This window comes from Rhamphochromis longiceps, linkage group LG8 (assembly GCF_057381845.1).
Source record: "Rhamphochromis longiceps isolate RC_006_pf linkage group LG8, R_longiceps_female_GT1.1, whole genome shotgun sequence".
Classification (NCBI taxonomy): domain Eukaryota; kingdom Metazoa; phylum Chordata; class Actinopteri; order Cichliformes; family Cichlidae; genus Rhamphochromis; species Rhamphochromis longiceps.
Genome location: NC_140564.1, coordinates 2116360 through 2181447, shown reverse-complemented (window position 1 = coordinate 2181447; position 65088 = coordinate 2116360). Strand labels below are relative to the sequence as shown.

General features: G+C 42.3%; 1 protein-coding gene across 7 annotated transcripts; it reads left to right on the top strand.

Moving 5' to 3' along the window:
* Positions 1-4784: 4784 nt before the first annotated feature.
* Positions 4785-61277, top strand: LOC146662873 (rab3 GTPase-activating protein catalytic subunit-like). Of its 7 annotated transcripts, XM_085415443.1 has the most exons (15): positions 22319-22501; positions 23236-23304; positions 23673-23743; positions 24530-24659; positions 40177-40232; positions 42200-42278; positions 42374-42506; positions 45623-45701; positions 46805-46924; positions 51128-51293; positions 52284-52383; positions 54574-54655; positions 55102-55205; positions 58611-58726; positions 61175-61276. In XM_085415443.1, the coding sequence occupies exons 3-13, from the start codon at positions 23724-23726 to the stop codon at positions 55109-55111; spliced, it is 975 nt and encodes a 324-aa protein (XP_085271569.1). In that variant the 5' UTR covers positions 22319-22501; positions 23236-23304; positions 23673-23723; the 3' UTR covers positions 55112-55205; positions 58611-58726; positions 61175-61276. The 7 variants fall into 7 exon arrangements, with proteins under 7 accessions (XP_085271572.1, XP_085271568.1, XP_085271571.1 ...); XM_085415446.1 differs by lacking the exons at positions 22319-22501; positions 23236-23304; positions 23673-23743 and adding exons at positions 4785-4981; positions 6148-6212; XM_085415445.1 differs by lacking the exons at positions 22319-22501; positions 23236-23304; positions 23673-23743 and adding exons at positions 5728-5779; positions 6148-6212.
* Positions 61278-65088: the final 3811 nt, after the last annotated feature.

The following is a 65088-nucleotide window of genomic DNA, read 5'->3' as shown; positions in this document are numbered from 1 at the left end:
AGACTCAAAAAAAGCTGCAAAGCAGGAGAACGACATGGCCATCAAATATTCTGTGCCACAGATACAGTTCGCTGCAGCACAGAGTGATGATGAGACCGTTAACATGTGCAACTTAGAAGTAGTCAGAGGTAACTGGATGTTCAATCGGGTTAAATGCAAGGTTGATTGGATTATATCTGAAGATCGTATGCTATTCGTGGTAACTCTGCTAGACTCCAAATTGCTGCTCGTCCATGCGGGAGTATCTCAAAATTAAATGAAACCACTTAACACTTTTTCCCTAAAACGGACTGACATGGGACACATTAAAGTTGGATCGGAACCTGCTAATCAGTCTGAAGGTAAGTGTTTTTTTCACTTATTCGAGAGAAGTCCGAAATGCGTTCTTAGTACTGTTTGTTTTGACTTTTAAGCTACCCTACCAGGATATTTTCATTTAAAGACAAATTGTCAATATCTCTGAATGTGGAGACTCAAAAGACTAGTTAGGTAATTTGCCGATGGATTTATGAGACTTGATAGAAACTTGGACGTTTGCAACAGGTGAATCGGTGAACTACCGAGGTTGCGCCCAAATGCTTAAAGCTGTTAGCTGGTCAGTGTTTTCAGGTGTGCTTGTACTACCTGTACGGTGCGGAGTGCTGACTAAGTCATGTTAAACCCATTAAAGCGTCGAGCTCAAATATCTTTTCATTTTTGTGCACTGTTCTCTTGTTGGCACACATTTTCTGTTTATTGAAGCCTTTTGTGAATAATTTTGATCATGTAAAAACTGGGAATTGGTCCCTATTGACAATACTCTTATTTTTTGCATTGAATATGTCATTCAGGAAAGGTAATTGGTCACTGAAGTTTTTGCAACTGTGTATTTCTAAATTTTGTGGCTTCAGTGCACACAAATTTATATTGTTCAGTTTGCATGTTAAAAGCCTGCCAAGCACCCCAAGGCTGATTATGCTTGGTAAGAAGTCATTTATGACATAGAGCTGATTAGACCATATTAAAATTTCTGTTTGGCACAGGAGCTTTTCGTGGACACAGGTATCCAGTCTCTGTTTTGTTAGCTCAAATTTCTGTAATTTCCTTTATAAACCAAGGTTGTTGGACATGTGTCTCAGTGAATCCAGCAAAGTAACAATATCAAATTTCACATTACATATTACTGATCAACAGTAGTCTAGCTACACCAACAGCAGAAATACTGAAGTCAATACTGTAAAGTTTAACAGCAGCACAAACTATAAACTCCAAAATAACCATACAGTTGATTCACCTCCGGTACTTTAACTGGGCTGACTCTTTGTTAGGTGTGTTTAATGTGCAGAATAATTCCCAATTATATACAATTATAATATGTTAAAATGGACTTATGTACACAAGGCCATTAATAATTAACTGTACGTAGGTATTTGCTTTATGACTATCTAGACAGTGTGAAGAAGTGAAGTATTGAAATTATTTTATGTTGCATAATGACAACATGTTGCCCCTATACATTTAAGGACAAAGTTCAATGACCGCCACCTGCTGGATGGTGAGTGCAGAGGGGCGTGTAATTGTTGAGCTGGACAAAGAGAACACCTGTGCTGATGCAATGTCAGTCTTCTTTGGTTCATTCTATGTATTGAACCTGGAATACCAGGAGTCAGCGGGTGCAAGGTTTTTTGTAAGGATAAACCCTGAAGAGGGAACAAAATGTACCTCCAAGGTTGGGACAAGCAGGAAGACTGGGACCACTGTGAAGCGAAAGGTTGTTCACATTAACCCTCATGTCACAACTTTCCTCCAGTGGCTTACTGAATTTGAGTGGAGAACTTCAAATTAGGGAAATTAGTAAATTTCTTGTATAATTTAAGTGACCAATGTGTTGTTACCCATGTCTCCACAGATGATCCATGGCCCATGCTTTCTGGACATTTACACAAGACGAGCAACAATGAAGACAAGCTCTCTCGCCATCTTGCAAGACGCTGTCTCTGTCCAATAGGTTTTTTTGAGTGCAACAGTTTTGATTTTTTTCCCTTCTTTTACCCATCCATCCATCCATTCACTTCCGCTTATCCTTTTTCAGGGTCGCGGGGGGCGCCGGAGCCTATCCCAGCTGTCATAGGGCGAAAGGCGGGGTACACCCTGGACAGGTCGCCAGTCTGTCGCAGGGCCAACACACAGGGACAGACAACCATTCACACTCACATTCACTCGCACATTCACACCTAGTGGCAATTTGTATTATCCAATTAACCTATCCCCACAAGCTGCATGTCTTTGGACGGTGGGAGGAAGCCGGAGTACCCGGAGAGAACCCACGCAAACACGGGGAGAACATGCAAACTCCACACAGAAAGACCTGATGGTGGAATTGAACTCAGGACCTTCTTGCTGTGTGGCAACAGTGCTAACCTTCTTTTACCCGTTTGTTAAAAATTATTTCAGCTACTTACACTTTAATTGTCACATGTATTGGCTCACCCTACAAATCAATGAACTCAGTCCACAAAGCAAGATCAGGGTTCAGTGCAGGTCAGTCAAGTTCCTTCACACCACACACGCTCATCCATGTCCTTGTGGACCCTGTTTTGTGCAATGATTTGGTCGTGTGAGCCAGTATTTTGGACAAAGTGTATATAAAGGGAGACGTGTGGGGCTTGATATTATATCCATTACAATTCAGTTTGTTTGTATGGTGCCAACAAAATGAATGCCAAGGCACTTCACATTGTAGGTTTGAGACCCTACAAAATATAAGTAAGGAAACCCAACACTTGAGCATGTGTTGTCTGCCATGATATGGATATGACATAATATCGTTATTGTTTGTACAACCATCTGAGAAAATAATGGATTACATGGTTTAGTAAAAACAAGTGCTTCCTCAATGAAAATATGTTTTCAGTTCTTTTCAGTTTTTGATTTTGGAAATGTGCATTTCAGCAGGGAAGAATCAGAATTGAAATAAAGTGGTGTAAAGCACATGAATTATATTTTGTGTGTGTGTGTGTGTGTGTGTGTGTGTGTGTGTGTGTGTGTGTGTGTGTGTGTGTATCCATCCATCCAACTTTTTTGGAACCCTCCAGTCTCTTACAGTATGTTACTGTTAACTGAAATTACGGTAAATTACGACCTGTTAAAAGAGTAAATGACCGCCTGTTAGGACACGGTGTCCTCTAGCAGAGATGAATATTTTTGGTACTGATGATGCGTGATAACGGTAAGTTACTGGTTAATATATTGCAGTTTATTACCTTGCAGCGGGCTTACAGTGACATACCGTGAATAAACGGTAGTATACCAATTTATTAATCACAGTATGATGTTACTTTGTTGACGTAATTTACGACATAACGACATAACGGTATCTCACTGACATAACTGTCGCCAGTGAGATACCGTAAAAAAGGCTACGGTGCGTTACCATAATTTGTCCAAGAGTATTATACCACACCAGCAAAAAACGGTATCATCCTGCAGAAAGGTAAGCTACCGTAACACGGCGTCACGATATGACGCTGGCAGCAGTGACGCCAGTATGTTACCGTAAAGTGGCGATGAAAAGTCTAACGGTGCAGATACACGGAGTAATCAGAAAAGTTTAGCATGAATCTGGACATTAGATTTAAGATTTAAGTTTTAAGCTTATCAGATATCACTTGTTAGAAGCTCCTTACCGTTTGAAGAAATCTCTTCTCAATCTGCTGTCCTCTTCTGCTTGCATCTTTTTTTTTTCATCTAACACTGACGTTATTTTTTCTCCGTGAAAAACACAGCAACTCATCTTATCCCGGGGTGCCAGGAAGTCGAGCTGCGGATCTCAGCAGAAAACTTTTCAAACTGATTGCAGGTTGATCCAGGTATACATTTGAAACAGGTTCTCCTCGGTGACGTGACAGTCGGAATGCATCTGCGTAACCATGGTTACAGGGGGACGCTTTGGAACTCTGCTGTTCAGCAGCAAAATATTTCAGATCAATATGTAAATACTCCAACTCTAAAACCAAGTAATATAAATATGCTGCATATGTGTATAGTGCGTTCATGTGTGTGTGCGCTGCGTGGTGACGTAGGCGCGTGCATGTGTGCCCCGGTCACAGCTCCTTTCAGCATGGCCGGAGGTAAGTCACTGCCACTTTGCTCTCAGCTAATTAAAGTTTGTTCAGATCCCAAGCTGCAATGTGAATACAGCCAAACCGCCGCGTTTTTATTTGTCATTAAGAGACTCATTCGGGATAAGTTTTGTGGAGGGCGGAGTTCACTAATATACGCTTATGAGTTTTAGCCGAGAACGCAGCTAAAATGCTAGCATGCTAAGTTAGCCTGATTGCTAGCGGCTACTCGCGGCAGTCTTTTTTTAACAGCATGCACTCTTTTCCTTCGTCAGGAGAGGTGTACTGGCAGTCGCGTGACACACACAGATCAGACACATATTTCTGTGTTGCAGGTATGGAGATGTTCTTATGTTTTGGAGATGCTGTCTTTCAGTCATTGTTTTTATAAGTACAGTGTTGTACTGCCTGTTAGATGGCGGTTATTAATATAATTGTACTGAAGTATAATGTTTGAACTATAAGTACCAGAATATTGGGTCCTGGTTATTGAATTGTATTTATCTGACTGTTTATTTGTTTTTGAATTATTTTGTTTATTGTTCTTATAAGTTGTTTTTGATGTTTTTTCAGTGACATATTATTTATTTTGTGCTTTTTGTTTTTGAGAGCTTAAGTTAATGTTTTAAAACAATTTGTTGTATTTGATTCATTATGTTATTGTAGTGTTAATGAAGCTGCAGACACAGCTGCTTTCAGCATGGCCGGAGGAGAGGTGTACTGGCAGTCGCGTGACACACACAGATCAGACACATGTTTCTGTGTTGCAGATGTGCAGTAAAGAGCCAAAGACCCAGTACTGTCTCCTGCCTCTTACTTTCACGCCAGAACACAACGCAAGAACAACAGGCGTAACACATGAACGGGTTACACATACTGAGGTGAGTTGTTGAGGATATGTCGAGCTGTTGATAAGCACGGCTGTTTCTGTGCTCTTATATACTGTTAGCCTGTTTTGCTGGCGTTAGTGAAGCTGTTTTCAACTGGATGTAACATTGTTGAACTCTGATGATTAATGAATAAACTCTCGATGTGACGATGTGAGCATGTAATTGTAACCCTGTGTTCATTTAGTCGTTTGATACCGTTTAATATCCAGCACATCTATTGGGTGTTTTATAACATGCCCTGGAATCATTTTAAGTTTTACAATGCCGGTGATTTACGACTCTTTCGCGACAGTCAACTGTGGCGTAAACTCTGGCGGGTCTCAGAGCTAGCTTATGTGAGCCAGCAGTGACATCTATACATGCAGTAGCCTTAAAATACTGATTATTTATTCTCCTGCTAGGTAAGAATTTGTGTTTTATACCTTTATTGTCACATTGTGCGCCATGTTATTGTTTCGGTGAAATGAATTTCTACAATGGCGGACTTAGACAAAATAGTGTTACTGTTAATTTGACTCTCTGCAGTGTTTAAATGCTTACACATACACACACAGTTACTGTCCCTCCACACGTATCAGTTCTGCTTCTATGCCCCATCTTTGTTTACTCTTTCCCACCCAACAAGTGCATAAATAAGATGTTAAAAACGTCATCATCATATCAAACATGATCGATTTGGGGGGAGTTTGTTTGGCACATGCTGACTGCATCCTAATTATAACCAGAAGAGGAGGCGAGAGCAGAGAACGAGAGTGCAGCAGTTTGGTCAAAGGAACAGGTGAAGAAGAGGTGAGCATCCAAGAGACGAGCAAGAGGACAGTTTCAAAGCAGACATTATGGCACAATAAAAGCTGTAAGAGCAGAGATTCATTCATATCTTTACTATTTTTCTTTAGCTTCTACTCCCGCTGCTTACAATAAATCCGAGATAAAGAACAAACAAGAACAACTCACATGGCATTGATTGTTTAGTTCAGTGTCACTCTGTGATTGTTTGACATTTCATATAAATGTGACTCTAAAATATAGCCAATAATATTAAAAAGCTGCTGTTACTGAGTGAAACTTGAAGGATTATGATAAACTTCAGTTCTTACTGAATCTGTAACATTGCTTTTTTTAAAATTGTTAAATGACTTTTGTGTCACTGTGCACAGTGAAAAGCTCACTTGATGTAGTGGTGAGGCCATGTTCACCACTAGATGGAGACAACCTGGCACAGGTATTTTCTATACACTAAATTTCACACTGAAAAGCCTTGGTGGGAATTTTTGTTTCATAGAAAGTAAAGGAAAACGCTCATACTCTCTCCCGCACTCGATATATGATCCATTGTTGATCTGCACGCAGCTGTTGTCACAAATGTGGCACTCGCTTACGTCACTGTCATGAGACATTCTCGCAAAAAAAAATCACGGTTTTAGTAACGCAGTAACGCAGCGTTCCTACGGGAAAGTAACAGTAATCTAATTACCGTTTTTGCAATAGTAATCCCTTACTTTACTCGTTATTTGAAAAAAAGTAATCGGATTACAGTAACGCGTTACTGCCCATCTCTGGACGTCATCATCCCGTAAGCCAATTAGGTTGTCACTAGGGATGGGTATCGTTTAGGTTAGGTTAGCAGTGCTTAAACAATGGAAAAAACACAAACTTTGTCCAAAAACCTCTCATGTTCAGCTGTTTTCCACTTTTTCTTTTGTCATTTTAGCTTTTTTGGCCAGGATGAAGGGAGCATCTGCCATCAAACAAGAAGACAGCTGCATGTAACTACGACGGTGTTTGCTACTTCACCTTACATGCATTAATGTAATAACGTGGTTAGCCTACTCAACGTAAATTACACACGAACAACATTAAGCTCCTCGCCCAGAGAAGAACGGCTGCTGCTGCATCATCATCCGTCATCATTTCCGCTACACTGGCAGGGCTAGGGGCCAGGACTCTCGTCTTCGGGTTCTTGGGGGATGTTGCTAACTCCGGGTCTGATAACAGGCACCACAGCCGCAGTAGATGTGCTTGGTGTGAGGTCTTGCAGCAAGCTATCAAATATGGTGCATTTCTCGGCTTTTAAAAAAACGCTATGCGTCGCCAGGTTCGTCGTCAGATTCGAGGTGTTACCTCCTTTGCACAGTATCACCTTAAAGCACTTGTTGCTGCTGAGTTTGCATCTTTTGCTGTGAAATACAGCCAGACTTTGACCGCTTCGCCTTGGGCATTTTTAATCTGTAGCTCTGCTCTAAAAGAACGTACGTACCTGGGCCCGCCTACTATCCTCGGAAAGGTAAAATGATTGGCTAGAATCCAAAGTGTATGATATCTCAGGGGAAAAAAAGCACCGAAATAAAGCACCGAAATGTGCGCTGCTTTTCGGTCTGTTTACTACCGTTTATGTCAGAACCGGTACCATAACGGCACCGGATACCGGTACCCATCCCTAGTTGTCACATGACATTTGTGGACCCCGCTATTTTTTTAGTTGGACAATTTATCAGTAAAGTTTCAATCTCTGTTATTACCCCTAGACTAGACCGGCTGCACCACACAGACACTGCAAACCTCATCTCTGAAGAAAAACCACAAGAACAACATCCAAAAGAAAGAAAACATACCTTAGAAACATGCCGGGTTAGAGGAGACGGCAGCACTGCAGAGGTGAGGACAGGCATCTGTTTGAAATAGACAAAACAGTAAACATAGTCATACAGACTCAGAGACGCTTTCCATCCAATCTGTCTAAGTTTGAGCTGTTTTACAGTGAAGAATGGGCAAATAATTCAGTCTCTAGATGTGCAAAGCTGGTAGAGACGTACTCCAAAAGACCTGCAGGTGTAACTGGAGCAAAATGTGGCTCTATGAAGAGCAGGGGGTGAATAGAAAAGAATGACACACTTTTCCAAATTTCATTTGCTTAGAATTTTGACAACCATGTATTATTTTCATGCCACTTCACAATTATGTGCTACTTTGTGTTAATCTACCATTGAAACTGTCAATAAAAACATCTTTTGTTTGTGGTTGTAAGGTGACAAAATGTGCACAAGTTCAAGGACTATGAATGCTATTTCAAGGGACTGTAATGTTAAATCACCCCCCATGCACACATCAGTGCACATGCATGTACACATATGCAGAGTTACATTATCAAAGAAGCTAAAAAAACAAGCTCTGCTTTAACTTTTAACTAAAAAAAAGACTGCAAACTTTAGGAACAATATGGAATGAGTGATAATGTCATCATTCCATGAATTGAAAAAATTTGTTTCACCTTAAATCTATTTTTCTTTTCTTAATTGCAAAAACTGTAAATTTGGCTCAAGGGGACCTGAAAGCCAGGAGACAATTTATTGACTTTGCCCACAATCTTATGGAGGAAAAGATTTCCATTAAATATTAATAGAGCAAAATCTCTCTCTCTTAAGTATTTGCACCTAACCACGTCCTAACCTAGCAGTCATATACAGCTATTAATTAATCCTGCATTTTTTTTGTCAAAGACATTTCTCACCATGAAATTACCCGATTCAAAACATGAACACTGTTAGCCTTTGCAGTAATTTCCATAGCTTAGTACTGCAAAATCAACAGTAAAAAACTCTAAAGGATGTTAGCAGTTTAGTACTGTAATTTGCATGTAATTGTGGGAAAATTCCATGAGATTACACTATTTTTACGGTAACTCACCGTACTCATGGAAACAGCTGTAAAATACAGCAAATGTAACAATTGGTGATGTTACTGAGATTATACTATTACACCATCCGGATTTCTGTTGTTTTCTACTGTAGATCTAAGAGTAATTACTTAAATCCTCATTCAGTTGTTTTTATTTGTTTGCTTCTTTTTTCTTGCTTTGTTGGGTTTTTTCCTTCCTGGTCTGAGGGATAGGGGTTCTAAGTGTTGTGGGTAGGGGATAAACTGCTGGAAGCAACTATAAGACATGTGAGTGTGTCATTAATCTGTATTCTGATATTTCAGTTTTAACAGTCACTGTGAAACTTGCTTGTTTGGCGTTTGACAATTCTGCGTGTATTTGCTTTTCTTTGTTGCTTCAACTCAATAAAAATATCTTTGAGAAAAAAAAATCCTCATTCAGAGTGTATTACTATAAAATGTGATTCACTGTGAAAGCAGTATAACATATAAACTACAATATACAGCATAATTTTTAACTTAAGGAGTAAGTTGCAGCCACACTAAAATTTAATTCCTTGAACTGAATGGAACCTCATATATTAATAAATGCATTTGTTTAGTCAAACAATGTGAAACATTAGTAATACTATTAATTAATAGTATACTTGTAAGGTTAGTATTGTGATAGAGTCGAGTATATTTAATTATACTCTTGTAGACATTATGACATTATGCTAGTACAATTATGGTGAACAAAAAGTACATCTAAAAGTTAATTTCAAGAATACTGTTATGTACTAAAACGGGGGCCAATATAGTCCCAAGAAGCATTATTAGTATACGTACTAGGTAAGATATACTTGGGAAATATAATTGAAGTATACTTATTTTTGTATGGCCAGCAACAAAAACTAATGGCTACATTTAGAGTAATGTTTAAAAATGACTTCATTTAGCAGGATGTTGCTTTTTTTCTCTTCTTATTCTTTCTTATACTGGACCTTCATTTGTTTTGTATAAGGTGGTACTTTTTAAGACACCTCTGCCTAACTACAGTGAACTGACCTAATAATATGCTCTGGTCGTCATTTTACACAAGGTGTCACATCCATGAAACCTACACCACTAACCAGCATCAGTCCTACAACTTCACTCTCAAAATTAATAAATTCTGGGACAAGCAGAAACTGTATTTTTAGCGGTGCATTTTGTTGCAGGCCAGACTGCTATTAAATGCTCTCCTAAAGAAATAATTCCTTTGTAGCACCACTTCGTCTTGGTTCAGAAGAGATGTCCTGATATACGTGATTGTTAGGTATTTTAGTACCATGGGAGCATTTACTGGATATTGTTTTATAGTGACATTATGCAGGAAAACTCTGTCATTCAATAAGGCCCCTTTGTTTTAGTTATTTTTCTCTTTGACCCAAGAATTGATGTGTGAGAATCACAGGCTGGTACAAGGTTGAAATACCACAGAGATCACTCCCTCAGCTACATTAGTTTCTTAATCTTTTAGGAGACGCCTGTTGAAGGCCAGATGGTTTGTTTCAGAATTCACTAATGAAAGAACTCTTTATTTCGTGCCTTGAAAATATGTCGCTGAGATAATCACAATTGTAGCTGAACTGATACACTATACAAAGGATGCTTCTTCACCCAAGGGCAGAAAGACGCTCCCTTATCTTGGTCTGTACTGGTTTAAACTGAGAATCTGCTGACTCATGAATTTGTCCCTCTATATAAACTGTTGTACTTGTGAATAAAGTTGAGTCAATTTGGGAAGACAACCTGAAGCAGTCTCTGTTTTCTTGTTCTCCCAAGCTGCTCCCGAGCTCGTACTAACACGCTGAATGGCATGCTTGAATATTACTTGAGAATATATTTGACTGTGTTACAGACTAAGGTACATTCTCTGCTGATAGACGTCCACGCCTCGGAGGAAGCCGATCCACGGATTAGGCCCTGGAAGCCGTTTCCTTCAATTTTGGTGTCAGAAGTGGGATCCTGACGAAGGTAGGCACTCGTCTTTTATTTTATAAGACTGTGTTATGCCTTTCTCAGTGATCCACATAGAAACGGGATACGCTGACGAGGCCTTCTTCAGTGGCCCACATAGTAACAAGTGGGATACGCTGAGGAGCCTTCTTTAGTGGCCCACATAGAAACACAGGAAGTTGCCTGTTGTTTTGTAAATTAAAGCAGAAAGGACACAGGAAGTTGCCTGTTGTCATAAACTAAGAAGTTGCTCACCAGCAGAAAGGACACAGGAAGTTGCCTGGGGTCATAAAACGAGAAGTTGCTCGTTAAAAAGTGAGAAGTTGCTCACTAAAAAGATAAAATTGCTAGCAAAAAATCAAGTAACCTCAGGTGTGCCACAGCAAAATAAAAACTAACTTAAATCCTTCAAGCGTCTAAACCCCTCTGGAAATCACTGACCATGGGTCAGAATAATTCAAAGACCTTAGACGGGTCCGATAAAAAATCAAAATTAACTGTAAAACCAGATACCACCACTTGGGTGGGCCTGATTATAGATATATATTATGTCAACGAATTCCAGGTGTGACTGAATCTCAGCTTATTGAAGAAGTAGAGGAACTAGACCCTAAAGATGACCAAGCAGCCAACACCACCTCGTTTTTGTGGATAAACGATGACAAAATCACAGCCTTTTTTCAAAATCTAAAGAAATTTCTGCTCACAATGTCTAGAGATAAAATCAAACGTTTCACACACTGCTGGACTAATGAGGCATGCACGCCTGAAGGAGGAAATGATCAGATTTTCATAACAACATTCTTAAACAATATTCATCCAGAATGTTCACAACTATTGAAGCTGACTGCCACTGATAATCTCTATGACATGAAGATAAAGAACTTTATCACACTTGTCAAAACAAAAGCTGGTGCAGATCTTTTCCCCAACAGCACGAAGGCTAAAAGTGTTAAGATGATGTTGAATTTTGATGTTGAAGGCTCAGAGGAAAGTGAAAAAATGATGTATGCAGGGGCCCCGCCCCCTCAACAAGCGCAGCAGGGAGATTTCAGAAGGAGAGATAGGAGTGGAGACGCATGTTTTTATTGTGGAAAAATAGGACACTGGAGGAGGGAATGCAAATCAGCAGCACGTAGGTCTCAACCACAAAACACAGGACCAGCTCCTGCCACTAGGCGTCAGCAGAGCTCTTCCAGACAAGGTAACTGGCAACGCAGACAGGAATCACATCAAAATAATGGCCCTTTTGCACTTAGGCAGCAACCTTATAATCCACATTTTAATCCCCACCCATATGATAACGAAAGACTGGACCGACAATAGGGAGGCCCAGGTGAAGACGAGGGACAGTGTGAAGCACTACACACGATGCTGCATTTGCAATTGTCCCGTAACACAGAAAGCTTGCCCACGTTAGATATAGAAATAGGTGAAAAGATTTATTCCTTTTTAGTTGACAGTGGAGCCACTAAAAGTTCACTGTCTGGAAAATTCTATAGTGGGCCTGTTTCCTCTGTGTGCATCAACACCATGGGAATAAACGGAACTCTAGTGCAATGCCCCAAAACTCATTCTCTAAAAACACGCTGGGGCCCAAAACCAGACGAAATTACATATCATCCATTCATAATTATTCCAAACTCGCCTGTGAATCTATTAGGCAGAGATTTAATGGCAAAAATGAACTTGTGTATTTCATTTAACACAAAGGGTGAAATGTTTGCAGACACTGATAACAGCTATGTTTTCTCTGCCCTATGCACCGACACCATGGAGAAGGAACAGCCTCTGTGTCAGCTGGACGCCTCAGCGGAGAATGAACTCAATATCCATCTGACTGGTATCCCACGTCACACACTGTGCCAAACATGTGTACAGACACCACTACCAGGTAACCCCATGCCTGGAAGCCACATATTTGTTTCTCTCACACTGTTCAACAACATGATAACTGCTCACACCAGTGAAGGCCAAACAGTGGTTTTGTCGCATAACTCAGACATAGGCTATGACATTACTGCACCATGTCGACACATAGATCTAACCTACCCCATACACTGTACTATCTTTGCTGTCACATTGCCAGCTGAATATCAAAACATGACATTATGGTCAAGAGGTGAGAATGATGTAGGATTTATCGACTGTACACCTTATCATGCTCAGCTGAAAAACAACAAGCCGGTATATGTCAAGCAATATCCCATTTCCGCTGAAAAAGCCGCAGCCTTAGACATCATCATAGGAGATTTATTGACAGCTGGAGTAATAAAGCCCACAGTATCTCCATATAACACTCCTGTCAATCCTGTGCCAAAGCCTAACAAACCTGGCGTATGGCGTTTCACACAAGACTTAAGGCAAATTAATGCAGTCATTATGCCTCTGCCACCTCTTGTCCCAGATGTTCCCAGCATACTGACATCTATTCCAGCAACAGCCACACATTTTACTGTGGTGGATTTGTGCTCCGCCTTTTTCTCAGTACCTGTGCATGAGGACACACAGCCGCTATTTGCTTTTACACATAGAGATAAGCAGTACACATGGACTCGCTTACCCCAAGGCATGGTAGACAGCCCTGCGGCTTTCTCAATGGTGGTACGTGCTACCCTGGACGGCTTCATTCCTCCAGAGGGCTGTACCTTGATCCAGTACGTGGATGATCTCCTCCTCTGTGCTGAAAGTGAAAAACTATGTCAAACTGCCACACATATGCTACTCCAGCACCTCCAACAGACTGGCCACAAAGCATCAGCAAAGAAAATGCAGTACTGTCAGACTTCTGTTCAATATTTGGGATTCACACTGTCTCACGGACAACGTTCCATGACTACAGACAGGGTCAAAGCTGTGACCTCTGTCCCTAAGCCCACTACACAGAAGGAAATGCTGTCTTTCCTAGGCATGGTGAACTATTGCAGACAGTGGATACCAGACTGTTCTTTTCATGACCACATTCTGCGTGAATGCTGCAAAAAAGACAAGCCTCCTCGAATACTGTGGTCAACAGAAATGACTGCCTCTTTCAATGCATTACAGGGAGCGCTGACCTCTGCCCCTTGTTTGGGTCTGCCTGACTACCACTTACCGTTCCACCTGTACGTCACAGAGAACGGCACAACCTGTGCAGGCGTATTGGCCCAAGAGCATGGCTGTGGCTACTGTCCAGTAGCCTTCTACTCAAAGGTGCTGCCAGCAGTAGTTCAGGGGATGCCGGCCTGCCTGAGAGCAGTAGCAGCTTGCTCTATCATGATAAGGGACTGCGAGAAGCTCACACTCTCACATGACACTATTCTACACACCAATCACCAGGTCACGACCATTCTAGCAAACATAACTACACAACATATGACCGCACAACGTCGCTCAGGTTATGAAGCTACACTGACTTCAACAGCAAATCTCACTATAAAAGCAAACAGCACACCCAATTCGCCAGCACACTTACTCATTCGTATGCTGTGTTCCTCTGACCGACAGGATGGTTCAGACGACCCTGACGATCATGATTGTATGACACGTATACAGGAATCCACAGCACCACGCCCAGACTTAGAGCAGACACCAATACCAGACTCAGTCATTGTTTATGTGGACGGGTCCTGTTCAAAACCAAATGACAACTCATTTCTTTGTGGCTATTCGGTGGTGACATTGCCTGACATCATACTAGAGGCTCACTCATTACCATTTCACTCAGCACAAAAAGCAGAGCTCATGGCTTTAATACGCACCTGTGAGTTACATGTGGATAAGCGGGTAACAATTTACACTGATAGCCGTTATGCATTCGGTGTGGTGCATGACTTTGGCACATTGTGGAGACAGAGAGGCTTCACATCTGCTGATGGAAAATCGATCGCTAATTCTGATCTTGTTCAAAGACTTTTGCAGGCTATACAGCTGCCATCGGCAATTGCAGTTGTTAAAACGAAGGGGCACAGCACGGCTGACACAGACGAAGCAGTGGGAAATGCTCTTGCAGACGTAACCGCGAAAGCAGCTGCTGCCTCACAGCAACCACCCAGAAAGGAAGTATTATCTTTGCCTTTACAGCTGCCACTTGTCGCACTCCCAGACTATTTAGAAACAAATGTTGACCTAAAATTCATACAAGAGCAAGCCTCTGCCTTAGATTACACTTACTGGGAAAGTAATGATTGTACCTTAGATAACAGAGACGGCTTATACAAAAACCTTGAGGGTTTGATTGCCCTCCCATCTTCACTACTGCCAATCCTTGTCCGCCATTTTCACGGTGTGAGTCATGTCGGACAAAGAGGGGTAATAGGAGCAATAAAATCAAGATTTGTAATCGAGAAAACATCACACGCAGTAAAACGCATATTAGCAACCTGTCTAACATGTGCACGAACTAATGTAGGTAGCTCAAAAGCAAAACATCAGCATTTACCACAACCAGATTTCCCATTTCATACATTACAAATTGATTTTACACACATGCCAGCACAAGGAAGCATCAAGTACTTACTGGTAATAGTGGACCAATTTAGTAAATGGGTAGAAGCTTATCCAACATCAAAAGAAACTGCAGAAGTAGTCTGTCAAAAGTTGTGCAATGAAATAATACCCAGATTTGGAATACCTCACCAAATTAACAGTGATAGAGGACCTTCATTCACATCAGAAGTAATTCAAAAGTGTGCTAAAACTCTAGGAATAGACTGGAAATATCATGTGCCATACCATCCTCAGAGTTCAGGAGTTGTAGAAAGAATGAATAGGACCATAAAAAATCGCCTGACTAAAGCAATGATAGAAACAGGAATGACCTGGATCAAACTACTTCCTCAAATCCTCTGCGAGATTAGAATGACTCCATCCGCAGCAACCAAATTATCTCCATTTGAAATAATCATGGGAAGACCGTTTCCAACACCATGGTCAGCCTCCAGAGGGGCACCGCTATTGGAAGGGGACATAGACACTGCATTGTCTGACTATGTTCATAACCTGGTAGAAACACTGAATAATAACTATCAGAAAGTTTGTCTCTCTCAGCCTCTCCCTTCCACAGATCCAACCCATCCGTGGAAACCAGGAGATGCGGTGTTGGTGAAGTCGCTAAAACCAAGGGCACTCAGGGAGGCCGCGTGTTCCAGCCCCCAGACTGTACTTGCAGTGACGAGAACCAGCATCCTAACAGACGGACAACCTCAGTGGATTCATGCCAGCAGGGTTAAGACCAGCCCCACCAAACCACCTAAGGCGTCGGATCAAGTAGATGACGACTCAGGCGAGCCAGCGCCCGGATTCAATACACCTACACACGCACAATCGCTGATTAACACACAACGCCTGAAAGAGCCAAGACTCAGAAAGCCCTTTGATCCCCCACCTGAACAACAACAAGGTACTCGAACATCCAGCAGGAACAGAAAGCCTAGAGTACCACACAATGTCTAACCTGATAAAGATAGACTCGTTTCATCCTGATAATGGAAAAAATGAAATGCCCATTGTCATCACACGACGCTTAGGTCTCTCGAACCTGGGACCAGGCCAGGAGACGACTGAAGAACTGTGTTTTTTTATATATTTAGATTATTAATCATATCTACTGCATTAACCTTAGGATTTTTATTTACTATTTTGTATTGTAAACTGCAACCCTGTTCACATTTCTACAAGCCACATTTTGCTGACAATACCTCATGCTCCACTTGGCAAGACACCCACCTAGTACAGCTACTTCAATGTATTTGCAATTAGCACAAATTGATCCTGAGGATGTGCCAGATGTTACCAATGATGATCCTGGTGTGTATATTGAACATTAGGCTGTGAACTATTACATTTTATGATTTGCTTTTTATATTATGTTATTACATTTGTGATTTTTCCTTTCTATTTGAGTTATTATTTTAAAAAAATAATAAAAGAGGGGAACTGTTAGGTATTTTAGTACCATGGGAGCATTTACTGGATATTGTTTTATAGTGACATTATGCAGGAAAACTCTGTCATTCAATAAGGCCCCTTTGTTTTAGTTATTTTTCTCTTTGACCCAAGAATTGATGTGTGAGAATCACAGGCTGGTACAAGGTTGAAATACCACAGAGATCACTCCCTCAGCTACATTAGTTTCTTAATCTTTTAGGAGACGCCTGTTGAAGGCCAGATGGTTTGTTTCAGAATTCACTAATGAAAGAACTCTTTATTTCGTGCCTTGAAAATATGTCGCTGAGATAATCACAATTGTAGCTGAACTGATACACTATACAAAGGATGCTTCTTCACCCAAGGGCAGAAAGACGCTCCCTTATCTTGGTCTGTACTGGTTTAAACTGAGAATCTGCTGACTCATGAATTTGTCCCTCTATATAAACTGTTGTACTTGTGAATAAAGTTGAGTCAATTTGGGAAGACAACCTGAAGCAGTCTCTGTTTTCTTGTTCTCCCAAGCTGCTCCCGAGCTCGTACTAACACGCTGAATGGCATGCTTGAATATTACTTGAGAATATATTTGACTGTGTTACAGACTAAGGTACATTCTCTGCTGATAGACGTCCACGCCTCGGAGGAAGCCGATCCACGGATTAGGCCCTGGAAGCCGTTTCCTTCAGTGATAATGTAACACATTATCACAGTTTAGCGCGTTGGGTTGTGTTGGATTGTTACGTTTTTAAAGCTTTGTAATGCGACAGGTGCGATAGCCGACACCACACCTTCACCTGACGTACAACGTGACGTATGACGCACACGTTGGGTATTCACTTTCAAAACAACACTGGGGATAGAAAATAGTGCTCGAGGTGGTTAATGCTCCTTTCGCTGGTTGCCAACCACCATTAAATAACAACAAGAAGAAAATATTGATCTGCTTCTCTTAGTTTTGCACGTTTAAGCCGCAATTCAGACTCAAAAAAAGCTGCAAAGCAGGAGAACGACATGGCCATCAAATATTCTGTGCCACAGATACAGTTCGCTGCAGCACAGAGTGATGATGAGACCGTTAACATGTGCAACTTAGAAGTAGTCAGAGGTAACTGGATGTTCAATCGGGTTAAATGCAAGGTTGATTGGATTATATCTGAAGATCGTATGCTATTCGTGGTAACTCTGCTAGACTCCAAATTGCTGCTCGTCCATGCGGGAGTATCTCAAAATTAAATGAAACCACTTAACACTTTTTCCCTAAAACGGACTGACATGGGACACATTAAAGTTGGATCGGAACCTGCTAATCAGTCTGAAGGTAAGTGTTTTTTTCACTTATTCGAGAGAAGTCCGAAATGCGTTCTTAGTACTGTTTGTTTTGACTTTTAAGCTACCCTACCAGGATATTTTCATTTAAAGACAAATTGTCAATATCTCTGAATGTGGAGACTCAAAAGACTAGTTAGGTAATTTGCCGATGGATTTATGAGACTTGATAGAAACTTGGACGTTTGCAACAGGTGAATCGGTGAACTACCGAGGTTGCGCCCAAATGCTTAAAGCTGTTAGCTGGTCAGTGTTTTCAGGTGTGCTTGTACTACCTGTACGGTGCGGAGTGCTGACTAAGTCATGTTAAACCCATTAAAGCGTCGAGCTCAAATATCTTTTCATTTTTGTGCACTGTTCTCTTGTTGGCACACATTTTCTGTTTATTGAAGCCTTTTGTGAATAATTTTGATCATGTAAAAACTGGGAATTGGTCCCTATTGACAATACTCTTATTTTTTGCATTGAATATGTCATTCAGGAAAGGTAATTGGTCACTGAAGTTTTTGCAACTGTGTATTTCTAAATTTTGTGGCTTCAGTGCACACAAATTTATATTGTTCAGTTTGCATGTTAAAAGCCTGCCAAGCACCCCAAGGCTGATTATGCTTGGTAAGAAGTCATTTATGACATAGAGCTGATTAGACCATATTAAAATTTCTGTTTGGCACAGGAGCTTTTCGTGGACACAGGTATCCAGTCTCTGTTTTGTTAGCTCAAATTTCTGTAATTTCCTTTATAAACCAAGGTTGTTGGACATGTGTCTCAGTGAATCCAGCAAAGTAACAATATCAAATTTCACATTACATATTACTGATCAACAGTAGTCTAGCTACACCAACAGCAGAAATACTGAAGTCAATACTGTAAAGTTTAACAGCAGCACAAACTATAAACTCCAAAATAACCATACAGTTGATTCACCTCCGGTACTTTAACTGGGCTGACTCTTTGTTAGGTGTGTTTAATGTGCAGAATAATTCCCAATTATATACAATTATAATATGTTAAAATGGACTTATGTACACAAGGCCATTAATAATTAACTGTACGTAGGTATTTGCTTTATGACTATCTAGACAGTGTGAAGAAGTGAAGTATTGAAATTATTTTATGTTGCATAATGACAACATGTTGCCCCTATACATTTAAGGACAAAGTTCAATGACCGCCACCTGCTGGATGGTGAGTGCAGAGGGGCGTGTAATTGTTGAGCTGGACAAAGAGAACACCTGTGCTGATGCAATGTCAGTCTTCTTTGGTTCATTCTATGTATTGAACCTGGAATACCAGGAGTCAGCGGGTGCAAGGTTTTTTGTAAGGATAAACCCTGAAGAGGGAACAAAATGTACCTCCAAGGTTGGGACAAGCAGGAAGACTGGGACCACTGTGAAGCGAAAGGTTGTTCACATTAACCCTCATGTCACAACTTTCCTCCAGTGGCTTACTGAATTTGAGTGGAGAACTTCAAATTAGGGAAATTAGTAAATTTCTTGTATAATTTAAGTGACCAATGTGTTGTTACCCATGTCTCCACAGATGATCCATGGCCCATGCTTTCTGGACATTTACACAAGACGAGCAACAATGAAGACAAGCTCTCTCGCCATCTTGCAAGACGCTGTCTCTGTCCAATAGGTTTTTTTGAGTGCAACAGTTTTGATTTTTTTCCCTTCTTTTACCCATCCATCCATCCATTCACTTCCGCTTATCCTTTTTCAGGGTCGCGGGGGGCGCCGGAGCCTATCCCAGCTGTCATAGGGCGAAAGGCGGGGTACACCCTGGACAGGTCGCCAGTCTGTCGCAGGGCCAACACACAGGGACAGACAACCATTCACACTCACATTCACTCGCACATTCACACCTAGTGGCAATTTGTATTATCCAATTAACCTATCCCCACAAGCTGCATGTCTTTGGACGGTGGGAGGAAGCCGGAGTACCCGGAGAGAACCCACGCAAACACGGGGAGAACATGCAAACTCCACACAGAAAGACCTGATGGTGGAATTGAACTCAGGACCTTCTTGCTGTGTGGCAACAGTGCTAACCTTCTTTTACCCGTTTGTTAAAAATTATTTCAGCTACTTACACTTTAATTGTCACATGTATTGGCTCACCCTACAAATCAATGAACTCAGTCCACAAAGCAAGATCAGGGTTCAGTGCAGGTCAGTCAAGTTCCTTCACACCACACACGCTCATCCATGTCCTTGTGGACCCTGTTTTGTGCAATGATTTGGTCGTGTGAGCCAGTATTTTGGACAAAGTGTATATAAAGGGAGACGTGTGGGGCTTGATATTATATCCATTACAATTCAGTTTGTTTGTATGGTGCCAACAAAATGAATGCCAAGGCACTTCACATTGTAGGTTTGAGACCCTACAAAATATAAGTAAGGAAACCCAACACTTGAGCATGTGTTGTCTGCCATGATATGGATATGACATAATATCGTTATTGTTTGTACAACCATCTGAGAAAATAATGGATTACATGGTTTAGTAAAAACAAGTGCTTCCTCAATGAAAATATGTTTTCAGTTCTTTTCAGTTTTTGATTTTGGAAATGTGCATTTCAGCAGGGAAGAATCAGAATTGAAATAAAGTGGTGTAAAGCACATGAATTATATTTTGTGTGTGTGTGTGTGTGTGTGTGTGTGTGTGTGTGTGTGTGTGTGTGTGTGTGTGTGTGTGTGTGTCCATCCATCCAACTTTTTTGGAACCCTCCAGTCTCTTACAGTATGTTACTGTTAACTGAAATTACGGTAAATTACGACCTGTTAAAAGAGTAAATGACCGCCTGTTAGGACACGGTGTCCTCTAGCAGAGATGAATATTTTTGGTACTGATGATGCGTGATAACGGTAAGTTACTGGTTAATATATTGCAGTTTATTACCTTGCAGCGGGCTTACAGTGACATACCGTGAATAAACGGTAGTATACCAATTTATTAATCACAGTATGATGTTACTTTGTTGACGTAATTTACGACATAACGACATAACGGTATCTCACTGACATAACTGTCGCCAGTGAGATACCGTAAAAAAGGCTACGGTGCGTTACCATAATTTGTCCAAGAGTATTATACCACACCAGCAAAAAACGGTATCATCCTGCAGAAAGGTAAGCTACCGTAACACGGCGTCACGATATGACGCTGGCAGCAGTGACGCCAGTATGTTACCGTAAAGTGGCGATGAAAAGTCTAACGGTGCAGATACACGGAGTAATCAGAAAAGTTTAGCATGAATCTGGACATTAGATTTAAGATTTAAGTTTTAAGCTTATCAGATATCACTTGTTAGAAGCTCCTTACCGTTTGAAGAAATCTCTTCTCAATCTGCTGTCCTCTTCTGCTTGCATCTTTTTTTTTTCATCTAACACTGACGTTATTTTTTCTCCGTGAAAAACACAGCAACTCATCTTATCCCGGGGTGCCAGGAAGTCGAGCTGCGGATCTCAGCAGAAAACTTTTCAAACTGATTGCAGGTTGATCCAGGTATACATTTGAAACAGGTTCTCCTCGGTGACGTGACAGTCGGAATGCATCTGCGTAACCATGGTTACAGGGGGACGCTTTGGAACTCTGCTGTTCAGCAGCAAAATATTTCAGATCAATATGTAAATACTCCAACTCTAAAACCAAGTAATATAAATATGCTGCATATGTGTATAGTGCGTTCATGTGTGTGTGCGCTGCGTGGTGACGTAGGCGCGTGCATGTGTGCCCCGGTCACAGCTCCTTTCAGCATGGCCGGAGGTAAGTCACTGCCACGTTGCTCTCAGCTAATTAAAGTTTGTTCAGATCCCAAGCTGCAATGTGAATACAGCCAAACCGCCGCGTTTTTGTTTGTCATTAAGAGACTCATTCGGGATAAGTTTTGTGGAGGGCGGAGTTCACTAATATACGCTTATGAGTTTTAGCCGAGAACGCAGCTAAAATGCTAGCATGCTAAGTTAGCCTGATTGCTAGCGGCTACTCGCGGCAGTCTTTTTTTAACAGCATGCACTCTTTTTTTCCTTCGTCAGGAGAGGTGTACTGGCAGTCGCGTGACACACACAGATCAGACACATATTTCTGTGTTGCAGATATGGAGATGTTCTTATGTTTTGGAGATGCAGTCTTTCATTCATTGTTTTTATAAGTACAGTGTTGTACTGCCTGTTAGATGGCGGTTATTAATATAATTGTACTGAAGTATAATGTTTGAACTATAAATACCAGAATATTGGGTCCTGGTTATTGAATTGTATTTATCTGACTGTTTATTTGTTTTTGAATTATTTTGTTTATTGTTCTTATAAGTTGTTTTTGATGTTTTTTTCAGTGACATATTATTTATTTTGTGCTTTTTGTTTTTGAGAGCTTAAGTTAATGTTTTAAAACAATTTGTTGTATTTGATTCATTATATTATTGTAGTGTTAATGAAGCTGCAGACACAGCTGCTTTCAGCATGGCCGGAGGAGAGGTGTACTGGCAGTCGCGTGACACACACAGATCAGACACATGTTTCTGTGTTGCAGATGTGCAGTAAAGAGCCAAAGACCCAGTACTGTCTCCTGCCTCCTACTTTCACGCCAGAACACAACGCAAGAACAACAGGCGTAACACATGAACGGGTTACACATACTGAGGTGAGTTGTTGAGGATATGTCGAGCTGTCGATAAGCACGGCTGTTTCTGTGCTCTTATATACTGTTAGCCTGTTTTGCTGGCGTTAGTGAAGCTGTTTTCAACTGGATGTAACATTGTTGAACTCTGATGATTAATGAATAAACTCTCGATGTGACGATGTGAGCATGTAATTGTAACCCTGTGTTCATTTAGTCGTTTGATACCGTTTAATATCCAGCACATCTATTGGGTGTTTTATAACATGCCCTGGAATCATTTTAAGTTTTACAATGCCGGTGATTTACGACTCTTTCGCGACAGTCAACTGTGGCGTAAACTCTGGCGGGTCTCAGAGCTAGCTTATGTGAGCCAGCAGTGACATCTATACATGCAGTAGCCTTAAAATACTGATTATTTATTCTCCTGCTAGGTAAGAATTTGTGTTTTATACGTTTATTGTCACATTGTGCGCCATGTTATTGTTTCGGTGAAATGAATTTCTACAATGGCGGACTTAGACAAAATAGTGTTACTGTTAATTTGACTCTCTGCAGTGTTTAAATGCTTACACATACACACACAGTTACTGTCCCTCCACACGTATCAGTTCTGCTTCTATGCCCCATCTTTGTTTACTCTTTCCCACCCAACAAGTGCATAAATAAGATGTTAAAAACGTCATCATCATATCAAACATGATCGATTTGGGGGGAGTTTGTTTGGCACATGCTGACTGCATCCTAATTATAACCAGAAGAGGAGGCGAGAGGAGAGAACGAGAGTGCAGCAGTTTGGTGAAAGGAACAGGAAAGATGAAGAAGAGGTGAGCATCCAAGAGACGAGCAAGAGGACAGTTTCAAAGCAGACATTATGGCACAATAAAAGCTGTAAGAGCAGAGATTCATTCATATCTTTACTATTTTTCTTTAGCTTCTACTCCCGCTGCTTACAATAAATCTGAGATAAAGAACAAACAAGAACAACTCACATGGCATTGATTGTTTAGTTCAGTGTCACTCTGTGATTGTTTGACATTTCATATAAATGTGACTCTAAACTATAGCCAATAATATTAAAAAGCTGCTGTTACTGAGTGAAACTTGAAGGATTATGATAAACTTCAGTTCTTACTGAATCTGTAACATTGCTTTTTTTAAAATTGTTAAATGACTTTTGTGTCACTGTGCACAGTGAAAAGCTCACCTGATGGTGGTGTAGTGGTGAGGCCATGTTCACCACTAGATGGAGACAACCTGGCACAGGTATTTTCTATACACTAAATTTCACACTGAAAAGCCTTGGTGGGAATTTTTGTTTCATAGAAAGTAAAGGAAAACATGTCTTGAGGTCTTTTTCCTGTGTTTTCAAAATTGTGTTTTTCACATACACATCAAAACTTCACACAGACAAACACACACAGAAAACAATAAAATATGTCAAATTGCATGCACGTCTCATTCATTTTCTGAGAATTTCAACACTTTTAGTTTTTATGGAAAATAACTTTGTCAGGTCAGTGAATAGCTGCCACATAAGTACAAATCTAAATCATACATGTGTATTATAGAAAAAAGCACAAACCGTTGTGCTGTTAGTTCATAATAAATGGGTAGGGGTGCATAGTCAGTAAAAGTCACCAAGGCTCTGCAGAGCTCCAAACCTGCTCTTCCACAGACAGAAGCATCAAAAATGTGCGCTGGGAGCTTCATGGCATGGATTTCTACAGCCAACTAAATCTATATGTGTGTGGCCAAGAACCTTAGTCCATGTAGGGCATCTTAGCACAGTTTACTTGTGTCAGCTAGTGGGAGGGCAGAGAGCGCAGCCTTTACATTGTTTTATTGTAGAGTGACAGGAACTGCCTATGAGCTTCTAATCAAGCAGAAGTGTTGACGGAAAATCTATCAAAGGAAATACATTGATGAAAATCAAAGAAGAGAAATATTTATGTGATGTTCCATTTTCCTGAGAGCTGATTGGCTGTGATGACTCCTTCAAGTACTACATGCTACTTTGTCCTGCTAGTTAAGCCTGCTGTCTGTTCTCAGGCCTCCTCCTGCTTCACTGCCATATATCCATCACCAGAGGGCTCCACTGACCTGCCTGCTGACATCAGACCACACCCCTGTGTCATGTGACCTGGCAGGAGTAGCAAAGCTGGACTCAGACCTGGCCCAGGCAAGTTCAAAGGCAGCTGTGGTAGAGAGAGTATATGGGCTCAAATTGTGGTCATAAATATTTTGTACTTGTAAATCAGGATTTGTGTGTGTATGGGATCAGAACAATGCCACCTTGACATGAAACTGAAAAAAATATTGAAACTGAAAAAAATGTACAACGCGGCTGCGGTCATTGGTCATTATTTTCCTGTATGAATCGCTGTTACAGTAAAAAATGTCACTTGCATATATCATATAGGAGACACACACATTGATATACACTAAATAGTCATTTCATTTCTCTTTTTTTGTGTTGCCAATTTTTCGCGGGACACGCAATCGTGTTCTCTGATTGGATAGTTAAATTTGTGATTGACATGACATTGGCCAATCAGATGAGAGGAAGAAAAATAGGGTCAAAATTCGTACTTGTAACTTGAAAGTTTAGTGCAGACTTTCACACATATTTTTTGGATAAGTCCACACACAAATCTTTTTTACACACACAAATCCTGATTTACAAGTACAAAATATTTATGACCACAATTGAGCCCATAGTAGTAAAGCACTGGAAGGATGAGGTGGAAACAGGAAGTGTGTAGATACAGTGGACTTGGCATCCTCCATCTGCCTCCATGCTCTCTTTACTGGTCTTCTAAAAACTTCTCCTGTAGCTGTTTAAATGTTTAGGATAGCATTTAGAATTCAACGTTTGTCATTACACATGTCTAAATACAGGGTAACAAAATACAGTTTGCATCTAATCAGTAAGTGCAATAAGAGCAGATTATGTATAAGTTCAGTAGAGAGCAGATATACAGATGTACTGTTGTATACATATGTACAGATATACAGATGGTGTAGCATACAGATGTTCTGTATTGCTGTACAGATGGGCAGATATACAGGTGTACTGTGAACAAATATACAGATGTGCTACATATATGCAGATGTATCGGTGTGAGGTAAACAGATCTACAGAGTGCTATGAATATATCTACAGCAGTGGAAGCGTAGCTCTCTGAACAGACTGTAACAGTGAACAGTGTAGGCACTATAACAGAGACTCTGTCAGTGTCGTAAAACTATAGCAGTAACCAATGTGAGCATGTGGTGAATGTTGTTACGATCCAATGTTGTCAGTGTTTTGTGTTAGGCGTGACTGTTATGTGTTTCCTGTTTTACTTTGAAGGTCTGTCTTATCTCAGTGTGTTCAGGTTACGCTTCCTTGTCTCGTCAGTTCTGATTTGCCCCAGCTGTGTTTCCCTCCTGTTGTCCGTTCCCTGATTGCTCCCTCTATGTATTTAAGCCCTGTGTTTCAGTTTGTCATGCGTCGTGATCATTGTGGTGTTGGTATCGTAGTTTTGTATATAGCTGTAAATAGATTTGTAAAGTAGCAATTGAGTATTTTTTTTTTCCACCTTGTATTTTTTCCACCTTTTTTCCACCACTCTCCCAAACACGTCACTATAAGACTGGACTCTCACACACGTCACCACACGCACCACCACACATTTCCTATAATTCTATAATTCCTATAATTTATAATCCTTATCTTTATAATCTCTTCTGCTATTTGCACATTCTTTACTGTAAATTCCTAAGTTAATTTGTAAATTTTTGTAGTAAATTGTAAATATTGTAAAACTTTTCTTCTGTCATTTAATGGTCGGGCATTGTACAGCTACAAGCATTTCACCCCCATGTCATACTGTGTATGGTTGTGTGTGTGTGACAAATAAAATTTGAATTTGAATTTGATTTGAATTTGATTTATATATTGTTCACTGCAGCAGCCTAGTAGGTGTGAGAAGCCATTTTTGTTGATTAAGTTTTCTCCTGTTTTTCATGTAGCGAGTTAGGTAAGTGAATTGTCTTTTGTTTGGTTTTTCATTTTGGGTAGGAAAGCGTAGGGACCATTAGGGAGTTTTGTTTATTTTCGGCACTGCTCACTGCTGAAGCAAATACATGGCTGCTTAGCATTTTAAAATATACTATTGTTTGGGTTCTTGTTTTGGGTGGAGTGTGGTGGGCCAATGTTGTGTTGCGTTCAAGACACGCCTAGACTTAGAACGTAACAATGTTGAGAATGAAATCATGGTCACTGGGAGGAGGAGTGTAGAAGGGTTCAGTGAGTGTGGATGGAAAGGTTCAGCGGGGGCTGAGTTCAGTAGGGTGACAGCTGTGGGGGAGGAGCTGTTCCTAAACCTGCTGGTTTTAGTCTGAAGGCTCCTGTAGCACCTTCTGGGGGGGAGGAGCTGGAGGAGTTTATTGGCAGGATGAGAGGAGTCCCTGAGAATGATGCGTGCTCGGCATAGACATCTCTTCTTGTGGACATCCTCAATGGCAGGAAGTGGAGTCCCTGTGGTGAAAACTGCCCAACCCGCTGCAGTGCCTTGTGGCCAGCAACAGTTCCCATACCAGAGTGTGACACAGTTGGTCAGGATGCTCTCTATCACATAGTGGTAGAAGTTAACCAGTATGTCAGTAGACAGGTGGTTCTTCTTCAGTGTCCTCAAGGAAAAAAAGGCGCTGATGGGCCTTCTTGACCAGGCTGGAGGTGTCAGTTGACCAGGACAGATTCTCAGAGATGTGGGTCCCCAAGAACTTGAAGCTGGAGACCCGTTCAACAGCTGTGCCATTTATGTAGATGGGGACATGGGGGTCTCTGTTCTCCCTCCTGAAGTCCACAATGAGCTCTTTGGTTTTGCTGGTATTCAGGAGCAGGTTATTGTCAGCACCACACAGCTAGGTGCTTTACTCTTCCCTGTAGCAGACTCATCATTGTCTCTGATGAGACAGTCACCGCGGTGTCATCTGCAGACTGGATGATGGAGTTGGATCTGGCCCGAGGTCTGCAGTCATAGAGGAACGGGCTCAGCACACAGCCCTGTGGAGTGCCAGTGTTGAGTGTGATGGTGGTAGAGCAGTTATGGCCTGACCTTACATGCCAGGGTCTGTTGGTCAGAAAGTCCATGATCCAGGTACAGATAATAATAATAATAATAATGGATTACATTTATATAGCGTCTTGTCTAAGGACACAACGACCAGGGGGATCAAACCGGCAACCTTCCAGTTATAGATGAGCTTCCCAATCCCCTGAACCATGGTCGCCTGGAGTTGCTGAGTCCAAAATCCACAAGTTTGGTGATCAGCTTGGAGGGAATGCCTGTACTGAATGCTGAGCTGAAGTCAACAAACAGCATTCTTACATAAGTATTGCATAAATATCTGAGTACACGTTGCAAGAAACTGCATTCCCAGATCACATCCACTGTGTGCTGGAAAATTTGCAACGATTCTACAAAAAAGTTCCACGTGGTGGGTTTTTTTTTCTTCCTACTGGTGATGATCCAGTGGAGCTCCAGTCACTCCAGGCTCCCTTGTGGTTCCACAAAACAAACAAACTCGTGCGTCCATGACTGATACTCCTGCTTCACTTCTGTATGAATTGATCTTTTCATCACGGTTCACTTTGGACAAGCAGGGCCCTATTTCAGGAAGCCGGTTTAGAAAACTCAGAGTGAAAAACGATACGCAGGGTTGAGTAACCCCGAACTGTCCAACTCGGAATATTCGGTTTCAGAAAGGCTGATAACAATTAGTTCAATCAACGCGGAGTTGCTTTAACCCCAAGTTAAGCGCGCGCACGAGGATACATAAAGCCCTGATTAGTGGAGCACAGATTAAGCGAGTCACCATGGAGACGGAGGGAAAGAAGGCGCGGTCAATGTATTTTACAGCGCTTCAGGCCGAAATTCTGATGGCAGTATATGCTGATAACATGCAAATTTTGCGGGAAAAAAGTAACACAGCCTCAGCTGCAAAAGAAAGTGAGCATGCATGGCAAAACATAGCCGACAGAGTCAATGCGTGAGTGTTAATTTAAACATTGATCTAGGGATTTCCACCCATTTAACACGTTATCTTATTATATTTTATTTTATTTTTTATTTCATACATTTGATTTTGTGATGTGATGTGAGCGCAGGTGCAACCCAACAGGCCCCAAACGTTCCTGGCAGCAAGTAAAAATGAAATATAAAAATATAGTCCAAACAGGTAAGGTGTAATTGTATTATGAGCCATAGTGCTTGGTCTGTTTGTCCCATGTAAATCAATTGCAGTTAGAGGCTACATTAATTTTCTTTCTGTAAGCACTTATTGAAATTATCTGAGCACATTACAAGTACATATTTGCTTACTCTGTATGCTCAAATGTGACCTGTTATAGCCAACAGAAAAAAAAGCGGAGGCCCGAAAAACAGGTGGGGGTCCTCCACCACCACCACTCACAGAGGCTGAGCAGTTGGCTTCCACATTTGTGATAATGTTGGCAGCATCACATATGATCTTCACAGTGCAGAGAACACAAATTAGCATCCATTACTATAATGAAATAATTTGTTAGTTTGAAATGCTACAGGGAACTATGTACCTGCACATTAATGCTGTGGAAAGACTTCCTGTTCACATAGTCTCCTTCATTTACTGAAGGAGCAATGATTGGAATGTGAGTGCCATCTATACAGCCAATCACGCCTGGGAACCGTGAAAATAAATGTAAAATTTAAGTAGTAGTTCAAGTATCACCACATCATGAATTAAGTTTCGTTCATCCTGATACCTGCAATTTTGTGGCATCCCTCTTTGATAAATCTTGTGGGTCTATGACCGGGGAACACCACAAACGAGTACAGGAGACGTTTCAGTGCAACTGTAACATTCCTGACTGCCCGACAGACGGTAGCCTTGGAAACGTGCTCAGCGTCATCAATATTATACAGAAAGCTCCCGTTTGCAAAAAACCGAAGTGCGATACAAATAATATGTACAGAACTGAGAGGATGTCCGCGATGTGTCACATGAGCAATATTAGGCCTGAGGATGTTATTCAAATAAATTATAGATTGTGCTGAAAAACGGTAACGTTCACACAGAAAATCATCAGGAAATGATAAAATGTCCGAACGCGCTCTAATCACTCTCTCCCGGCGGAGAGCTCTGCGGAGAATTTGGGCTTCAACATCTACTGGCTCTTCAAGGAAGGGACACGCCATGTCTGACACTTCCTACAGTCAGGTTTCTGACAAAGAGGCGGAGAACGTCAGGGTTAGTTGAAGTAAACCTGCTAGGGGGCAGGTTAGCTTCACGGAGTGTGTCGTCATAGTAACTCACTCAGAATTAATCTAAACTCGCTTTGTGAAACCGAAAACCCAGAGTTTTCGTTAACTCAGGGTATACTTACTCAGAGTTTGCACTAAACCGGCTTCCTGAAATAGGGCCCAGGAAACAGAGGTGACGCTGACTTGTGGCTTTGCAGGAGGATTCCCTTTAACAACAGGAGCATGCACACAGTTTGTTTTAGGCCACCATGAATAGCTCACATTGTAAATCACAAAGAGCCAGTATATGATACTGTAGCTTCCACTCACTGTGACGGGATGGCTCGTAGGTGATTACACTCTGCTTCATTTGGTTCCAGTTCAGATTAAGGGACAACACATGAAAAGACAGAAACTGGAAACAAATGTTAGAAAAATATTTACTGTTAGAAAACATTCAGTGAAAACAAAATAGATTTTTCTGTTTGGCTTCAAATCTGAGTCTCCAAAAGCCAGTCAGACAGTAGAGTTGGTATAAACAGAGAGAGGAGATGAATCTTTTTTTTTAGACAGAGGAAGGAAAATATTTAGATTCACTTAAAAGGATAATTCTCTATTTTTAGCACTTTCCACTTTCACTTTCTTGCCATTGAACCATAATTAGCTTTAATTTCACTTCAAATACACGAACACAGAAAAGTAAAAGTGTGATTCTACCAAAGGTAAAACCTAAAATATAGCATTTTGAAAGAGTTCAAGGAGTTCAAATATTTGCTGGTCACTGCATTTTTGTGCGTGCAGAATTGCTAGTTTGTTGCAGAGCATGGTTCGAGGTTTTGGAGAAGCGAGGGGAGACAGCCACCGGAAGACACCTGGCGCGGAGGCGAATAAGATGCTCTTTTGAACTTTTTTTAAAATCGTTAATGAAACTTTTTTGGTTGTGAAACCTACGTATCTATTGTATCTGTTTGACGTTGAAGGGGCGTCATTAAATTTAAGCCCTAATGGTATAAAACATCTGCTCGTGCATTGTTAGTTAGAGATCGATGCTGTCTGCGTACAGCGGTCGTCTCTCCACGCGTGTCATTAAAATCATCATTTGACTTCACCCGGCCGGATCAGTGTTGTTATTTTTTTGGATTACCTCCTGTATCCCTCCTTGATATTTGAACCCTAACACTGCTGTATATGTGCTGGATTATTTGGACTACATTGCATTGTACAGTTAAACTATGATTGTATCTGTGGGGCTTAAAATCAATGACATGTGTGCACACACAGTGGATTCATTTTCACTTCTTTAGGGCTGGTCTGGAAACATTAACTGGCTCTAGATGACAGAAAGCGCTGCAAGGGCAGAAAAAACAGTATTAATCCCTTTTTGGTGCACATTATGACAGCTGGGATTCATGTATTGTGCATGTGTTGAGGTTTTCTCTTTGTGACTGAGGTCCTTACTGGCGGTGGGATTTGTATTGAGCGTGCAGTGCAGAGTGATCAGACACATATGTGCTGTTCCACAAACGGGATGTTTTTATTGTAGTCACTGTAGCAAGTGAGATCATTGAGAAATAAACCAGGAGAGATCAAACCACAGATCTTAAGTCCATGATACAATCTGAAGGAAGAGACAAGGCTCACTGTGTGGAAGGCTGAGATACTCGTCACTTCTGCAGACGAGCAGCAGAGATAGTTCAACAGGCCACAGAGTATTTTCCCTCCATCTCTGAGTGAAGTTATCTCAAACTCGTTTCTGTCTCTGTGAAATACAGCAGCTTTTAGCTGCAACAAACTGTGAAACAAACTGCACAAAAACAGTTTGTGTGTTTGCTGATGTTTGTTGAGCTGTGTTAAGGGTTCAATATTTAGGAGGAGAGTAAAAACAACCATGGTCCAGAAGAGCTTGGTCAAACAATTGATTTTAATGACCACACGCAGCGTGGTGAGATGTACACGCAAAACATCAGCTGTAGATCTCCGCCCAAAAAGACACTTCAGATTGCTTTTGATTCATCAGGGTTAACGCCCCCTCATGCGTCATCAGATACAATACATGCATACGTCAAATCAAAACCACAATGACTTTTAACACAGTTTGAAAAGAACATCGCCTCGTCTCCATGCCAGGTCCATCTTCTGACTCTCGCTTCTCCAAAACCTCGGGCCATGCTCTGCAACAAACTAGCAATTCTGCACGCACAAAAATGCCGTTGCAAGAAAATATATCTGAACTCTCACCTAGAACATAAGCCTACCTACAGTGTGTGCAGGTGTGTGTGTGTGTGTGTGCGTGCGTGCGTGCGTGCGTGCGTGCGCGTGCGTGCGTGCGTGCGTGCGTGCGTGCGTGCGTGTGTGTGCGTGCGTGCGTGCGTGTGTGTGTGCGTGTGTGTGTGTGTGTGTGCGTGTGTGTGTGGCTCGACCTCACACGAACTTTGTCTTATGAGAAGAGAGGCCAATTCTCATGTGCATAATAACCTAATCAAAAGATATAAATGAATAAAAGACAATAATGAATAACCTGGTTATTCAAATAGCATCCACACAGCTCCTCAAAGTCACTTTCACTTTGACAAGCACGCTCTGCAAAAGCCTGTGCTTCCTGTCTACTTTAACACAGAGTGTACTCAGAGTTAGGCCTTTCTTTTATAATGCAACAGAATCAGCACATACACATTTAAGATTATAACAAGCATTCAAAAGCATTTAAGATTATAGATTTAACTCAACAGTTTAACGTGGTTATAACTGCACCTGTAATAAAGGCTAATTGGCTACCAATATGTTTAAACATCTGAATACAATATCAATGCTGTAGATTATGTTATTAATGTCATTACTGCAGTGGTAATGATGATGACCATGAACCATAGCAGTGAAATAATTTCCCTGATCTCCACAGCTGATAGAAACGTTGCATTTGAAATTACCTGCCACGACATGTTACTCCCTTTATGCTTGATCGTCTTCTGTAGGGCTCATTAGATGCTGAAGTACCGCGGCCACAACTTATGGACACCTGCAGTCGTTCCAGAGCTGTGCCAAAAAATCAAAACCACACAGCGGCCCACTTGGACCCTTTACTATGGCACACGTCATCTCTTTTTATGTGACGTCCCCTGGTGATTATTTTAAATGAAGGCTCAGAGTGACAGAAACAATAACTCCCTGTAAATTTGTTGAACCAAAAGTAACGAGAAAATGTAAGAAGTTTCAAAATAGGGCGGCTGTGGCTCACTGTACAGGGAGTGCAGAATTATTAGGCAAGTTGTATTTTTGAGGAATAATTTTATTATTGAACAACAACCATGTTCTCAATGAACCCAAAAAACTCATTAATATCAAAGCTGAATGTTTTTGGAAGTAGTTTTTAGTTTGTTTTTAGTTTGAGCTATTTTAGGGGGATATCTGTGTGTGCAGGTGACTATTACTGTGCATAATTATTAGGCAACTTAACAAAAAACAAATATATACCCATTTCAATTATTTATTTTTACCAGTGAAACCAATATAACATCTCCACATTCACAAATATACATTTCTGACATTCAAAAACAAAACAAAAACAAATCAGCGACCAATATAGCCACCTTTCTTTGCAAGGACACTCAAAAGCCTGCCATCCATGGATTCTGTCAGTGTTTTGATCTGTTCACCACCAACATTGCGTGCAGCAGCAACCACAGCCTCCCAGACACTGTTCAGAGAGGTGTACTGTTTTCCCTCCTTGTAAATCTCACATTTGATGATGGACCACAGGTTCTCAATGGGGTTCAGATCAGGTGAACAAGGAGGCCATGTCATTAGTTTTTCTTCTTTTATACCCTTTCTTGCAGCCACGCTGTGGAGTACTTGGACGCGTGTGATGGAGCATTGTCCTGCATGAAAATCATGTTTTTCTTGAAGGATGCAGACTTCTTCCTGTACCACTGCTTGAAGAAGGTGTCTTCCAGAAACTGGCAGTAGGACTGGGAGTTGAGCTTGACTCCATCCTCAACCCGAAAAGGCCCCACAAGCTCATCTTTGATGATACCAGCCCAAACCAGTACTCCACCTCCACCTTGCTGGCGTCTGAGTGGGACTGGAGCTCTCTGCCCTTTACCAATCCAGCCACGGGCCCATCCATCTGGCCCATCAAGACTCACTCTCATTTCATCAGTCCATAAAACCTTAGAAAAACCAGTCTTGAGATATTTCTTGGCCCAGTCTTGACGTTTCAGCTTGTGTGTCTTGTTCAGTGGTGGTCGTCTCTCAGCCTTTCTTACCTTGGCCATGTCTCTGAGTATTGCACACCTTGTGCTTTTGGGCACTCCAGTGATGTTGCAGCTCTGAAATATGGCCAAACTGGTGGCAAGTGGCATCTTGGCAGCTGCACGCTTGACTTTTCTCAGTTCATGGGCAGTTATTTTGCGCCTTGGTTTTTCCACACGCTTCTTGCGACCCTGTTGACTATTTTGAATGAAACGCTTGATTGTTCGATGATCACGCTTCAGAAGCTTTGCAATTTTGAGACTGCTGCATCCCTCTGCAAGATATCTCACTATTTTTGACTTTTCTGAGCCTGTCAAGTCCTTCTTTTGACCCATTTTGCCAAAGGAAAGGATGTTGCCTAATAATTATGCACACCTGATATAGGGTGTTGATGTCATTAGACCACACCCCTTCTCATTACAGAGATGCACATCACCTAATATGCTTAATTGGTAGTAGGCTTTCGAGCCTATACAGCTTGGAGTAAGACAACATGCATGAAGAGGATGATGTGGACAAAATACTCATTTGCCTAATAATTCTGCACTCCCTGTATGCTGGACCAGTGAAATTCTCCTTTCTGTCAGTGTAAAGATGACATATTTAACTGTTTTTCTACATGATAAAGAAAAAGCTGATGTGACAAAGACAGAAATCTGTCGGCACGGCTCTTTGTACTTAAATCGTAAGAAATAAACGTGTAAGATTACAGAAAAAAGCCCTGACAGCTCATTGCCCAAACTGCACAGTTTTTCCTTTCGTTTTTTAAACTGTAGTTGTCAATAGAAAATTGATTAACCGCATAAATTAACCGTATAAAGGTTATACTGACAACAGGAGGGAATGTCAATAGAAAATTGTATTTGTTTAGTCAGTATAAGCTTTTAATGATATAAGTTTATTCGTGATAGAATGCTGCATGATGATCTCTTCATTGCTCAGAGCTGATTGTTCTTTATGAAACGTGTTCTGATATTCGTATCTGAATCTTTCCACAGCGATAGTAAGAAGTTGAACAAGCAGTTCTGACATCGCACACACACACACGCACACACACACACACACACACACACACACACGCACACACACACACACACACACACACACACACACACACACACACACACATGAACATGCTCATGTCACTGAACGAATGTATTAATTCCTGTTGTATAAAGAAAGAAAGCAGACGGTGACAGAGCGCGAGTCCATGAATGTCTCCTGTGCGAGCGCTCTGTGACCGTCCTCACGAGTAAACACAACTGCAGTGTTTGTGTTTTCTAACTCAGGTGTCTCAGCTGAAGAACTGCGGGGTGATTTTTAAAAATCCCCTGCCAGTAGTCATATAAAACAGAGATTTCTGTAGTAAAAAGTGAAAAACAAACTTTTCTGTCATTTAATTGTTATTTGCTTGATGTCTTTGTGTAGCATGAATGGCAATAAAGGAGGTTTTTATCACTAGGAAAAGCTGTAAAACTTATAAAAACACGGTTAAAAGTCCAAATTTCATGCTTGTGCTTCTTTGTGGTGAGCAGCAGATCCAACAAGTTAAGAATTATTAACGACTTCAAGCGAGCGTTCATGCCTGTGAAACTCATTTAGACACTCAGACAGTGAGCCATGGCTCTGTGGTATGTGCACACATCTCTGCCATTCAAAGACACTTTGTATAACTTGATTTTATGTTATTTTTCAAATGTACATATTCTTTTTCAACAAAGCAACATTTTATTCAGTGTTTTCATGAAAATAGTATTTTTATGCATTAAGTACTACTTGGGAGAACACACCTGAGGTCTAAGGCCTGGACAAGTTTGAAACAATGGAAAATAGCAGAAAATAAAAACAAGTCTGCACTCAGCTTTGCAGTCTTCCATTGAAATGCAGTCAGATGCTGCCCACTTTACGTTTTCACAGTTGTTTGGTGGTGGCTATGGCGGAGCTGCCACAAGAGGCCAGGTGGATGAGGGAAAGGTGAGGCAGGAGGAGCAGAGGCCCGAGGCGGCCGCCGGTCCGAGTGTCAGGTGAACTGAACTTCAGGTAAGAAGTTATGACCTGCAGTCTATCTGGGTCAGATATAAACCAAGTTTAGGTGGAGTTTATTTTCGTTGTGCTGACTTTTTACAGTCAGTTACAATAACTCGTACTGCGTACTAGCCAGCATGATGGAGTTTCTACAGCTGGGTGGTGCTATGATGTTACTGATAGTGAACTTCATTTTATTCATAAGGTTAGTTAGTAGAGTTGCCAACCGTCCCCTAAAAAATGGAATTGTCCCGCATTCAGAGAAAATATTACTCGTTTCGTATTGAGGTGAAAAGGAGCACAGTTTGTCCCGGACTTCAGCTACAATGGAAAAAGACACAAAGCTGGAGTTATTCTGTGTCTTTACACTGTCAGCTGTCTCTTCTTCTCTCATTCTCTCACCCTCCCTCTCCTGTTGCTACTTCAATCATGAAACTGATCAATGATCAGCTGATCGTCTCTCTCGTTAGTTTATCTCCCACTTTGCGCCAGAAAGAGGAAGCCAGCGGTTGTCGCGCTAAAAAACAGCAGCACGTTTAAGCTTGATCAGCTGTTGTTAGACTTTATTTAATATTACTTTCTAGTATCAGCTGATGTTTGCTGGAGCCACAGCTGTAAAGCTGCTGGTCATGATGTCGGTTTGGATATGTGGTGAGAAACATCTCTCTCTCTATGACAGCTGGGATAGGCTCCAGCGCTCCCCGCGACCCTGAGAAGGATAAGTGGAAGCGAATGAATGGATGGATGGATTATTAGAGTTACAGTCATACATATTTTCAGAAGCTTGTATTTAATCTCCATAAGAAACAATCATATTTAGCAGCATGAAAATTACATATTTATTTAGAAAATTACGTATTTTTATTGGAAGATCATGAGGGAGGAAAATATATGGTTCTTCAAAACAGAAAAATAAACAAAAAATCCATATTATGGAGTTGACAAGTGGTGACACACGAGTAGAAAGCAAGATATTATTTCTTTCAAAATGACCATTAAACCTTAACAACCTTTGTAATATCACAAGACACATCATAACAATTCTGTTTTTGCACATGTCAAGTTCTACATCTTAATAGTTCACCAGCAAGTAGCTGCCTACTGCTCCTTGATTCCTAAAGTACTCTGTGGTTGTGTGTTTAGACCCTGCTGGACTTTCTCTACTTTTGACTCTCTGTGCTAGTTTCCAAAACCTTCTCTTCTGCCTTTTTTCTCTTCCTTTCAGATCACTGATGTTCTTTATTTTTCCCTCTTTCACTCTATTTGTCCATCTTTCCCTTTATGAGAAACTCAGGCTGGCTGTTAATTTTTTCTCTACTTATTTTTTGATCCTCCCTGTTCCTTCTCTTTTGTTCCTCTACTGACAGCTTCCTCTTTGCTATTCTAGCCTGAAATGTACCATTTTGTAATTGCTATAATTTTTCTGAAGCATATGCATTTACACATATTAAGGATGAATATTCACAACACAAATATGTATTAAGCAACAGAAATGCTATCCGGTCTTTAAGTCTGATGTCATTAGCCGTTTCCAGGTCCAAACTCCGCTGCAGATCCCAAAGTCAAAGGAACTCTGCGGCATCACTGAGAGTTACAAACTGTCTAAATTCTTTCATCTTTAATAAAATGATCAGTGTGGCTGTTTTACCAGGTGTAACATCCAGGCATCCATGAAAACAGAATATATGAAATTTAACAGAGTTAGAAGTTAGCTCGCCGGTTTCCACCTTAACACCAGCTCTGCTATCACTTCCAACATAAATGAAGACAAAACTAAACAGCAGTGACGTTTGTAGGGTTACTGATGTTGGACTAGCTGGTATATAATGATGTGCTACGTGATTGCTAGCGACACAGCTATGTTAGCGTAACATAAACACAGTGAAACTTTTTTCCACTTGATAAAAGTTAACGTGAGGGTTCCCGATGGTTAGGCTGACAGTGATCACTGACTGTTTTTAGGGGCTTGTTCAGATTAAATAGAACAAGATAAAAAAGAATAAAAACATGTTAAAACACAACAGCCTTAATAAACACAGAGTAGTTTGGACCCGAAAGCAGGGTTCATACATCATCACTTAAAAGACCAGCTCTCGGGGCAGAGATAGCTCAGTAGATAGAGTGTTTGCCCCATGATCGTTGGGGGTTCAAATCCACTGAACAGCGGCTATCCTGAGATACCCTTGAGCAAGGTACCGTCTCTACACACTGCTCCCCGGGTCATGGATTGGTAGCTGCCCACTGCTTCACTGAGTAAATGGGTTAAATGCAGAGGACTAAGCATTTTCCTACAGGATTAATAAAGTATACATTAACTATGAGATTCAAGATCAGGCAAATTCCATAATATTCAACACATCTGTCAAGCAGAAATATCAGTAAAATACACAGGAAGTAATATGACTGAAATAGTAATAAAAATAACTTAATATAATTAGTGAATAGGACACTTTTGTGACATTTGCCAAAATCATTAGAAAAAGGGTCAACACCGTCAGGCAAAAATCCTGATGGTGCTGACAAAATACCCTACTTTCTCTCATAGCGCGTTTTTCTGACAGACGCCATCTTGTTTTTCATCAGTTGCTTATGGCCTCTACTGTGGTGTTGATGCACTATGGGTGTGACACAGAGTTTTTTTTATCAGAAAGGTATGCAATAAATGAAATAAAAATTAAAAAAACTCACCAGAGCAGTGACCTCATGGCATGTGTATCAAACAGGAAGTGGTAAAGGGGTCCTCACAGTGTAAGTTACCCACAATAATTCCTGATTTTTTTGTACTTTTTAAAAAATCTGATGGTGTTGACAGAAACTTTGGACATGTTTTGTCCCTTATCTCAAGAATCACTGATATATTCTCAAAATCTTTCATAAACTGCCTGCTTTTCAGGAATGAGGTGGTAATTCGATTTTGGAGCAGTTCTTGAGCCATAACCAATGATGAGCAGCTTTCCTCACTGTCACTGGTACGGTGCTGCACTGATGCCTTCCTGAGAGCAAATGCAAGCACAAAGAGTTAAGTCAGCAGTTTTTTGATGAGCTTTCAATATTTCCTTTAACTAACGGGGAGTGAGGTCCTTTTATCTCAGGCATGTCAGGAATACTGAAACCTGGGCTGACTGACCTGACCACAGCCTCTATGACTTCAGCATCACTGTGTGCTTTACACAAGAGGCCGACTGGCCCACAGATCTTGACACCTCTCCTTACTGTCACTTCTTGAAGCCTGTTTGCTGCTGTAGGAAACACATTTTATGGAGCTGTCAGCTGACTCGGCGATGTTCTGTTCACTCTTTGACACACCCTGCTAATTGCTTATATTAACATCTCTTGGCTGGTCTGAGAATGGGTTGGCGTTCCCCGGACAAGCTGGAGGAGGCTTCTCTGCTTGGGCTGCTGCTGTGTTACTGCTGCATTTCTGCTCATCAGACTCACCTAATGAGATGGCTGGAACTGTTTCTTTTTGGCGAGGTGTCTGATGTCAGCTGGCAGTGATGATGATGATGCCACTCGAAGCTGCTTTTTCAAGTTTGATTCAGTTAGTCTTGAGTGGAAGCGCCTCTTTGCAAGAGTCAGTTTTGAAAAGACCTGTTCAAAGTGGTACGTTGTCCCAAACAGAGATGCAAATTTCAGGGCATGTCTCGCCAGGATGGGAAAAGCCTCAGCATGAAAGTACAGTTTGTGAAAGTCCAGCAGAGAGAGGCTGTTATACTTAGCTTTGAGCTCGTAGTTGTTTTGCAGCCCAATTATTTCCACTTGGAAAGTGTCTGGCACAGATGGTTGCACATTAAACGGCGTAGCAAACATCTCCAGTTCCTTTTGGATATTCTTCACATCTTGAAACCTGTCATTAAATGCCTGAATGAGTTTTGCACAACGACTGTTGTTGTGATTTGGCGCTACACAAATAAAATTTAACTGAATTTAGAATTTGTTTGTTTTCTTTTATTGTGAAAGAACTATAGAGGAAGCGACCACCTTTTCGCACATGCGTAGAAAAACATCCTAGTTTCCGGAACCGATCAGGCAGCCAAAGGCAACAACATGGCTGCTGATAGCGATGTGAGTTTGTTTTGTAACATGTCAGTGTGGTTGTTAAGCGCGCTGTAACAATACGACAGCTGATTTTACGTTTACGTTTGTGTTTTGCAGCCCGAGTCGGAGGTTTTCGAGATCACCGACTTCACCACTGCGTCCGAGTGGGAGCGGTAAGCCAGCTGGTCATTACTCTGAAAACTAGGATTAGTCCACAGCTTTACGTGTTCCGCACAGCTCGCCCTCGGGAGACACGAACCTGCATTTATTTCTTCAGGCCTAAACATAACAACATGATTGTATATTACAGCGAACCTAACCTCAAATAGTCAAGCTAAAGAGTGAGGCTGTGTATCTGTGCATATACATTTACCACCACTCTGATATCGCACACCAGCATCACTAAAACTATAACACTGCACAGATATAGATGTGCTTCCGGTGTAGATGAATAGGAAGACTGATGCCATATGTGTGAGCCATTTTTAAATAATCTTCTGGATATTGATTACCAAACAAACTATAGCCAACTAAAATGTATTATTACAAAATGTGCGTTAAATAAAATGCATTTTCCAAGAACTGACCTGTAATTAGACACATTTGTCAATAAGGAACTCACCTGCTTGTTAGGGCTTGAGCCAGAAGTTTGAACTAGGAGTGGGTTTCCATAATCGATATTCCAATTAAAATCGATTTTAGCTTGAATAAAGTGATATTGATTCATTAAATCCTGAATCGATTTTAAATATAAATGTATTTTGCCAGAAACTCCAGAATCTCAGGTTAAACCTCACAAAACGATTTCAACAATCACCAAACAGCTGAAACAGTAAATGAGAGCAGCTGCACGGGTTCCACACAAAGACGTAAACACAGAGCGTGGACCGTTCACCCGACGGCACGTACACAGACGTATGAGCTGACCGCTCACAGAGTCTGAGCTGCAGGTTTTGTCACTCTGACCAAAATTGACTGAACCAGCAGCAAAAGAAGATCCAGACTAGGCTTCACGTTTGATACTCATCGTCATTAAATCTCTTATACTTTGGCTGGTTTGCTTCCACCACAATAAAATCACACTTCCTGTACAGCTCTCTCTCTCTGTGTGCTTCAAGAAAAGTTTCCCATCTCAAGTCTGTTTTCTGCATTATTCGCTGCTTATTATGCACCCGTCTACCGTTGTTTACAGTGCTGTTGGAGGCTGGGGTTTTTTGTTGTTTGTTTGTTTTTGTTTTTTAAACAAAACAGCAGTAAACCAGTAGGCTGTGGCTCCTTGTGTTTGTCAGGTGACAATAAACTAAATATAGCTAGATGGTACAGATTAGAGTCACTCTGTCAAAAGTCGGAATTTTCAACCTCAAAATCAGTAATAAAATAAATGGACTGGTTCTTATACAGCGCTTGCCTGCTCTCCTGGAGTACTCAAAGTGGTCTATACAACATGCCACACTCACTATTATCTATACGGTGAGCGCTTTCTAACTATCATACATATGCATTTATACTCTGATGGATGCATCGGAGAGCAAGTCGGGGTTAGTATCTTGCTCAAGGATATTTGGCATGCAAACTGGGGGAGCCGGGGATCGAACCACCAACCCTCTGATCAGCAGCTGACCTGCTCTACCTCCTGAGCTACAGCCAGCCCTTAAATAAATATATTAAATGACGAGAAACACGAGCGCACACTGAAAAAAAAACAAGGGACTCTGAGACACTGAGGCAGCTGATCTGGTTGGCCAATGTTAGCATCAGATTGATTCTTGTTTTAGTGGTTCCTTCCAAAATCACAATGCCACTAACCAAAGGTCACGAGGAGGGGGGAGGGGGGGGGGCTAAATGGTTGTTTGTACCAAAGCACTGTCTCGGCAAATTACTGCGTTGTCATGTCCTAATATGTTGATCCATTGGTTGGTGCAGCTCGTGTGTGCAGAGGCAGTTCAAATGGCTGCAGCCTCTTTAACGAATCACAGTTAACATTTGCATTCAGTCATATTCATTGCTTACTGTAGATGTAATATTTAAAGCACAGTGTGCTTGGAGGGAAATTCATTTCTGAAGATTAGTTTCAGTGGTTATTTAGCATGAACCAGACACTGTGCATGTATGCTGGGCTAATCTGTTCATCTGCCTGAAGTTTTGTGTCCAGAGTGGAGGAAGTGCTTAATGATTGGAAGCTGACAGGGAACACTGCACGGAAGGTTTCTCCAGAGAAGGTATTTTTTACTCATCAAATCTTTACATGCGTGTGAAGTATGCAGAAAGGAAGTATCTCACCTTCATCGTATGATGCTGCATTATCTGAACACAGGGGGAATACACCAGTGGAACCTGGGCGGAGAAGTCGCAGGAAATTAATTTTGCTGACTTCAAGTTCTACATAAGCCACTACTTTCTGAAACAAGAGTGTGAAGAGGATGATGGGAAGGACAACCTCGAGGAAGGTAGAGTCACTTTGTCTGCACTATTATCAACATCAGCTTTTCATTGACTGTTTGTTGTGAATGATGTCGACAGTGTTGGACAGTCCTGCTCAGTGCACATGCAGGCTGTGGTGGAAGGACCGTCACGTTTTCAGAATTTTGTTATCAGAACGATGACAAGCTGACATCCAGACTCCACACCCTTTATTATGTAGCTTTAGTTTTTATTATCCTGCAGGTTTGCAGAAATATTTATTATTATTAACATCATCCCAGGGCACAGCTGTGGGCCTCCATCCTCTGGTTTTCATGCTTTGACTCTGGCTTGTACCACAGCCTGCTCCCACACCACTGTTGAAACACTGATGAAGTAAACCTTGGAAAAAGCACGAGGTTTGGATGTATCCGCTTAAAAAAAGGAATAAACACCTTTTTTCTTTGTACAAATAAAAGCAGGCAAAGCAGAAATGTTACCTGGATACTTGCTTATTTGGTTGTGAATGGCAGTGGGCGTCCACTGAGGAGGGTAGCAAGGCTCCATCTTTGAAATTGAACGCTGCACTGAGGTCTAGCAGGACAAGCACAGAGATGAGTCCACTGTCAGAGGCCATAAGAAGATCATTTGTAACCTTCACTAAAGCTGTTTCTGTGCTGTGATGAGGCAAGGCAAGGCAAGGCAAGTTTATTTGTATAGCACAATTCAACAACAAGGTGATTCAAAGTGCTTTACAGAGACATTAGAAACAAGAACAAATAAAAAGCATGATTTAAAATTGAATAAAACAAGCAAATAAACTAACTAACTAATTAACAAACAAACAAACAACAGTGTATAAAATCAAAACAGATAAAATCAGAACAGTAGATAAAATCAGTAGTTAAATGTAAGTTTTGAAATTTAAGCTTAAAGTGTGGATTTGGTGCTTTATTCAAATGCAGCTGAGAACAGGTGAGTCTTCAACCTGGATTTAAATAAACTGAGTGTTTCAGCTGATCTGAGGCTTTCTGGGAGTTTGTTCCAGATATAAGGAGCATAAAAGCTGAATGCAGCTTCTCCGTGTCTGGTTCTGACTCTGGGAACTGATAAAAGACCGGATCCAGATGACCTGAGGGATCTGGATGGTTCATACTGGGTCAGGAGGTCATTGATGTATTTTGGTCCTAAACCATTCAGAGCTTTATAGGCCAGCATCAGAACTTTAAAGTCTATCCTCTGACGGACAGGCAGCCAGTGTAAGGACCTCAGAGCTGGACTGATGTGGTCCACTTTTTTGGTCTTAGTGAGGACTCGAGCAGCAGAGTTCTGAATGAGCTGTAGTTGTCTGACTGATTTTTTAGGTAGACCTGTAAAGATGCTGTTACAGTAATCAAGCCTACTAAAGATGAATGCATGGACTAGTTTTTCCAGGTCCTGTTGAGACATCAGATCTTTTATCCTTGATATATTCTTGAGGTGATAGTAAGCTGACTTTGTTATTGTCTTAATGTGTTTTTCTAAGTTTAGGTCTGCATCCATCACTACACCCAATTTTCTCGCCTGGTTTGTGGTTTTTAGATGTATAGATTGAAGTTCTCTGGTGACCTGTAATCGTTTTTCTTTGGCGCCAAAGACTATTACCTCAGTTTTGTTTTTGTTTAGCTGGAGAAAATTGTGGCACAACCAGTCATTGATTTCCTCAATGCATTTACCAAGAGCCTGTACAGGGCCTCGGTCTCCTGGTGACATTGTGATATATATTTGTGTGTCATCTGCATAGCTGTGATAGTTTATTTTGTTGTTGTTTATAATCTGTGCCAGTGGGAGCATGTAGATGTTAAACAGAAGGGGTCCCAAGATGGAACCTTGGGGAACTCCACATGTGATACTTGTCTGCTCAGATGTGAAGTTACCTATTGATACAAAGTATTTCCTGTTTTCTAAGTATGTTTTGAACCAGTTTAGTACAGTTCCTGAAAGACCTACCCAGTTCTCCAGTCGTTTGAGTAATATGTTGTGGTCAACTGTATCAAATGCTGCACTGAGATCCAGTAAAACTAGGACTGACATTTTTCCACTGTCTGTATTCAGACATATGTCATTAAACACTTTTGTCAGAGCGGTTTCAGTGCTGTGGTTCTGTCTAAAACCTGACTGGAAGGCATCGTAGCAATTATTCTGTTTTAAGAAGTAACTGAGCTGTTGGGAAACTGCTTTTTCAATGATCTTACTTAAAAACGGGAGATTTGAGATCGGCCTGTAGTTGTTCATTTGTGTCTTGTCAAGATTGTCCTTTTTCAGTATAGGTTTGATTACAGCAGTTTTTAGTGGTTCTGGAAACACACCTGACATTAAAGAAAAGCTGACGATCTGTAACAGGTCTGACTCTAAAGTCTTTGAGACCTTTTTGAAAAAACTTGTTGGCAGGACATCTAAACAGCAGGAGGAGGAGTTCAGTTTACCTAAGATGTCCTCCAGGTCTTTGCTGTTAATAGGTTGAAACTGTTTCATGGTGTTTAAACAGTTTTTTGGTGGACACAGTACATATCCTGGATCTGCTGTTGATGTACCAATTGCTTGTCTAATTTTTTGGATTTTTTCAGTGAAGAATTTGGCAAAGTCATTGCAGGCCATGGTCGAATGAAGTTCAGCTGCCACTGACACAGGAGGGTTTGTTAGCCTGTCAACTGTAGAAAATAAGACCCGAGCATTATGGCTGTTTTTAGTGATGATGTCAGAGAAGTAGGACCTCCTTGCATTCCTCAGTTGTAAATTATAATTGTGAAGTTTCTCTTTATAAATGTCATAATGAACCTGGAGGTTTGTTTTTCAGCTCTGAAACCTGACTGAAACTCTTCAAATAAGCCTCTGCAGATGATCTGTTAGCTGTTTGACAACTACTCTTTCAAGGATGTTTGATATGAAAGGAAGGTTGGAGATTGGCCTGTAAGTCAGCTGGGTCTGTCCTGTACATCACTAGAGACACCAGTGATGTACAGGACAGTAAATTACTGCCACCTTGTGGCCGCAACAGAAATGAGCATCTGTGAAAGTCAACCCAGTACAGTTATTTTGGTAGATGTCCCACTTTAATAATCATATGCACCTCAGATGGTGTTTAAAATGAACAATGTTTTTGACACAGTTCTTCTATTGGCAGATGCTATACCGTTGGCAATGCAGGATCTTCTCTGTATGAACAATGATTTCCCTCCACGAGCCCACTGCCTGGTCAGATGGTAAGTTTAGTCTTTACTTTTTATGCTAAAAAACTGCTTCACTCAAAGTGGAGTGGAGTCATTTATCTGCACGCCTCACAGCGAGAAGGTCCCGGATCAAATCTGTGTGGAGATGCATCCTGTAACTGTGCCTGCGCAGGTTTCCTCCACAGTGCAAAGATGTGCATGTTAGGTTTGTTACGGATTCAAATATTGGGGATGGATACAAGAGGAAAAACCAAAATAACAACACTGGTCCAGCCGGGTTGAGTCAAACGATGATTTTAATGATCACACGCGTGGGAGATGGACACCGTACGCAGACAGCATCAGATCTCAAAATGGTGGAGCATTGATCAAACTCTTATAGCCTCTAGTGGCCCCCACCTAATCATAAAGCCTAAACATTCACATTCTTTCCCTCACACGGCGCCTAAGCTACGACCTTGGCTCCCTGTTTATCTGCTCCTGCTGAGATGGGGCAGAAAACCTCTCCAGTATGTTCTGTTCTCTTCTAATCAGACAAATAAGGCGATGACTTTCTGCGAACACTATTTCTTATAACTCAGCAGTATAATGCATCATAAAACAATATCATTCATTCACAATAAATCAGCAGTCTAATGTAATGCAAATCAGTTTAACAAATGCAATAGTTATCAGCTTCGTCTAATTCAGGAGAATAATGCAAACTAAAACTACATAATAATTCACAATCTTTAATTAGGGGTCTAACATGGCATAAAATAATATTATAATCCCACAGGTTAAATGGATATGTGAGCTAGATACAGTGCATAGCATAAAGTGCAACATGAACATATAGTTTAAGTGTGTCTTTCATTTAAGAGAGCAAGTCCAGAAAGTGCAAGTGTTTCTGGCTTTGAGTTGCCAGAAAGACTTCGTAAATATAAGCAGAGAATCATAGATGCGTCTACAAAGAGGTAATTCAGACAATTTCTGAATATTTTATTTTTCTTCAGAGTGTAATAGTAAAATAATATCCCATTGATTAGTGATGGTCTTTATTGTTACCAAGGGATCTAACAGCATACAGAATGAAGCAAATGTTTCTTCCATCCTATGTGGATAAATGTCTGCTGTGATGCTGTATGTCTTGGTAGGTTTGGCATACGAGAGTTTGTGGTCATCAGCCCTGGAACGAACTGTGAGGCCGTCATCAGTGAGTCGAAATGCAACCTGCTTCTAAGCTCCATCTCCATCTCTCTGGCCAACAGTGGCTGGTAAGTTACGGTCATCGCACTGCGTGGAAGGTTTTGTGAGCACATTAGTGCCTCCTGACGGTGTGATGTGTGTTCATGTTTGAGTTTTAAGTGTGCAACTGAAGGAGTGATGGTTCACCCTTTGAAGGCGAACCATTTCTCTCTCACTATCGATAACGCCACAGTTTTCCCTTCTCCTCAGGTTAAGAGCTTTGGTGTCATCCTAGACAGTTCACTTTCCTATAAATCTCACATCAATAATTTCACCTATTCTGCCTGTTTCCATCTATGCAGCATTTTTTTTTTTTTTTGCCTGTCCCATTTGGTTCTTTAGCCGTCAGAATTGTTGTCTGAAGACCAACAAGGAGACCCAATGGATTTACTTTGCCAAATGGATCATCGTGGCATTGCCGTACTGGTCCATTTGATCGACCTTTGTTGTTGTTATTATTTATTTTATTTTATTTTCAGTTGTTACAGACGGGACAGACATGACTGAGGGATAGGAAAGGGAGAAAGAAAGAGGAAGGAAAAGAAAAACAGAAGGGGAGAGGGACAGTGAGAGAGGGCACTTAAAAAGAGAAAGAAGAGAAAAAAATCTTCTGGATCACCTGTTGAGAGAAAAAGAAAAGAAAACAAGCAAAAAAAACAAAGCAACATACTAAACACAACACCATCGCATTAATCTAGCTAAGTGTAAACAGCAGTAAATACTAAATATTGAATGTTGTTGTGCAGCACGCAGGACAGACAGCGCACAATGTGCTTGGAAATAGCACCAATAAAGGTGTAGTTTATGTCTATGAACAGTGAACACCCGTGTGCACACCTGTGTGGATCAGCGCGCTTGTATTCAAAAGGTTTCCCCATGTAACGGTCTGCAAGAGGATGTAGAGAGCCATAGCCCATTCTCCAGGGCATGAAGCAGGCATGGAGGAGATCCAGGCTCCAGACATCCAGAGGCCCCAGAGTGTGAGAGCCCAAGGAGGACCACCGGAGGGGCATCCGTGCCACCCTCCTGGGAAGAGCTGAGGAGAGCCCCAGACGAGGGGTCACCCCAGTAGCCACGGAGCAGAAGCCAGAGGGGGCTGCAGTGGCGTGCCCACCGGCTCTGCCGGCAGCCAGCTGTGCCAGAGTGAACCGAGCCGCAGGCCCGGAGGCCCGAGGGCCCCCTTTGCCCAGGAAGAGGCCCCGATGGCCAGCAGAGAACGGGGGTGTGTGAAGACCCCAAACCTCCCTCCTCTCGCTCATGTGTAGTGTTGCTGCGTGTTGTTCTAAGGTGCATTTAAAACATGGGAGAGCATGGTGCTGCTGCCAGAGAGCAGCAGGTGTTAGCACGGCCCCTCCCGAGAACCCTCAATGTCTACATGGATTTAAAGTTGAGAGGTGGGGTATGCAGCGTTAACAGATTACGTCCTTCTCTCTCCACCCAGTCTTCGTCCATTCTTGTCCACAGTCTCGTTACCTCCTGTATTGACTACTGCAATTCTCTTTTGCATGGTCTCCCCCATAAATCCCTCCATAAGCTTCAACTGGTTCAGAACTCTGCTGCTCGCATTATCACCAGAGCCCCCTCCTACCAGCACATCACCTGTTCTTCAGGAACTTCACTGGCTCCCAGTGGAGTTCCAGATAATATACAAACTTCTGCTCACCTTCAAGGCCATTCATAACCTCGCTCCTCCTTACCTTTCTGACCTGTTCAGCACTACCTGTTCTGCCCGCTCACTTCGATCTTCTTCTTCTATCCAGCTTTCTGTGCTTCCCTTCCGCCTCACCACCATGGGAAGCAGAGCTTATAGCTGCTCTGCTCCCAGGCTGTGGAGCTCTCTGCTCCCACATATAAGAAACACTGGTTCTCCCCCAGTTCAAATCTCAACTCAAAACCCATCTGTTCAAATCTGCATGTTCACTGTGAATCCACTGTTTGTTCATTTTATCTCTTACTTTTGTTTTTATTGCTCTTCATTGTGTCAGTGTTCTGTTATGTGTTTTTATCTATTGTACAGTGTCCTTTGGTGTCTTGAAGGGCGCTTTATAAATACAATTTATTATTATTATTGTTATTCTACTGGAAGAAGAGTTTTACATTTAGATTGGCTTTTATTTTTTATATTATTTCACTATCAATCTGAAAAATGTTAAAAAGCCTTTAAATTAACATGGTCTCATCCACCCCATGCCCCCCCTTTAGCCCCTGGAGGATCTTAGAAAAATGCATACGCTATCGGACCTAGAGCCACAAATCGACCACACCCAAAAAGTGCTATAAAAAATTTATATATTAATATTTTATTCCACTTTAAATTAGCCAATCTTTTAAAACTACTTCTCCCTGAACTATCCATGTAAAGTTTTAATTATATTTCGGGGGTTTTAACCCTTTTAATCGCAGTTTAATTACATGTGCGCACCGTTTTTTTTAGCCCCCCGAAACAAAACGAAATATTTTAAAAAAAACAACATTTGAAGTAATATTTGATTGTTATTATAATTAGGCCTTTAGATGGACTAAAGATTGGCACCAACCTTCATTTCGATCGCCTTTTATTTTTTTTTTCCGGACCAGAAAATGGTCTCCAGGCGGCAAATGCTCCTCCTCTAGGCCGGAATCGGTGCATGCTCCCGGGTTGACTCGCGACGATGACCGGGGCATGTTGCGTCGGACCCCTTTTTCCAACACACACATCCGGTACCACGTCACAACAAATACGTCATTTCCTGTTGATTAAAAAAAAAAATCCAACCTCAAACGGTCCTGGGGCCGAAAATTGTCCCGCCCGATCAGCGGGCGAAGCCGCTGCAGCACGCCGGAAATGACGCTTCATTCCCCGCAGGTCTCTTTAAGCAGCCCGCTGTTTTCCAGCCCCGGGTCAAATGTGGAGCAAGGGCGCCACCCGGTGGACAAATAAAAAAATTACAACTCTAAGGCCAGTACTGCAAGCGGAAGCGGAAGCATTACCGATCACGATCGATTTGACCGTAATTTTTTTGCCGTGAAAAATAGCGTTTATAATGGGTTTCAATGGGGCACAAATCGACCACTAGGTCCGATAGCGTAAGTTTATCGATAGCTTAGCCACTGAAGCTAATTTCCGGAAGTCATACTGAAATTTTAACAGTAAATGTGACCGAACTTTTTTTTGCAGACTTTCGCTATATTCCATTCAACACTGTGCAAATGGCAGGTAATCAAAATTTGAAAATAGCCACAAATCGACCCAAGACCCTCCAGGGGTTAAACTCACCCCTGTTTGCTGCAGGTAAAATGCGACGGTTGCAGGCTGTGACATGTAAACATGGTATCAGACTAAATGAATAGTTCATCAACATATTTGAATGTAGCCTGACTTCTGTAGCTTTCCTGCTGTGATGGAGGACGAGCTCTTTCAGAATAAAGGTTTTAATGATGATCACGAGAGCAGCGCTGCTGAAAGAAGTTTTCTTTCACTTTACCTGAGCTCACCGTCTCAGTAACGCCTCTTTGCTCCTGTCAGTGTGTAAACTTCAGCTCCACGTCAAACTGCAGCGTCATCATCACTGCTGCTGTGTTATCAGTGTTTTTGTTTAACACTGGGGATGTGTGGGCTTAATGTTGTCAGACCTTTTATTCACATGCTGCTCCTAAATAAGTTTGGTTTGCATGGCTGTTTATACTCACAAATGTGGCTGAATAATGTATATGTGTTAGTCCCCGTAGGCCGTAGCGAAATAACTCTGCATTTAACCCATTCACCCAATGCAGCGCCTGGGGAGTGTGTAGGGACCTTGCTCAGGGGTACCTCAGCTTAGCTTTTCACTTGATTCAAACCCCCAACCTTCTGATCCCGGGGCAGCCACTCTACCTACTGACCTATCCCTCACACACGTTTACATCGTTGAACAAGTCTGTGCTACAGAGCACGCTGCATCGCAGCATCGCAGCATCGCAGCAAAGAATTGGTTTGGAGGATTTTTTTTAGAAGTGATGAATTGCTGCAGCCCCAGATTACGCCAATGAACACAACATATTAAAACCAGTCTGTGTAGCACTCAGCGGTCCGTGCAGTGACAGTGCTGACATACATGCCAGTACAATGCAGTTCTGCAGCTTGTTGCTCTGTGTTTCAGTCGGACTGTTTAGTTTAGCTGGATTGTTGCTGGTTGAGAGAAACTGAAGCTGGATGTCGGGCGTGTACCAGAGATCCTGCTAGTAATGCCTTCTGCTGTTTATCTTGTGTTCAGTCAGGTGCCGATGTTTGTGCAGATCCAGCAGAAGTGGAGGCGGATGTATGCCGGAGAGTGCAAAGGACCAGGCGTGCGCACCGACTTTGAGATCGTTCACCTGCGTCGAGCGCCCGTGCAGTACAACCACCTGTCCGGCCTGCTCGACATCTTCAAATCTAAGATAGTAAGTGCTCTGGAACAAACATCTTTATATGGATCATATTTCAAGGTTGTTTGTTTGTTTTTAATAAAGAAAAATTAAAATTGTGCAGCCACAGAGCGTCATGTACCCATGTTCTACAAGTATCACCTCAGCATCCTGTTCCAGACCATTTTAGGACGATGTGAATCCTGTTAAATGCAACTAATAATCATAAAAGCATCCACGAAGTGCATGTAAATGTATTTTCTAAAACATTTATTCATCTGGTTTTTCCTGCTCATGTACAGTCTCTCCTCCTCCTCCTCCTCCTGCTGTGCTCTGACAGTCACACAAAAACTGTATTCAACTTGAAAATAACACAAACATCTTATCTTATAATAAGAATATATTCTTGTAATAGTTCATCAAAGAGCAGGTTGATAACAGTACAGCACACTGCTTAGTTATGTGAACATTGGGAAAACAGAAGAGGAAGAAGAAGACGTCTAATTCTGTGTAAATTCGGTTTCTGGATTTTTGTGAAATTAATTTGTGAATAAAATAAAGACTGTTAGGAAGTGGATGTTGGTTTAATGATCAGTTTGTTTGAACTTTGTTTATTCCTATTCCTGGAAACACAATGGATTCCCAGACATCACGTTGTTTAACCCTTTCATGCACAGTGGTCTGCAGCTATTCAAAGGCTGTTTTCTTGTATTTGTGTTGATGTTGATGGTAAACTTGCACAGAAACACTACACACTGATGTCTCCATACCCTTCATAAGTCAAAACCGATGTTGTCCACCTAAGTGGACATTTAAAAAATGAAGTTCAAAAATCTTATATTCATTCCTAAAGAAGAATAAAAATCCTGATTGATGTTGTCATCATCCACACATGAGGGTTAAATGTGTTCAGTATGTTCCCAGAAACAGCCGACAATGACGAGGTGTAATCCACGCCTGTACAGAGAGATTAATGCTGCAGCTTGTTACCATAAACATGAGCTGATGTCTTCCTGTTGTCATCAGGGTTGTTCCCTGTTCCCTCTGCCTCCAGTCAACATCGCCATTCGCTTCACCTACGTGCTCCAAGACTGGCAGCAGTATTCATGGCCACAGCAGCCTCCAGGTAGGCAGTACATGTTATGGTATTAATACACAAATAAAAAAAATGTAATATTATTATTAAGAAATTATTAAATTTTTTTAAATACATGTCAGCAAGTGGCTGACATCCAGAAACCCTGCCAGTGGCTTTTAGGAGTCGTGTGTGTGATGCAGGTCATGTTGTTGTTTCCTGTGGAACGATTGTACCTGCTGGTTCCAGGCCGTTCTTCTGATAAGTCTTTTCACTCGTCTGTCTGAAATCGTGTGGGGAGCGCTTGGTCGTGGCTGGTTTATCGTAAATAAATAAAAACCCTGCAGGGGCAACGCCAGGTTTATGGCCCCAACAGTGCTCACTGGAACCTTCAGTAACTTAGAAGTTCTTCTGTAGCCGATGCCATCAGTCTTAAGTGTGCAAAGGTCTTGAGAGAGCTTGTTGGTTTTACCCATCATGAGACGCTTCTTGTGTGAAACCATATAAATTTGCACTTATTCAAACCGACCATTCAGGATGGTTTTCTATTGTCAACATAAAAATGATCTGAATGAACTGAAATGTTTTCTTTTAACCATCAGCTGCACACAGAGGATTTTCACTGATTACAGTACAATCACAGTAAGTCTCTTTCTGTGGTCAACACTAGACTTTAACATCAAAAGATCACAGCAACAAAAAACGACGTCAAGAAAAGAATCATGAGTCAAAATAAAACGACTGAAATGAAAAAGCTGCTCTGTTGTTCTTATAAAAATGACAAAAATAAAAAAAATGGATGACATCAAATTACAGAAACAAGTCGAGACAGTGACTATAAAACAGTTTATTTAATGTTTGCTTGGTGTGCAGGGAGACGTTGACATGCAGGGTTTAAAACATCGTTACTTTTGCAGCGAGATTCATTCTCTCACCGTCTGAAACTCCTGATGTCGCCATATTTTTACCTGTTCAATTCCATTTTATTTATACAGCACCAAATCACAACAACAGTCGCCTCAAGGTGCTTTATATTGCACAGTATCGTACAATAATAGATACAGAGAAAAACCCAACAATCATTTTACCCCCGATCAGCAAGCACTTTGGTGACAGTGGGAAGGAAAAACTCCCTTTTAACAGGAAGAAACCTCCAGCAGAACCAGGCTCAGGGAGGGGCGGGGCCATCTGCTGTGATTGGTTGGGGTGAGAGAAGGAAGACAGGATAAAGACCTGCTGTGGAAGAGAGACAGAGATTAATAACAGATATGATTCAATGCAGAGAGGTCTGTTAACACATAGTGAGTGAAGAAGAAACACCCAGTGCATCATGGGAATCCCCCGGCAGCCTACGTCTATTGCAGCATAACTAAGGGAGGATTCAGGGTCACCTGGTCCAGCCCTAACTATATGCTTTAGCAAAAAGGAAAGTTTGAAGCCTGATCTTGAAAGTAGAGGTAGTGTCTGTCTCCTGAATCCAAACTGGAAGCTGGTTCCACAGAAGAGGGGCCTGAAAACTGAAGGCTCTGCCTCCCATTCTACTTTTAAATACTCTAGGAACAACAAGTAGGCCTGCAGAGCGAGAGCGAAGTGCTCTAATAGGGTGATATGGTACTACAAGGTCATTAAGATAAGATGGGGCCTGATTATTTAAGACACAGGCATCGAACTCCAGGCCTCGAGGGCCGGTGTCCTGCAGGTTTTAGATGTGTCCTTGATCCAACACAGATGATTTAAACGGCTAAATCACCTCCTCAACATGTCTTGAAGTTCTCCAGAGGCCTGGTAATGAACTAATCCTTTGATTCAGGTGTGTAGACCCAGGGTGAGATCTAAAACCTGCAGGACACCAGCCCTCGAGGCCTGGAGTTGGCAAAGCCTTATTTAAGACCTTGTATGTGAGGAGCAGGATTTTGAATTTTCACCATCGTACGTAGAAAGACTCACAATACATCGAGTTTATTTGTTATATTGTTTGATTTAAAGTTGTTTCTCTGCATGTGTGGATTGGATGGGTTGTTACCAACATCTAGTGAGAATTTCATGTGAACATCACCTTTAGAAATATATGTAGACAATTGGTGATGCGTTCAATATGTTTTACGTGTGTGTGTCACAAACAGAGGTTGGTTGTGTTACTGAACTCCCTGACTGTGAGGAAGCCCTGGGTGGGCTCTGGTGACAGACTGCCTGCTCTGCTGTTTGAACGATTATTCAGTTTTTTTGTGTTTTTTCTGGCAGATTTTGATGCGCTCCTTGGTGGCGAGGTGGGGGGGGTGGAGTTTGGGAAGTTTCCATTCGGTGCCTGTGAGGAGCCAATAAGGTAAAAACTGATGATACTTTCTAAAAATTACAGTCACATGTTTTCTGCACACTGAGCAGTCGGTGTGACGGCTTTGTTGCTTATCACGTGGTCTCGGAGCCTCTTCATCATCATCCTTATCTGTGGGTCTGAGGAAGACTTACTTTGTTTGCTGTTACTGTGTAATAATAATAATAATAATTGTTATTATTATTATAATTAACTCCAATAATAATCCATCAAGACTTTGTGGATATGTTTTAATCTCTGTAAAGATTATTATAAAATGTTGTGAAGGTTTTGTTTATTTCAAAAGGATCTGTATTAGTAAGATAATAGTTTGCAGGTTTACTCGATTTTAGGCTTTTTCTCATGTTAACAGTAATTGAGGTTACAAACGTGGCAGGTCTTTCTTTTAATCACAGCTTTCTGTCACTCTGGAAACACTGTCATTTCTTCTCTTTCAGAGTCTGCTGAAGATATTCCATCAGTGCAAAAAACCATTCAGGAAGCTACAGTTCAAGCGAGCAAGCTCCTGCAGTCCCCCAACCAGGACTACAAGAAGTTAGAGGTCAGTGAAAACTCGACCGGACTTTCCACAAATAATTCAGTTTAAAAGAAAGTATCATTAGATTCACCCAAAAAAGTTTTGTTTTTAAATAAATTATTAATTGATTGTTAACTGTGTTTGTGTTGTAGTTAGGGATGGGTACCGGTGTCCGGTGCCATGATGGCACCGGTTCTGACATAAACGGTAGTAACCAGACCGAAAAGCAGCGCACATTTCGGTGCTTTATTTCGGTGCTTTTTTTTCCTGAGCTGTGACACACTTTAGATTCTAGCCAATCATTTTACGTTTCCGAGGATAGTAGGCGGGGCCAGGTACGTACGTTCTTTTAGAGCAGAGCTACAGATTCAAAATGCCCAAGGCGAAGCGGTCAAAGTCTGGCTCTACTTCACAGCAAAAGATGCAAACTCAGCAGCAACAAGTGCTTTAAGCTGATACTGTGATACTGTCAAAGGAGGTAGCACCTCAAATCCGATGAAACACCTGGCGACGCATAGCGTTTTTTTTAAAATGATAGCTTGCTGCGAGACCTCACACCGAGCACATCTACTGTGGGTGGGTTGCCAGTTATCGGACCCGGAGTTAGCAACATCCCCCGAGAACCCGAAGAGGAGAGTCCTGGCCCCTAGCCCTGCCAGTCTAGCAGACATGATGACAGATGATGATGGCAGCAGCAGCCGTTCTTCTCTGCGTGAGTAGGCTAACCACGTTATTACATTAATGTACGTAAGGTGAACTAGCAAACATCATCATAGTTACATGCGGCTGTCTTCTTGTTTGATGGCAGATGCTCCCTTCACCCTGGCCAAAAAGGCTAAAATGACCAAAGAAAAAGTGGAAAACAGTTAAACATGAGAGGTTTTTGGACAAAGTTTGTGTTTTTCCATTGTTTAAGCACTGCTTCCAGCCAAGAGTGATACCATATATGCCCCATAGCTGCAGAAAAGGCTAACATTGTTATCTTTTTACAAAAAAAACAGCTGAACACGAGAGGTTTTTGGGCCAATTTTGTGTTCTCCATTCTTTAAGCACCGGCACCGTTTCAAAAGTACCGGTTTGGCACCGGTATTGGATAAAACCTAAACGATACCCATCCCTAGTTGTAGTTGAGTATGTGCTGTACATGAGGTGATTGGACAGTGTGCACCATGGCTGAGAACTTGGCTGATAATTATTATGGCCATTGATGGCTGAACCATGAAAACAGGGGTGTGGTGCAGTGGGATTGTAGTGGGAGCTGGAGTAATAAACTCCAGTGCTTCCTCAGTGATGGCTAACTTTTTTCTAAACCTAGGTAATTCCTTCGGCTGTTCCCACCTTGGCTCAAAGCTTTTATACTCTGCTGATATCGGATGTGTTTATCAGTGATCGAAAACAGAGACTGAGATTGTTATTATTGAGTTTGATCACACGTTAGGTGCATTAAACACCTGCTTTAATACTGTCCTAAAGTCTGAGAACAATCATCACTTCTTCACATATAAAAATGTTCTTCTCACTAGCACTCAGTATCCATACAGCCCCTTTTCTTTGAATAACACTGTACAGCTGCACAGCTAAACCCCACCATGTTATTTTTGCTTGATTGGACAGTCTTGTTGTGTAAAAGTATTCTTGGCTTTCTCAAAGTACATTTAAGTATGCCATGTATCCACTGTGACTCCAAACACGCCTTTTACACCCCGAGACTCAGCCTATAACGTTCCACGTAGGAAAAACCATGTACAGTGGGGCAAAGAAGTATTTAGTCAGCCACCGATTGTGCAAGTTCCCCCACCTAAAATGATGACAGAGGTCAGTAATTTGCACCAGAGGTACACTTCAACTGTGAGAGACAGAATGTGGAAAAAAAAAATCCATGAATCCACATGGTAGGATTTGTAAAGAATTTATTCGTAAATCAGGGTGGAAAATAAGTATTTGGTCAATAACAAAAATACAACTCAATACTTTGTAACATAACCTTTGTTGGCAATAACAGAGGTCAAACGTTTACTATAGGTCTTTACCAGGTTTGCACACACAGTAGCTGGTATTTTGGCCCATTCCTCCATGCAGATCTTCTCGAGAGCAGTGATGTTTTGGGGCTGTCGCCGAGCAACACGGACTTTCAACTCCTGCCACAGATTTTCTATGGGGTTGAGGTCTGGAGACTGGCTAGGCCACTCCAGGACTTTCAAATGCTTCTTACGGAGCCACTCCTTTGTTGCCCGGGCGGTGTGTTTTGGATCATTGTCATGTTGGAAGACCCAGCCTCGTTTCATCTTCAAAGTTCTCACTGATGGAAGGAGGTTTTGGCTCAAAATCTCACGATACATGGCCCCATTCATTCTGTCCTTAACACGGATCAGTCGTCCTGTCCCCTTGGCAGAAAAACAGCCCCATAGCATGATGTTTCCACCCCCATGCTTCACAGTAGGTATGGTGTTCTTGGGATGCAACTCAGTATTCTTCTTCCTCCAAACACGACGAGTTGAGTTTATACCAAAAAGTTCTACTTTGGTTTCATCTGACCACATGACATTCTCCCAATCCTCTGCTGCATCATCCATGTGCTCTCTGGCAAACTTCAGACGGGCCTGGACATGCACTGGCTTCAGCAGCGGAACACGTCTGGCACTGCGGGATTTGATTCCCTGCCGTTGTAGTGTGTTACTGATGGTGACCTTTGTTACTTTGGTCCCAGCTCTCTGCAGGTCATTCACCAGGTCCCCCCGTGTGGTTCTGGGATCTTTGCTCACCGTTCTCATGATCATTTTGACCCCACGGGATGAGATCTTGCGTGGAGCCCCAGATGGAGGGAGATTATCAGTGGTCTTGTATGTCTTCCATTTTCTGATGATTGCTCCCACAGTTGATTTTTTCACACCAAGCTGCTTGCCTATTGTAGATTCACTCTTCCCAGTCTGGTGCAGGTCTACAATACTTTTCCTGGTGTCCTTCGAAAGCTCTTTGGTCTTGGCCATGGCGGAGTTTGGAGTCTGACTGTTTGAGGCTGTGGACAGGTGTCTTTTATACAGATGATGAGTTCAAACAGGTGCCATTCATACAGGTAACGAGTGGGGGACAGAAAAGCTTCTTACAGAAGACGTTACAGGTCTGTGAGAGCCAGAGATTTTCCTTGTTTGAGGTGACCAAATACTTATTTTCCACCCTGATTTACGAATAAATTCTTTACAAATCCTACCATGTGGATTCATGGATTTTTTTTTCACATTCTGTCTCTCACAGTTGAAGTGTACCTCTGGTGCAAATTACTGACCTCTGTCATCATTTTAAGTGGGGGAACTTGCACAATCGGTGGCTGACTAAATACTTTTTTGCCCCACTGTATGTGTATAAATGTGACAGTCTTGGGGTCTCATGCTGTCAGGATTGAGCAGACAGTTGTTCTTGTCCTGTGTGCAGGATTTCATTAACCAGCTGCTGAGCATGGAGACAGTCATCACTCAAGCTCGCTCGCTCAAGGCCAAGTTCTCCATTCCTGAGGACGACAGCGGAGAGGCTGCTGATGAACTGAAGAAGTGAGTCGCAGAGTTTGAGCTGCGCTCACTGACAGCTTTGTTTGTGCTGTTGGTAACATGTAACCGTCTTCACCGTCACTATAGATAGTTTGTCAGTAACAGGTTGTCACGATGAATCTGTTAACGTTTCACAAAGACGCCGTCTGAAGGATCACAGTCAGTTCACATGTTTCACCTTTCACCTTGTCACGCCTGCAGTTAGTGCAAAACGCGACGGCGCGATTTTTAACCGGTAGTAGGAAATTCGATCACATCTGGGTTTTAATTGCACCTTAGAACACACATGCATCAACACTACAATGAGCGGGTGGAGGGAGGTTTGGAGTCTTCTCTCACCCCCATTCTCTGCGACCTGCTGGAGCGGGGGGGCTAGGAGAAGGAGTTGGCCGTCCGACTGCGGTCTGGAGTGTGGGGCCTCCCTGCTGCTGCGGAGTCGGGGCGGTCTGCCTCCCCCCACCGCAGGGAAAAGGGTAACACCACCTGGGTCTGGGTGCAGTTCCCCCCTCCAGGGGCAAGGGTACCTATACCCGGTTCGTAGAGTACGCTTGGGGAGTGTGATCGTGTGTACAGCGTCTCTTTATGTCTGTCTCCACGTTGGTTGAGTGTGGAGTAAGTGCATATGAGAGCATGAGGGTGGGAATGGATGTTTGTGTCTGTGTGTGCCTGTATGTCTGTGTCTATATGTCAGGTTGGGTGTCAGGCGCCACCTCTCTGGGGACATCTCAGGCCCTCCAAGGTTTGGAGGCCTATCTCCACCCACCACTTCCCCTGCCAGTGGCGGACTCCCTCAGGTGTCGGTGCGTTGGTGGTTCTTTGTGTCTGGGGGTGGGCGTCCGGGTACACACCGGCTCACTCCTTGGCGGCCGCTTATCGGGGCCTGGAGCCTGGGGCTCGCTAGGGCCACTTCGGAGGTGGGGTGCCCCCGGCCTCTCGGCCTGGGGCTCGGTCACTCAGGCACAGCTGGCTGCCGGCGGAGCTCACGGGCGCGTCACTGCAACTCCCCCTGGCTTCTGCTCCGCGGCTGCTGAGTGAGCCCTCATCTGGGACTCTCCTCAGCTCTTTCTGGGACAGTGGCGCGGCTGCCCCTCTGTTGGTCTTCCTTGGTCTCTTGTGTTCTGGGGGCCTCTGGATGTCTGGAGTTTTGATCTCCTCCATACCTGCTTCATACCCTGGAGGACAGGGCTGTGGCTCCCCACACTCCCTAGCAGATCGTTACATGGAGAAACCTTTGGAATGCAAGCATGCTGATCCACACAGGTATGCACACAGGTGTACACACGGGTATTCACAGACGCGGACTACAGCTTTCTTGGCTGCTGCCTCAAAGCACATTGTACGCTGTCTATCTTGCGTGCTGCACAATATCGTTTATTATTTAGTATCTACTGATATCTACTGCTAGCTAGTTTATTGTGATGGTGCCGTTTTTTTTTATTATGTTGCTCTTTGTTGTTTGCTTTCTCTTCTGTTTTTTTTCTCCATACAGGTGATCCAGGTGTTTTGTTTTTTTTGTTTGTTTTTCTTTCTTTCTTCTCCCCCTTCTCACCGTCTCTTCTCCCCTTTGGTTTCCTTTCTCTCCCTCTCTTTCTTTCATTCTTTCTCCCTGTCCTATCCCCCAGTCATGTCTGTCCCGTTTGTAGCAACTGAAAATAAAATAAATTCATAATTATAATAAAGGTCAATCAAATGGACCAATATGGCAAGGCCATGATGATCCACTTGGTAAAATAAATCCGCTTGGCATCTTTCTTGGCCTTAAGACAACAATTCTGATGGCTAAAGATCCAAACGGGACACAAAAAAAACCACAAAAAAAAAAGGAAATTCGATCACATCACTCCGGTTCTGGCTTCCTTGCATTGGCTTCCCATTGATTTTAGGGTTCGTTTTAAGGTCCTTTTATTGGTTTTTAAATCTTTAAATGGTCTGGCTCCTGTGTACTTATCTGACTTGCTGAAGCCACATGTTCCTCCTCGCTCGCTCCGTTCAGCTGAGCAGCTGCTGCTGTCGGTCCCTAAGTCGCGGCTGAAATGCAGAGGAGACCGTGCCTTTTCAATTGCGGCTCCGATGCTCTGGAATAACCTTCCCCTCCAAATTAGACAAGCGTCATCAGTGCAGGTCTTTCAGTCCAGATTGAAAACCTATTTTTATTCCCTGGCTTTTAACTGTAGGAAACTGACACCTTCTTATTTATTTTATTGTATGTAATGATTTTATGGTATTTTTAATTTGGTTGTTGTTTTGATCTGTGTTGTTCAGCACTTTGGTCTGCCTGGTGTGTTCTTAAAGTGCTATACAAATAAATGATGATGATGATGATGTTTCTTTCTCGCTCATGTTGGTGGTCTTATTTATAGTTTTGGTGTCTTCAGGTTTTACATGTTCTTATTTAAGTGTTTTGTTTTGTGGGAATATTGTAACATTTCCCACATTGTGTGTTGTCTCTAGGTTTGTGAGCTCCCTGCTGGAGGAACCAGAGGTGGTAGTGACAGGAGCAGGCCAGGGCCTGGCTGGCAGTATAATCCACAGACTCTTCATCAGTGCTCAGAGGGTAACTCTCACTCTGCCTCCGTGTCCTTCCCACATCTTGCTGTCAGTTTCATGTATACAGTCATGTATTTGTCATCTATAGAGACATCTTTAGAGGTACACAAACACACCAGTCAACCACTTATTCAATATCAGCATCAAGAATAGGTCGGTGTCCCGGTCCTAGAACAAGACATGAAGTCAGCGCTGTTTTATTTATATATACTTCATGTAGATGAAACTGGAAGGACGTGGTCAGCACTGATGTAAAGACGCAGTGTTGTCTGTCAGTGTCAGGAGAGTCTGCTCTATTGTAACGTTGTTTCTTCCTGAAACACACAATTGCTGCTGCTGTGCTGTGAAGCACGTTCAGAGCTATAAGAACCAGTCTGTTTAACTATCAATGAAAAATGAAGAATTATCAGTTTGACTGTGTGACAATTCTGCAGGAACAAAGTTGTGCAGCTCTCTCCACAGTGGAGCAGATCTCCTTCCTGTCTTTGACGCTTCTTTTTCTCTTTCTGCTGTAACAACTATTAATGTGCATTTGTATATGTTTACAGTGTTAGCAGAAACAAAGCTTTGGTGGCCGTGACTCCAGAGATGGAGCCGAGTATCTAATCGAATCATCGGTTTGTTCTTTAAGCCTTAAACGTGTCCATGTGCGCCACACTGGATCCCAGATTGACTCTGATGCATCAACTGGAACATGAATCCAAAATCCTGCTCCTTCAAGGTCTTAAATAATCAGGCCCCATCTTATCTTAAGGTTCAAGGTTCTTTATTTGTCACATGCATAGTTATACAAGTATAACACACAGTGAAATGTAGCCTGACACGCTCCTCGACATGTGCAAAAAAATTGGGGGGGGGGGGGGGGGGGGTGGAAAAAAAACACCCAGCACGCCCCTGCGGGCGGTTTATCCTTCAAGCTCGGGTCCTCTACCAGAGGCCTGGGAGCTTGAGGGTCCTGCGCAGTATCTTAGCTGTTCCCAGGACTGCGCTCTTCTGGACAGAGATCTCCGATGTTATTCCCGGGATCTGCTGGAGCCACTCGCCTAGCTTGGGAGTCACCGCACCTAGTGCTCCGATTACCACGGGGACCACCGTTACCTTCACCCTCCACATCCTCTCGAGCTCTTCTCTGAGCCCTTGGTATTTCTCCAGCTTCTCGTGTTCCTTCTTCCTGATATTGCTGTCATTCGGAACCGCTACATCGATCACTACGGCTGTCTTCTTCTGTTTGTCTACCACCACTACCACCTGGCAAGACCCCAGGTGCAGGCTGTGTAAAGATGCCCCAGAGACAATCCAGCACATAACAGCAGGGTGCAAGATGCTAGCAGGCAAGGCATACATGGAACGCCATAACCAAGTGGCCGGCATAGTGTACAGGAACATCTGTGCCGAGTATAACCTGGAAGTCCCGAGGTCAAAATGGGAGATGCCCCCAAGGGTGGTGGAGAATGACCGAGCTAAGATCCTGTGGGACTTCCAGATACAGACGGACAAAATGGTGGTAGCTAACCAACCGGACATAGTGGTGGTAGACAAACAGAAGAAGACGGCCGTAGTGATCGATGTAGCGGTTCCGAATGACAGCAATATCAGGAAGAAGGAACACGAGAAGCTGGAGAAATACCAAGGGCTCAGAGAAGAGCTCGAGAGGATGTGGAGGGTGAAGGTAACGGTGGTCCCCGTGGTAATCGGAGCACTAGGTGCGGTCACTCCCAAGCTAGGCGAGTGGCTCCAGCAGATCCCGGGAACAACATCGGAGATCTCTGTCCAGAAGAGCGCAGTCCTGGGAACAGCTAAGATACTGCGCAGGACCCTCAAGCTCCCAGGCCTCTGGTAGAGGACCCGAGCTTGAAGGATAAACCGCCCGCAGGGGCGTGCTGGGTGTTATATATATATATACATACATATAGTATATACACTGGGTGAATGTGCAGTAGTAGCAGCAAGCAGGTGAATTCTGTACATTAATATGAATAGACATCTGACTATTTTACAGAATAGACAATATACACATATTTAAAATTAAAGGAATTGAAATGTACATTGTGCCTTGGTTTAGTGTCTGGAAGAGTCCTATCTCAGTCAATTATAGATGATGTGAGAGGGCGGGTGTGTGTGTTTAGGGCACGGATGGCTTGGGGATAGAAGCTCCTCTTGAGTCTCTCTGTCCTTGCCCGGAAGATGCGGAACCTTCTACCAGATTGCAGAAGTTGGAACAGTTTGTTGCCAGGATGGGACGGGTCCTTCAGTATCTGCGCTGCTCTAGTCCGGCATCTCCTGGTGTAGGTGTCCTGAAGCGGGGGGAGAGCAATCCTGCAGCAGCGTTCTGCTGTACGGATCACTCTCTGGAGAGCTTTTTGTTCCTTCACACAGCTGTTCCCAAACCACGATGTCATGTTCTGTGTGAGGATGCTCTCCACAGCGCCTGTATAGAAAATCCTGAGGATCTTTGGAGAGACCCTGAACTTCCTCAGTTGTCGTAGGTGATACAGGCGCTGCCTAGCCTTTTTGGTCTGGACCTGAATGTGGGCAGCCCATGTCAGGTCTGAGGAGATGTGGACACCAAGATACTTGAAGGACTGCACCCTCTCCACTGGAGCTCCATTGATGATAATGGGCTTGTAGTCTCTGTGCTGACTCCTTCTGAAGTCCACCACCAGCTCCTTGGTCTTGCCGACGTTCAGCTGGAGGTGGTTGTCCTGGCACCATGATGCCAGATTCTTCACTTCATCCATGTAGGCCGCCTCATCGTTGTTGGAGATGGCACCCAACTCCACTGTGTCGTCAGCAAACTTCACAATGGTGTTGGAGCCATGGGTGGCCACACAGTCTGAAGTGTAGAGGGAGTAGAGCAGTGGCGAGAGGACACATCCCTGAGGTGCTCCTGTGTTGATGGTGATGCTGTTGGAGAAGCACCTGCCCACCCTCAGGTCATTTAAGTGAAAAAGAAAAAGACAGCAGCCACAGCGCTGTAAACAACGGTAGACTGGTGGGTAATAAGCGAATGAATAATACAGAAAACAGAGATTGGAGACGGGAAACTGTTCTTGAAGTACAGAGAGAGATAGGGAGAGAGCTAGCTGTGCATGGAGTGTGATTTTAATAGTCGTGGAAGCAAAACAGCAAAATTTATGACGACATTGATCAAATGTGAAGCGCAGTTTGCTGCTTCTTTTGCTGCTGGCTCGGTGAATTTTGGTTGGAGAGACAAAACCTGCAGCTCAGAATCAGCGCAAAAAGACGTAAACACAGCGCGGACCGGACGCATCAGAATCGCTGAGCTCCGACAGCGTGTCCGTCTGCGGGCCGTCGGGTGAGAAAGCCGAGAAAGACAAAGCTGATTCTGATGCGTCGGGTCTGTGTTTACGTCTTTGTGTGGAGTCCGTGTACCTGCTCTCATTTGCTGTTTGGTTGTTGTTGAAATGGTTTTGTGAGCTTTAATCTGAGAATCTGGCATTTCTGGCAAAACACAGTTATATTTAAAAGTCAGGATTTAATGAATTGATATCGCTTTATTCAAGCTACTCACCTCCCACTTCCACCTGCACTTTCAACTGGACCACGGCCAATCAGAGAGGTCCCGCCCCTTACTATCTCTGATTGGTTTAGTCCACGATAGGGGCAAAATGTGTGTCTGTTGACCACAGGGAAGGTTGCAGTTTTTTTTTTTCTGCTACCCGAACAGTTGGTCGCACAGGTGCAACCAAATATTTTTTTTAGTCGCACCACTGAAAAATTTGGTCGCATTTGCATGTGAGTGACAAAGGTCTGAGAACAGAACCACAAACTTTTAAACTGTGAAACAAAGAAAACAT

Excerpts from the sequence above, each read along its gene's own strand:
- LOC146662873 (XM_085415442.1), top strand. The coding sequence starts at position 4,959 with ATGAACGGGTTACACATACTGAG. Across the intron at positions 42,507-45,622 it reads GAAGGACAACCTCGAGGAAG|ATGCTATACCGTTGGCAATG; the intron begins GTAGAGTCACTT and ends TTCTATTGGCAG. Across the intron at positions 52,384-54,573 it reads ATGGCCACAGCAGCCTCCAG|ATTTTGATGCGCTCCTTGGT; the intron begins GTAGGCAGTACA and ends TTTTTCTGGCAG.